The following is a 71844-nucleotide window of genomic DNA, read 5'->3' on the forward strand; positions in this document are numbered from 1 at the left end:
ACAGGTGAGTGTGACTGTGTGTGTGTACATGTCGAGTGCAGGAGGCGGCGGAGCCGAGCGTGGAGGTGTCGGCTCCCTGCACACGTAACCAGGGTAAACATCGGGTTACTAACCAAAGCGCTTTGCTTGGATACCCGATGTTTATCTTGGTTACCAGCTTACTGCAGGCTGCCAGCGATGGCTCCCTGCACACTGTAGCTGTAAAAAGCCACGCTTTTGCTGATAGAACCGTTCTCGAACGTAACTCGAACTGTCGAGCTTTTAGCAAAAAGCTCGAGTTCTAGTTCTATCTAGAACAGCCCCCAAAATCACTCGAACCTCGAACTGGCGAACCACGAACCGCGCTCAACTCTAATCATAAATAAAGGTGGCTATATTGGTCCCTAATAGTGATGAGCGAGTATGCTTGTTACTACTCGGTACTCGCACGAGTATCACTGTACTCGGGCTACTCGGCGGGTACCGAGTAATTTTGCAATACTCGTGCTTTACTCGTGGTCTTCATCCCTGCATGTTGGCGCTCTTTTGAGAGCCAGCCCTCATGCAGGGATTGGCTGGCAGACCACTGCAATGCCACAGCTCTGTTAGTTGTGGAATTGCAGTGATTGGCCGGCCTGCACAGCGTGACCGAGCCTTTATACCGGCCGGCGCGCTGTGCTCTGTACACAGCCATCTCATATTCCCTGCTTTCCACGCCCACAGGCGCCTATGATTGGTTGCAGTGAGACACGCCCCCACGCTGAGTGACAGGTGTCACACTGCACCCAATCACAGCAGCCGGTGGGCGGGTCTATACTGTGCAGTAAAATAAATAAATAAATAATTAAAAAAAACGGCGTGCGGTCCCCCCAATTTTAATACCAGCCAGATAAAGCCATACAGCTGAAGGCTGGTATTCTCAGGATGGGGAGCTCCACGTTATGGGGAGCCCCCCAGCCTAACAATATCAGTCAGCAGCTGCCCAGAATTGCCGCATACATTATATGCGACAGTTCTGGGGCTGTACCCGGCTCTTCCCGATTTACCCTAGTGCGTTGGCAAATCGGGGTAATAAGGAGTTAATGGCAGCCCATAGCTGCCACTAAATCCTAGATTAATCATGTCAGGCGTCTCCCCGAGATTCCTTCCATGATTAATCTGTAAATTACAGTTAAAAAACACACACACCCGAAAAATCCTTTATTAGAAATAAAAAACACTAACAAAGTCCCTCATTACCAATTTATTAACCCCGACAAACCCTCCATGTCCGGCGTACTCCACGGACTCCGGCGTCGCGTCCAGCTCTGCTGCATGGAAGTGACAGGAGCTGCAGAAGACACCGCCGCTCCGGTCACCTCCACGCAGCTAATGAAGGGAATAGCGCGATCAGCTGCTGTCAGTCAGGTAACTCCCGGCCACCGCTGGATCCAGCGGTGGCCGCGATTAACCTCAGTGACAGCAGCTGATCGCTATACTCACCTCAGTTGGTGCATGGAGCTGACTGGAGCGGCGGTGAGTAGCGCGATCAGCTGAGCTGTCACTGAGGTTACCCGCGGCCACCGCTGCATCCACCGCTGGATCCAGGTAACCTCAGTGACAGCTCAGCTGATCGCTATACTCATCTCATTAGCTGCGTGGAGGTGACCGGAGCGGCGGTGTATTCTGCAGCTCCTGTCACTTCCATGCAGCAGAGCTGGACGCGACGCTGGAGGACTGTGGAGTACGCCGAACATGGAGGGTTTGTCGGGGTTAATAAATTGGTAATGAGGGACTTTGTTAGTGTTTTTTATTTCTAATAAAGGATTTTTCGTGTGTGTGTGTTTTTTAACTGTAATTTACAGATTAATCATGGAAGGAATCTCGGGGAGACGCCTGACATGATTAATCTAGGACTTATTGGCAGCTATGGGCTGCCATTAACTCCTTATTACCCCGATTTGCCAACGCACTAGGGTAAATCGGGAAGAGCCGGGTACAGCCCCAGAACTGTCGCATCTAATGTATGCGGCAATTCTGGGCGGCTGCTAACTGATATTGTTAGGGTGGGGGGCTCCCCATAACGTGGAGCTCCCCATCCTGAGAATACCAGCCTTCAGCCATATGGCTTTATCTGGCTGGTATTAAAATTGGGGGGACCGCACGCCGTTTTTTTTAATTATTTAATTATTTATTTCACTGCACAGTATAGATACGCCCACCGGCTGCTGTGATTGGGTGCAGTGAGACAGCTGTCACTCAGTGTGGGAGCGTGTCTCACTGCAACCAATCATAGGCGCCGAAAAGCAGGAAAGCAGAGAATATGAGATTGATTAATGAGCGGCCGGCTTTTTCAAAAGAGGAAAAGCCACCGGAGTTTGAACAGCTGTGCAGCGCCGCGGCAGTGATCGGGGAACGGTAAGTAAGAGAGAGGGGGGGAACTGACCGACAGACTGTGAGAGGGGGACAGACAAGACAGAGAGAGACAGACCGACGGACTGAGGGAGATAGAATAAAAAAAAAAAATGACCGACATCGCTAGTAAAAAGCACAAAACGTGCGTTTTGGACATCGGAGTGCCACACAAGGTTTTCATGTAAAATCTTTCATGTATTAATCTCAAAAAGTAACATACACCAGCTCTATCTCACTATTGGGTATGTGCCCTTAACATTTCCGCCATGAAAATTCATTTTGGTGTCATTTTGGAAGGTTTTCTGGTGAGTCCGTAAAAATGGCGTAAAACTTGGACAAAATTGTTCACAGCTGTGACTTTTGAGTGATAAATGCTTCAAGGGGTCTTCCCCATGCTGTTGCCATGTCATTTGAGCACTCTTCTGAGACTTTTGTGACATTTTTAGGGTTTCTACATGCTGCCGGGGGTCATTTCACAAAAATACTCGGGTCTCCCATAGGATAACATTGGGCTCGGTGCTCGGGCCGAGTACACGAGTATCTTGGGATGCTCAGCCCGAGCCTCGAGCACCCGAGCTTTTTAGTACTCGCTCATCACTAGTCCCTAATTTTTTGGGGTTTTGCTTTTGCATGTCAGAAATGTTTATTTCTAAATTATGTGCAGTTATATTGGTTTACCTGGTGAAAATAAACAAGCGAGATGGGAATAGATTTGTTTTTTTTATTAAGTTGCCTAATAATTCTGCACAGTAATAGTTACCTGCATGAACAGATGTCCTCCTAAGATAGCCAAATCTAAAAAAAAAACCCACTACAACTTCCAAAAATAGTAAGCTGTGATATTTATGGGTTGATTGAGAACATAGTTGTTGATCAATAATAAATAAAATGCTCTAAAGTACAGCTTGCCTAATAATTCTGCACATGGAGTATGTATATATATATATATATATATATATATATATATATATATATATATACAGTAGTGACCAAAAGTTTAGACACACCTTCTCATTCAAAGAGTTTTCTTTATTTTCAATTTTCATGACTCTGAAAATTGTAGATTCACATTGAAGGCATCAAAACTATGAATTAACACATGTGGAATGAAATACTTAACAAAAAAGTGTGACACAACTGAAAATATGTCTTATATTCTAGGTCAGTCATGGCGAACCTTTTACAGGCCGAGTGCCCAAACTGTAGCCCTAAACCCAATTCTTTTTCCGAAGTGCCAACCAATCCTATTATGTAAATGATTAATTGTAACCTTACCTTTGCCGTCTTCTCTTCTCTTCAGCAGGGGGCATCACGCTCATTCTTACCACACATTGAAGCTGAGCCCCTGCCCTTTCCAGACACAGCAGTTGGATTGATCTTTCTGGAAAAAATTGCAGCATATTAGACAGAGATTATAGCCTGGAATGCAATCAGATGTCACCCTGTAATCCACATCTACATTTCAAAGTCTGAACATCCTGCAATCCCATAAAGACGTACGAGTGGCTCCCCTCCCCATCATTGTGTAGTTCTGTCCCCTTCCTCGGCCACTTCCTGGTAAACATGTCCCCCATCCTGATATATATTTCCTACATTTTGGTATATTTGTCCCCATCACGGCCCCATCCTGGTAAATGTCCTCCATCCTGGTAAATGTTACCCATTCTGGCATGTTCCCCCATGCTGGTAAATGTACCCCATCCTGACATATTGCCCATCCTTGTAAATGTTCCCCCATCATGGCATGTACCCCATTCCTGGTAAATGTCCTCCATCCTGGTAAATGTTCCCCCATCCCGGCATGTACCCCATTCCTGGTAAATGTCCTCCATCCTGGTAAATGTTCCCCCATCCCGACATGTACCCCATTCCTGGTAAATGTCCTCCATCCTGGTAAATGTTCCCAATCCTGGTTAATTTACCCCCATCCAGGTAAATGTACCCCTTCCTGGTAAATGTACCCTATCGTGGCATGTTTCCTCCATCCTGGCATGCATGTTTCCTCCATCCTGGCATGCATGTTTCCTCCATCCTGGCATGCATGTTTCCTCCATCCTGGCATGTATGTTTCCTCCATCCTGGCATGTATGTTTCCTCCATCCTAGCATGCATGTTTCCTCCATCCTGGCATGCATGTTTCCTCCATCCTGGCATGTATGTTTCCTCCATCCTGGCATGCATGTTTCCTCCATCCTAGCATGCATGTTTCCTCCATCCTGGCATGTATGTTTCCTCCATCCTGGCATGCATGTTTCCTCCATCCTGGCATGCATGTTTCCTCCATCCTCACATTCATGTTTCCTTCATCCTGGCATGCATGTTTCCTCCATCCTAGCATGCATGTTTCCTCCATCCTCACATTCATGTTTCCTCCATCCTGGCATGCATGTTTCCTCCATCCTGGCATGCATGTTTTCTCCATCCTCACATGCATGTTTCCTCCATCCTGGCATGCATGTTTCCTCCATCCTGGCATGCATGTTTCCTCCATCCTGGCATGTATGTTTCCTCCATCCTGGCATGCATTGTTCCCCACCCTGGCATGCATGTTTCCTCCATCCTGGCATGCATTACCCCCCCCCATGCTGGCAAGCATGTTTCCCCCCCATCCTAGCATGCATGTCCCCACCCCATGCTGGCATGTGCGTTCCCCCTCCCTCACCCCATGCTGGCATGTGCGTTCCCCCTCCCCCACCCCATGCTGGCATGTGCGTTCCCCCACCCCATGCTGGCATGTGCGTTCCCCCTCCCCCCCCCATCCTGGCATGCATGTCCCCACCCCATGCTGGCATGTGCGTTCCCCCTCCCCCCCCCATCCTGGCATGCATGTCCCCACCCCATGCTGGCATGTGCATTCCCCCTGCCCCACCCCATGCTGGCATGTGCGTTCCCCCTCCCCCACCCCAAGCTGGCATGTGCGTTCCCCTTCCCCCACCCCATGCTGGCATGTGCGTTCCCCCACCCCATGCTGGCATGTGCATTCCCTCTCCCCCACCCCATGCTGGCATGTGCGTTCCCCCTCCCCCACCCCATGCATGCATGTGCGTTCCCCCTCCCCCACCCCATGCTGGCATGTGCGTTCCCCCTCCCCCACCCTATGCTGGCATGTGCGTTCCCCCTCCCCCACGCTGGCATGTGCGTTCCCCCTCCCCCACCCCATGCTGGCATGTGCGTTCCCCCTCCCCCACCCCATGCTGGCATGTGCGTTCCCCCTCCCCCACCCCAAGCTGGCATGTGCGTTCCCCCTCCCCCACCCCATGCTGGCATGTGCGTTCCCCCTCCCCCACCCCATGCTGGCATGTGCGTTCCCCCTCCCCCCCCATCCTGGCATGCATGTCCCCACCCCATGCTGGCATGTGCATTCCCCCTGCCCCACCCCATGCTGGCATGTGCGTTCCCCCTCCCCCACCCCAAGCTGGCATGTGCGTTCCCCTTCCCCCACCCCATGCTGGCATGTGCGTTCCCCCACCCCATGCTGGCATGTGCATTCCCTCTCCCCCACCCCATGCTGGCATGTGCGTTCCCCCTCCCCCACCCCATGCATGCATGTGCGTTCCCCCTCCCCCACCCCATGCTGGCATGTGCGTTCCCCCTCCCCCACCCTATGCTGGCATGTGCGTTCCCCCTCCCCCACGCTGGCATGTGCGTTCCCCCTCCCCCACCCCATGCTGGCATGTGCGTTCCCCCTCCCCCACCCCATGCTGGCATGTGCGTTCCCCCTCCCCCACCCCAAGCTGGCATGTGCGTTCCCCCTCCCCCACCCCATGCTGGCATGTGCGTTCCCCCTCCCCCACCCCATGCTGGCATGTGCGTTCCCCCTCCCCCACCCCATGCTGGCATGTGCGTTCCCCGTCCCCCACCCCATGCTGGCATGTGCGTTCCCCCTCCCCCACCCCAAGCTGGCATGTGTGTTCCCCCTCCCCCACCCCAAGCTGGCATGTGCGTTCCCCCACCGCCACCCCACGCTGCCAAGTGCGTTCCCCCCCACCCCACGCTGCCATGTGCGTTCACCCCCACCCCACGCTGCCATGTGCATTCCCCCCACCCCACGCTGCCATGTGCGTTCCCCCACCCCATGCTGGCGCTGCCCCCCCATCTCCACCTTGGCACAGCCGCACACGAGTTATAAAAAAAAAAAAAAAGAAAGCGCAACACAAAACTTACCTGCACACGCTCCCCCGCTGCGCACTGCTGGGTCCTCAGTTCCCACGCGGCAGCAGACGGCGCCGGCGCCGCTCCTCCGTCTCCTAGGCAACACACCTGCAGCCTGGGAGAGGAGGAGTGTCAGAGCGGAGGAGAAATGTCTCCTCCGCTCCAACACAGATTTGATCTGCCGGCGCCACTGCACTAGCAGATCAAAGCTGCAGGATCGGGCGACAGCACGCGTGCCAGCAGAATGGGCTCAGCGTGCCCCTGGTGGCACGCGTGCCATAGGTTCGCCATCACTGTTCTAGGTTCTTCTAAGTAGCCACCTTTTGCTTTGGTTACTGGTTTGCACACTCTTGGCATTCTCTTGATGAGCTTCAAGAGGTAGTCACCGGAAATGGTTTTCACTTCACAGGTGTGCCCTGTCAGGTTTAATAAGTGGTATTTCTTGCCTTATATATGGGGTTGGGACCATCAGTTGTGTTGTGCAGGAGTCTGGTGGATACACAGCTGATAGTCCTACTGAATAGACTGTTAGAATTTGTATTATGGCAAGAAAAAAGCAGCTAAGTAAAGAAAAACGAGTGGCCATCATTACTTTAAGAAATTAAGGTCAATCAGACCGAAATATTGGGAAAACTTTGAAAGTGTCCCCAAGTGCAGTGGCAAAAAACATCAAACGCTACAAAGAAACTGGCTCACATGAGGACCGTCCCAGGAAAGGAAGACCAAGTGTCACCTCTGCTGCGGAGGATAAGTTTATCCGAGTCACCAGCCTCAGAAATCGCAGGTTAACAGCAGCTCAGATTAGAGATAGGGTCAAAGCCACACAGAGTTCTAGCAGCAGACACATCTCTAGAACAACTGTTAAGAGGAGACTTTGTGCAGCAGGCCTTCATGGTAAAATAGCTGCCAGGAAACCACTGCTAAGGACAGGCAACAAGCAGAAGAGACTTGTTTGGGCTAAAGAACACAAGGAATGGACATTAGACCAATGGAAATCTGTGCTTTGGTCTGATGAGTCCAAATTTGAGATCTTTGGATCCAACCACCATGTCTTTGTGTGACGCAGAAAAGGTGAATGGATGGACTCTACATGCCTGGTTCCCACAGTGAAGCATGGAGGAGGAGGTGTGATGGTGTGGGGGTGCTTTGCTGGTGACACTGTTGGGGATTTATTAAAAATTGTAGGCATACTGAACCAGCATGGCTACCACAGCATCTTGCAGCGGCATGCTATTCCATCCGGTTTGCGTTTAGTTGGACCATCATTTATTTTTCAACAGGACAATGACCCCAAACACACCTCCAGGCTATGTAAGGGCTATTTGACTAAGAAGGAGAGTGATGGGGTGCTACGCCAGATGACCTGGCCTCCAGAGTCACCAGACCTGAACCCAATCGAGATGGTTTGGGGTGAGCTGGACCGCAGAGTGAAGGCAAAAGAGCCAACAAGTGCTAAGCATCTCTGGGAACTCCTTCAAGACTGTTGGAAACCATTTCCGGTGACTACCTCTTGAAGCTCATCAATGCCAAGAGTGTGCAAAGCAGTAATCAAAGCAAAAGGTGGCTACTTTGAAGAACCTAGAATATAAGACATATTTTCAGTTGTTTCACACTTTTTTTTTAAGTATGTCATTCCACATGTGTTAATTCATAGGTTTGATGCCTTCAATGTGAATCTACAATTTTCAGAGTCATGAAAATAAAGAAAACTCTTTGAATGCGAAAGTGTGTCCAAACTTTTGGTCTGTACTGTGTGTGTGTATATATATATAAATATATATATATATATATATATATATATATATATATATATATGTGTCTGTGTATGAATGTGTCCATTGTGATTACAACTAAATAGTTTACTTATGACAAGCAGGAGGGTTGTGCATATTAGATCAGAGCTCGCTGACGGATTCTCAGTTAACTTACTTTGCAGTCAGATGTGCTGGGAAATAAAGAACCTGTAAAAGGCACACAGAGTAACATTTATACAGAATTTGAATTTCAAGCAATATTTTTAGTTCCATTTACATGCATTAAAGTAAAGAAAATGTAAGATCGCCCTAAAGATATCTATACCCTTCAAATGAAAAGATTCAATGTGTCAAAGAACACTGAATGCATGTATATATATTATTATTTTGACCATTTCTCATTTTCAAAAAATAAATACAAAATGTATTGCTTGGAAATTCAGAGACATGTTGTCAGTAGTTTATAGAATAAAAGAACAATTTACATTTTACTCAAAAATATATAAAGAGAAAAATCAGAAAAACTGAAAATGTTGCAGTTGTCTCTTAATATTCACCAGATATATATATATATATACTTACATGCACCGCACGCTGACATCACAATGGCTTAGAATCCTCAGTGACAGAATGATGATGTCACAATCGGCCCCTGTGTGTCACAGTGAGTGACGGAATCATTCCGGTCACTTTCTATTGTGTGTTGCAGTCACGAGTTGTGTTTTGCAAAATTTGTTATAGAAAGCGATAGATATTTATTAATATTTATTATCATTATTATTATTATTATTAATAATAATATTATTATCATCAGCGACCTCCGGTGGACAGAGGGAAAGGTACGTGACACTTAGTGTAATGAGTAATAGGGGTCTTTGCAGGGGGGAGACACAACCTGCAGAGGATTATAGAGGGACATGTAGAGATTCCTGGAAATTGCCATTAACCCTTTCAGAACATGGCCAATATTACTTCCTCTTCATCTGTATTTTTCTGTCCACACAGCCATGTGAAAGCTTAATGTTTTGTGATATGAATTGTTGTTTTGAAAAACACCATTCATTTTATTATATAGAAAAATGGGAAAAAAATGACAACTGAGGTGAAATGGTGAAAAAAAAAAAGTTTAGCAACTTTGTTAGTGCTGCCTTTTTACCGCATTCATTTTGTGGTAAGATTAATCTGGAAATGTGATTCAGTGTGATTACAGCAACACCAAATATATTTTTTTATTATTATTATTATTATTATTATTATTATTATTATTATTACTCAAGTGGCTGCAACAATTTCAGAGCTGTATAAAAAAAATTATTTGATTCACCATTTTATGAGCCCGGGGCTTGTTTTTTCCATGGCGAGTTGACAATTTTATAGACACCATTTTGGGACACACAAAATTTTGGGGAAATTCACAGTAAAAAAAATATATAAAATATATATATATATATATATATATATATATATATATATATACATACACACACACACAAGGCTCTGGCAAAAGTCAAGAGACTACTGCAAAATTGTCAGTTTTTCTGATTTTTCTCTTTATAGGTATATGTTTGGGTAAAGTGTAAATTGTTCTTTTATTCTATAAACTACTGACATCTCTGAATTTCCAAGCAATACATTTTGAACTTATTTTCTGAAAATGAGAAATGGTCAAAATAACAAAACAATGCACAGTGCTTTCACACCTCAAGTAATGCAAAGAAAACAAGTTTATAATCATTTGAAAACAACAATACTAATAGTGTTTTACCTCAGGAACAGTTCAGAAATCAATTTTTTGTGTAATAGCCATGAGTTTTAATCACAGCTTTCATGCGTATTGGCTGCTTACACTGCTTTTGGGTGACCTTATGCCACTCCTGGTGCAAAAAAGTAAGCAGTTCTTTGTTTGATGGCTTGTGACTACCCATCTTCCTTTTGATTATATTCCAGAGGTTTTCAATGGGGTTCAGGTCTGGAGATTGGGCTGGCCATGACAGGGATTTGATGTGGTGGTCCTTCATCCACACATTGATTGACCTAGCTGTGTGGCATGGCGCATTGTCCTGCTGGAAAAACCAGTCATCAGAGTTGGGGAACATTGCCTGAGCAGAAGGAAGCAACTGTTTTTCCAGGATAACCTTCTATGTGGCTTCATTCATACGTTCTTCTCAAAGTTTAATCTGCCCAATTCCAGCCTTGCTGAAGCATCCCCAGATCATCACCGATCCTCCATCAAATTTCACAGTGGGTGCAAGACACTGTGGCTTGTATACCTCTCCAGGTCTCCATCTAACCATTAGATGACCAGGTGTTGGGCAAAGCTGAAAAGGACAATGCGCCATGCCATAAAGCTAGGTTAATCAATGTGTAGATGAAAGGATGAAGGACCACCACATCAAAGCCCTGTCATGGTCATAGAATAAAAGAACAATTTACATTTTATTCAAAAATATATAAAGAGAAAAATCAGAAAAACTGAAAATTTTGCAGTTCTCTCTTAATATTCACCATATATATATATATATATATATATATATATATATATATATACACACACATTATATACATGCACCGCACACTGACATCATAATGGCTTAGAACCCTCAGTGACAGAATGATGATGTCACAATCGGCCCCTGTGTGTCACAGTGAGTGACGGAATCATTCCGGTCACTTTCTATGGTGTGTTGCAGTCACAAGTTGTGTTTTGCAAAATTTGTTATAGAAAGCGATAGATATTTATTATTTCTTTTATTATTATTATTATTATTATTAATAATAATAATATTATTATCATCAGCGTCCTCCGGTGGACAGAGGGAAAGGTACGTGACACTTAGTGTAATGAGTAATGGGGGTCTTTGCAGGGGGGAGACACGACCTGCGGAGGATTATAGAAGCAGGGCCGGCTCCAGGTTTTTGTGGGCCCTGGGCGAAAGAGTCTCAGTGGGCCCCATCCACACATAGACATGCACAGATACATACACATACAGGCATACATACACATACTTATTTAAAGAGAAATTCACAAAAACACATAAATAGACATAAATCTAGACACAGTCAAATACACTGCCATACATAGATACACATCATACATACACACACACACATTATTTTTATATATTTATCCTGTATATATATTTCTAATATTGGGAAGCCGGCAACAGCCTCATTCACTTCCCGGCTTGTCTAACAGACATGGCCGCACATAGGGCACACTAACACTGCTGTATATATGTGAAGCCCCACAGGTGTTGTGTCGGTGCATTACCTTCAGGGACTCCACTCAGCTGGATCTGGTCACAGGTAGGAGATCTTCTTCTTGTCGTGACGCCACTCTCAGTATTGCGGTCAGTGGGGGGGGGGACCGCCACTGCAGGTTGAGGGACGCCTGGGGCTGATGGTGAGTGCAGTTAGTTGGAATAGCCCCCTGAGAGTGAGGCAAGCCCCAGGGCCCTGTGTAGATGTGTAGAACTACAAGGCGCAGAATGACTCAACACAGGCAGGATGTCTTTCAGGGTTTTTACTCACAGTTGATGGCAGGGTGAGTGACCCGGGCGTAGCTGGGATGAACCAAGTGGGAACCCGGTATCCTTCAGGCTGACTTGTGAGGGTGACTACTAACTCGCCTTCCTTAGCCCTTGGTGGTTTGGGGTAACCCCGACTTTGAGTCCCTATGGGGGTCACCCAGGGAAGATGCTGCAGCCTCTCTCCCCTTCGGTTGCCGTTTGCTTGTCGCCTGGACCAGGCCACTCCAGCTGCTTGCCTCCTGTGACCTATGGGCCCTAACTGTGGCTACGTGGCTGCGGCTTTTGTAGTGTTGTGGCGTGGGCTTTGAGAGCCCCACACCGGCAGGTTTAGCAAAAGAAAGCTGGATCTATCTCCGCTTCGGGATCTGCCGCCCGTTTGGGCCTGGTACTCTCTAGCAGTCTCCTTACTTCCCACTCCGTTGCTCTCTCTCTAGCTGAAGATGGATTTCGGGTAGCACTCCTAGTTGACCGTTCTCCCCCGTCGGTAGCCACTGCGCGGACGCTGTCAGACTACAGCAGCCCAGGGGAAGGGGTCAGCTCTCCTCGGAGCTCCCTGGACTCTGCTCTGAACCGGCTCACATCTGGGACCTTCACTGCTGCTCCTGTCTGAGCTTCACTTTCCTGCTCCTCACTCCTCCACACTCTGCTGCAGACTCTAGACTGTTTACTCCTCCTTCTCTTTTCCCTTTTGTGCCTGCCTACGCCACCTAGCAACCAGACTCTCTTACCACACCCCTTGAGAGGAGATGGAGGCTTTTGGCCCCCTCCACTATTCCAGTGAAGGTGAAGGCTTTTCCCCCTCCTGGGATCCCCAGGGGTCCTCTCATGGGTACATGTGTGAGACCTGATCACTATGCGCCTGTGTACCACACCCCGGTCAGCCTTCTGGATTACCTGTATTGTACTGTCCCCAGCATGGGTGCAGTACTCAGTGGTGCCTGACCAGGTCAGGGGCGCCACATTCCCCCTTAGTTATCACCAGCACGTCCTCGGGCTGCAAGACAACATTTTAAAATGCATAAAACATTAAAACATGTAAAACATTTTTAAAAGCACCAGGTACCATACATCACCACCCTCCACCCACAAGTCCGTTAACTCACCCAAACCCTTTCAGGAGGCAGGTCACCGGTCCTTTTGGTAACCAGATCTGGGCCATCTACTTCCCCAGACCTTTCCTCCAATCTGCCTCTCCCGTTGGCCGCGGCTTCAGCCACTTCTGGCAGGATGTAGAGGCGGCTTTCATGGGCTGGTGGTTTCAGGGTATACCTGGCTTGGTGGATCCGCGCCTTCAGCCTCTTCTGGCAGGATGTAGAGGCGGCCTCCACAGTTGGTGCTGACCAGGTACCCTCTTTGTGGTGGAGAGCCAGGCCCCATAAACAGGCATGCTCTCTGGTCGCAGGTGAGCCAAGGCCCTATATACGGACGGGCTCCTCCTGGTTGCAGACGAGCCAAGCCCCTAAACAGGCTGACTCTGGTGGTGGTGGTGCCCTTTTGGTGTAACTATTTACACTGCGAGAGTTTGTGGCTATAGCCAGTTCATAGCCTTAAGGTTTATTTCTCACATCAGTTTATGTGGGCACATTCTTGAACTTTAAAACGTTGCAAAACAAACTTTCCAAACTGGTCAAAACTTGCTGTACTTCACTTGAACTTATGCAGACTCCTCTTCACCAGGGCTTGGGCCTGTAGGGCTGCGGCACCTGTTGCTTTCTTGACCTTTTTCCTCATCTGTAGTTGTCTCGTCATTAGGTCTTTGGTCTTTTCTTTCTTCTTCTTTGGGACATGGCACTACATCTAGGGCATACCACCCTCTTTCTCCTTGGTGCATGGTGAACTGTACGGAGTCTCCCATCTTTAAGTTTCTGCCAGGGTGTCCTCTGGGCAGATTAGCTCTGACGTCTCTCCTATTAACAAAAATGCCTTCTTTGATACCAGGTGCTACGATGAACCCGTATCCTGACTTGAGGCTGAAGTCCTCCACTACTCCTCTGCAAAGGGGTCCTCGGACCTGTGCTTTGGCTCTTCTCAGGAACCTTTTTTCTTGTAGGTCTCTGGCCGTGATGTCATCTCTCTGCTCTGGGGATGGCGGTGCAGGGGAAAACTGAGTTCTGCTGCGGCGCTGTGTCTTGCGGGCTGGATTCTGCGAAGTGCAGCTTACAAGCTCCCAGGTAGGGCGGTTGGGCAGGTCTTCTTCGTCAGCAGGAGGTGTCAGGTCTTCCTCGTCCCAGCGGGAATATGGCAGCATCTCCGGCTCTGGGACTAGCACTGCTGCTGGCTCCGGGGGCAACTCCTCAGCTTCTTGCCCTCCTCTCCCCCTTAGTTCTTCGCTGCTCTCTGGTCGTGGCAGCGCCGGGGATGAGTGTTTCTCAGCTGGCCCAGGCGGTGGACTCTTCAGCGTGGTTGCTGCAGGGGTTGCCTTAGGGGTGTGCGGAGGGAGCATGTATCGGTCCACCATCTCCTGTGGGAACTTGGCCTCCATGTCAGCCTTCAGCTGCCAGTATGCGGGGTCCTCCCCCAGCGTGGGCTTTCCAGCAGGGACCTCTTTGGACTCGGGAGCGGTGTCTGCTCTGGCCTTGCAGGCCGGGGGAAAATGGTGATGCAATCTCTTGGCGGGCCGCGCCCTGTATGGCGGCGGCCTGGTCTTGGCGGGCCGCGCCCGGCATGGCGGCGGCCTGGTCTTGGCGGGCCGCGCCCTGTATGGCGGCGGCCTGGTCTTGGCGGGCCGAGCCTGGCGTGGCGGCGGCCTGGATCTGCGTCGCTGTTGCGGCCAGTTCTTGGCGGGCCGGACTGGGCATTGCAGCCGCGGTCTGAATTGGCGTCGCATCCTCGATGGGGTCCGTGCAGGCTGGGCTGGGCGTCGCTGCAGTGATCGGGGCTTGACGGGCCGCACCCGGCGGGGCTGCGGCCTGGTTCAGCATCTCACTTGCGGCTCGGACGAGCGTCGCTGCTGCGGTGGGGTCTTGGCGGACTGGGCTCAGCAGGGTGGCAGCCTGGGTCAGCGTCACACCTGCGGCACGGATGAGTATCGCCGTGGCAGTCGGACCTTTGCGGGCCAGGCGGGGTGTCGCTGCGGCGGCCTGGATTTGGCGGGCCGCACCTTGCGTGGCTGCGGCCTCGCTCAGCGTCGCCGCGCCAGGCGCCTCTTCTGGGACCGCGGTCGTAGCAGCAGGGGTCGGAGCACTTGCGCTGGCCGGGGCAACTCTGGACTCACCCATCGGTGGCACCATCGGGATCTGAGTCGTCGCCGCTCGATCTGGCAGGCGTCGCGCGGCTCCCTCCTCGTAGGTCCGAACCGCCGCAGCCATCTCCAGAAGCTCCATGCGTTCCTCTCTGAGCTGTCGCATAATCCTGGCCTCCAGCTGATCGCAGAAGATAGCAAGCTCCCGGCACCACCAGGCAGCAGAGCCTGGTTCTGGGTATCCACGTCCGGACTCCATCTCTTCTCTCTGCAGCAGCAGGCTTGTGGCTCTCTTTCCTTCCCGCCGTCTCTGGACGCTTCCGCTCTCTTCACAAGCGAGGTCAGAACTCTGCAGGGGATCTCTGGGTAGCCACACCTCTTCGTGGGCGGTAACTTCTTCCAGCGCGGGCTGCTGTTGTTTTTCGGCGCGCTTTTCATGGTGGCAATATGGCGGCGCTTCCAATTTTTCAAGCGGACCGCCCAGGCACATGGTCACCTGTGTGAACAGGTCTAGTCCTCATCCTGTTCGTGACGCCAGATGTGAAGCCCCACAGGTGTTGTGTCGGTGCATTACCTTCAGGGACTCCACTCAGCTGGATCTGGTCACAGGTAGGAGATCTTCTTCTTGTCGTGACGCCACTCTCAGTATTGCGGTCAGTGGGGGGGGGGACCGCCACTGCAGGTTGAGGGACGCCTGGGGCTGATGGTGAGTGCAGTTAGTTGGAATAGCCCCCTGAGAGTGAGGCAAGCCCCAGGGCCCTGTGTAGATGTGTAGAACTACAAGGCGCAGAATGACTCAACACAGGCAGGATGTCTTTCAGGGTTTTTACTCACAGTTGATGGCAGGGTGAGTGACCCGGGCGTAGCTGGGATGAACCAAGTGGGAACCCGGTATCCTTCAGGCTGACTTGTGAGGGTGACTACTAACTCGCCTTCCTTAGCCCTTGGTGGTTTGGGGTAACCCCGACTTTGAGTCCCTATGGGGGTCACCCAGGGAAGATGCTGCAGCCTCTCTCCCCTTCGGTTGCCGTTTGCTTGTCGCCTGGACCAGGCCACTCCAGCTGCTTGCCTCCTGTGACCTATGGGCCCTAACTGTGGCTACGTGGCTGCGGCTTTTGTAGTGTTGTGGCGTGGGCTTTGAGAGCCCCACACCGGCAGGTTTAGCAAAAGAAAGCTGGATCTATCTCCGCTTCGGGATCTGCCGCCCGTTTGGGCCTGGTACTCTCTAGCAGTCTCCTTACTTCCCACTCCGTTGCTCTCTCTCTAGCTGAAGATGGATTTCGGGTAGCACTCCTAGTTGACCGTTCTCCCCCGTCGGTAGCCACTGCGCGGACGCTGTCAGACTACAGCAGCCCAGGGGAAGGGGTCAGCTCTCCTCGGAGCTCCCTGGACTCTGCTCTGAACCGGCTCACATCTGGGACCTTCACTGCTGCTCCTGTCTGAGCTTCACTTTCCTGCTCCTCACTCCTCCACACTCTGCTGCAGACTCTAGACTGTTTACTCCTCCTTCTCTTTTCCCTTTTGTGCCTGCCTACGCCACCTAGCAACCAGACTCTCTTACCACACCCCTTGAGAGGAGATGGAGGCTTTTGGCCCCCTCCACTATTCCAGTGAAGGTGAAGGCTTTTCCCCCTCCTGGGATCCCCAGGGGTCCTCTCATGGGTACATGTGTGAGACCTGATCACTATGCGCCTGTGTACCACACCCCGGTCAGCCTTCTGGATTACCTGTATTGTACTGTCCCCAGCATGGGTGCAGTACTCAGTGGTGCCTGACCAGGTCAGGGGCGCCACATATACATCACAAGAGAGGCTGGGGACAAACACAATACTGGGGGAATACATATTACTGAGGAAAGGGGTATACAGCTCTAGAGGAGGGCAGTGACTGAGGTGGGGGGGACAGCTGTGAGGTGGGGGTTGACATGCAGCTCTGGGTGTATACAGCTCTGGGGTGGGGGGGGGGGCATACAGCACCTGGGTGGAGGGGACATACAACTCTGGGAGTATAGTAGTATGCAGCCCCATATTGTGTTATGAAGCCCCCATTGTCCTCCATATAGTATTATGTAGCCCCCATATGCACTATGCAGCCCCCATATAGCACAATGCAGACCCAGATAGCATTAGGAACCTTCATGTAGTATACAGCACACATATAGCACAATGCAGACCCAGATAGCAATAGGCACCCTCATGTAGTACACAGCCCCTAAATACCACAGTGCAGAGCCAGATAGCATTAGGCACCCTCATGTAGTACACAGCACCTATATAACACAGTGCAGAGCCAGATAGCATTAGGTATCCTCATGTAGTACACAGACCTATATAGTACAGTGCAGACCCAGACAGCACAGTGGAGAGCCAGATAGCATTAGGCACCCTCATGTAGCATACAGCTTGTATATAGCATAGCCTGTATATAGCACAGTGCAGAGCCAGATAGCAGTAGGCACCCTCATGTAGAATACAGTGATTAATACTCAGTGGCGTAACTAGAGTTTGATGGGCCCTGGTGCAAAATTTGGACCGGGGCCCCCCTCCACGTACACCGACACTTAGGGTGCGGGATAATGACACTAACACTCGGGGTACAGGATAATGATGCTGACACTTGGCTCTTACCCTCAGCACCCAGGTTTCCCATGATCTGAAATCCCTCTACCAGTACCCAGCTTTCCCATGTTCTGATATCCATCTTTCCCTCAGCACCCAGCTTTCCCATAACAGAGTAAAGCTGGGTGCTGAGAGATGTATAGCAGAGCATGGGAAAGCTGGGTGCTGAGGGAAAGAGCGTTTTTCCCTCAGCACAAAACATTCCTATCCCATACTTGTATCTTTGTCCTCCTTGTATATAGATCTCCAAATACTATAATGGCCCCCACATAGCCTTCCATATAATATAAAGGGTCCCACATAACCCGTCATATATTATAATGCACCCCCATAGTTCTCCATGTATTATAATTCACCCCATAGTACTCCATATATTATACTGCACCACAGTCCTCCATGTTTTATAACGCACACCCATGTGTGACCATGTGTAAGGTAGCCTCCATATTTCTCCATTTATTATAATGTAGCCCCGATAGTGCTATATGTATTATAATGTAGCGCCATAAATCATCATATTGTATTATGCAGCCCCATACTCCTGCATGTATAATGCACCCCTAGTCCATGTATAAGGTGTCCTTCATTTTGTATTATGCAGCCCCATACTCCTCCATGTATAATGCACCCCTTGTCCATGTATAAGGTGTCCTTTATGTTTATTATGCAGTCCCATAGACCTCCATGTATCATGGAGCCAGGCCCCTCCAGGCCTCCATGTGTCATGCAGCCAGCAAAATAAAAAACAAGTACCTCTCTTCTCCTTCCGACCCCTGCGACTGCGGTAGTTACGCCCCTGCCCCCATATGTCATACACCCTGCACCCCCATATAACACACACTACACCCCCATATCTCACACACCCTGCTTCCCATACAGCCTGCACCCCCATATCACACACACTACACCACCATATCACACACACTACACCCCCATATCTCTCACACCCTGCTTCCCATACAGCCTACACCCCCCATATCACACACACACACTGCTCCCTATACAGCCTGTGTGAAGCCCCACGGGTGTTGTGTCGGTGTCGGTGCGTTACCTTCAGGGACTCCACGTTGCTGGATCTCCGTCACTGGTAGGAAATCTTCTGTTTTTGATCGTGACGCCACTCTCAGTATTGCGGCCAGTAGGGACCGCCACTGCAGGTTGAGGGTCGCCTGGGGCTGATGGTGTGTGCAGTTAGATGTAGTAGCCTCCTGAGAGTGAGGCAAGCCCCAGGGCCCTGTGTAGGTTTGTAGTACCACAAGTCGCAGAATGACCACACAGGCAGGATGTCTTTCAGGGTTTTTACTCACATTAGATGGCAGGGTGAGTAGCCCGGGCGTAGCTGAGATGAACCAGATGGGAACCAGGTGTCCTTCAGGCTGACTTTATGAGGGTGACTACTGACTCGCCTTCCTTAGCCCTTGGTGGTTTGGGGTAACCCCGACTTTGAGTCCCTATGGGGGTCACCCAGGGAAGATGCTGCAGCCTCTCTCCCCTTGTTGTTTGCCGTGTGCTTGTTCCCCGGACCAGGCCACTCCAGCCTCTTGCCTCCTATGACCTATGGGCCCTAACTGCGGTTACGTGGCTGCGGCTTTTGTGGTGATGTGGTGTGGGCTTTGAGAGCCCCACACCGGCAGGTTTAGCAGAAGAAAGCTGGATCTATCTTCGCTTCGGGATCTGCCGCCCGGTTGGGCCTGGTGCTCTCTAGCAGTCTCCTTACTTCCCACTCCGTGCACTCTCTAGCTGAAGCTGGCTTTCAGGCAGCACTCCTAGTTGACCGTTCTCCCCCGTCTGTAGCCACTGCGCGGGCGCTGTTAGACAGCAACAGCCCCACAGGTCTGCTCCTCACTGAGCCCTATGGAGTTCTGCTCTAACCGACTCACTGGTGGGTTTTTTTCCATCTCTGCTCTTTCTGCTGACATCTCCTCAGTCCGAGCTCCAAGCTCTAACTAACTCCTCCTATCTCTCTTTCCTTCCCCACTTGTGTCTGCCTACGCCACCTAGCAACCAGACTCTCTTACCACACCCCTTGAGAGGAGATGGAAGCTCTCACCCCCTCCACTATTCCAGTGAAGGCGTAGGCTCTGCCCCCTCCTGGGTTCCCCAGGGGTCCTCTCTTAGGTACATGTGTGAGGCCTGATCACTATGCGCCTGTGTTCCACACCCCAGTCAGCCATCTGGATTACCTGTATTGTACTGTCCCCAGCATGGGTGCAGTACTCAGTGGTGCCTGACCAGGTCAGGGGCGCCACATTCCCCCTTAGTTATCACCAGCACGTCCTCGGGCTGCAAGACAACATTTTAAAATGCATAAAACATTAAAACATGTAAAACATTTAAAAGCACCAGGTATCAGACATCACCACCCTCCACCCACAAGTCCGTTAACCCACCCAAAACCCTCTCACGTTGGCCGCAACTTCAGCCACTTCTGGCAGGATGTATAGGCGGCTTTCATGGGCTGGTGGTTTCAGGGTATACCTGGCCTGGTGGATCCGCGCCGTCAGCCTCTTCTGGCAGGATGCAGAGGCGGACTCCACAGTTGGTGCTGACCAGGTACCCTCTTTGTGGTGGTGAGCCAAGGCCCCATAAACAGGCGTGCTCTCTGGTTGCAGGTGAGCCAAGGCCCTTTTCTACGGACGGGCCCCCCTGGTTGCAGACGAGCCAAGCCCCTAAACAGGCTGGCCCTGGTGGTGGTGCCACTGGTGTAACTATTTACACTGCGAGAGTTTGTGGCTATAGCAAGTTCATAGCCTTAAAGTTTATTTCTCACAATAGTTTTTGTGGGCGCATTTCTTAAACGTTGCAAAACAAAACTTTTCAAAACTGATCAAAACAGTAACTTCTCTTCTTACTTTCCTTTACTTTACTCCTCTTTTTCACTAGGGCGAGGGCACGTTGGGCACTGGCACCTGTGACTTTCTTGCTCTTTGTCTCTGTCTTCATCTGTAGGATCTTTATCTTTCCGTTCTTGGTCTTCATCTGTTTCCTTTTCTGTATCTGTTTCTTTATCTCTGTCTTGTCTTTCTTGTCTTTCTTGTCTTTCTTGTCTTTCTTGTCTTTCTTGTCTTTCTTGTCTTTCTTGTCTTTCTTGTCTTTCTTGTCTTTCTTGTCTTTCTTGTCTTTCTTGTCTTGGACATGGTGCTACATCGAGCGCATACAATCCCCTTTCACCTTCATGCAGAGTGAACTGTACTGCTTCTCCAATTTTCAAATTTCTGCCGGAATGTCCTCTGGGCAGGTGGGCTTGAACATCTCTCCTGTTAAGAAATATGCCCTCTTTTATTCCTTTCACTACAATGAAGCCGTATCCACTTTTCAGGTTGAAGTCCTCTACTATTCCTCTGTAAAGGGGTCCTCTAGCCTGGGCTTTGGACCTTCTTAGGCACCTTTTCTCCTCCAGATCTCTGGCTGTAACCTCTTTCTGTTCTGGGGACTGTGGTGTCGGAGGACGCTTTGATCTGCTGCGCCGTGTCTTGCGGGCTGGGTTCATGCCTGCAGGCTCCCAGGTGAGGTCTTTGGGCTGATCTTCGTCTGCTGACGGTGTCAAGTCTTCCTCCTCCCAGCGGGAATAGGGCAGCATCTCCGGCTCTGGGTAGGGGTCTGCTGCGGCTGGCGTCGGAGTTAGCCCTTCTGCTTCCTGGCCTCCTCTCCCCCTTAGTTCTTCCTGGCACTCCTCTGGTGGCAGGACTGGGGATGGACTTTCTTCTGCTGGCCCGGGCGGGGGACTCTCCGGCGCGGCTGCAGGGGTTGCCTGAATCTCCTCAGGGGTGCATGGGGGGCGCAGGTACAGATCCACCAACCACTGGGGAAACTTGGCTTCCATGTCAGCCCTCATCTGCCAGTATTCTTCCTCCAGCGTGGGCTTCCTATCAGAGACCTCCGTGGATTGGGGAGCGGTATCAGCTCTGGCCTTGCAGGCCGGGGTAAATGGTATGTCTCTTTTATCTTGGCGGGCCGCGCCCTGTATGGCGGCGGCCTGGTCTTGGCGGGCCGGGCAGGGCATCGCTGCGGCGGCCTGGTCTGTGCGGGCCGGGCAGGGCATCGCTGCGGCGGCCTGGTCTGTGCGGGCCGGGCAGGGCATCGCTGCGGCGGCCTGGTCTGTGCGGGCCGGGCAGGGCATCGCTGCGGTGATCGGAGCTTGGCGGGCCGCACCCGGCGGGGCTGCGGCCTGGTTCAGCATATCACTTGCGGCGCGGACGAGCGTCGCTGCTGCGTTGGGGTCTTGGCGGGCTGGGTTCAGCAGGGTGGCAGCCTGGGTCAGCGTCACACCTGCAGCACGGATGAGCACTGCCGTGGTGGTCGGAGCCCTGCGGGACAGGCGGGGCATCGCTGCAGCGGCCTGGGCTTGGCGGGCTGCTTCTAGCGTGGCTGCGGCCTGGTCCAGCATCGCCGCGCCGGGCGCCTCTTCGGGGACCGCGGGCGTGGCTGCAGGGGTCGGGGCACTCGCGCTGGCCGGGGCATCACTTGACTCACCCACCGGTGGCAGCATCGGGGTCTGCGTCGTCGCCGCTCGGTCTGACATGCGTCGCGCGGCTCCCTCCTCGTAGGTCCGCACCGCCGCAGCCATCCCCAGGAACTCCGCGTACTCTTCTCTGACCTGCTCTATGACCCGGGTCTCCAGTCGATCACAGAACTGGGCCAGCTCCCGATACCACCAGGCAGCGGAGCCTGGTTCTGGGTTCCTGCTGTCAGACGCCATTCCTTCTGCGCCGTCTTCCGCACGATCTCCCAGCGGTGGCCTCGTCGCTGCCTCCTGTAGCAAGCTGTCCAGCTTCTGTTCTGCCTCTTTCAGCAGCTTCTCTCCCAGCAGCAGGCTTGTGGCTCCCTTTCTGTTCCGCCGTTTCTCGACGCTTCCACTCTCATAGCTGGCAAGGTCAGAACTCTGCAGGGGATCTCTGGGTAGCCACGCCTCTTCGTGGGCGGTAACTTCTTCCAGCGCGGGCTGCTGTTGTTTTTCAGCGCGCTTTTCATGGTGGCAATATGGCGGCGCTTCCAATTTTTCAAGCGGACCGCCCAGGCACATGGTCACCTGTCTCAACAGGTCTAGTCCTTATCCTGTTCGTGACGCCAGATGTGAAGCCCCACGGGTGTTGTGTCGGTGTCGGTGCGTTACCTTCAGGGACTCCACGTTGCTGGATCTCCGTCACTGGTAGGAAATCTTCTGTTTTTGATCGTGACGCCACTCTCAGTATTGCGGCCAGTAGGGACCGCCACTGCAGGTTGAGGGTCGCCTGGGGCTGATGGTGTGTGCAGTTAGATGTAGTAGCCTCCTGAGAGTGAGGCAAGCCCCAGGGCCCTGTGTAGGTTTGTAGTACCACAAGTCGCAGAATGACCACACAGGCAGGATGTCTTTCAGGGTTTTTACTCACATTAGATGGCAGGGTGAGTAGCCCGGGCGTAGCTGAGATGAACCAGATGGGAACCAGGTGTCCTTCAGGCTGACTTTATGAGGGTGACTACTGACTCGCCTTCCTTAGCCCTTGGTGGTTTGGGGTAACCCCGACTTTGAGTCCCTATGGGGGTCACCCAGGGAAGATGCTGCAGCCTCTCTCCCCTTGTTGTTTGCCGTGTGCTTGTTCCCCGGACCAGGCCACTCCAGCCTCTTGCCTCCTATGACCTATGGGCCCTAACTGCGGTTACGTGGCTGCGGCTTTTGTGGTGATGTGGTGTGGGCTTTGAGAGCCCCACACCGGCAGGTTTAGCAGAAGAAAGCTGGATCTATCTTCGCTTCGGGATCTGCCGCCCGGTTGGGCCTGGTGCTCTCTAGCAGTCTCCTTACTTCCCACTCCGTGCACTCTCTAGCTGAAGCTGGCTTTCAGGCAGCACTCCTAGTTGACCGTTCTCCCCCGTCTGTAGCCACTGCGCGGGCGCTGTTAGACAGCAACAGCCCCACAGGTCTGCTCCTCACTGAGCCCTATGGAGTTCTGCTCTAACCGACTCACTGGTGGGTTTTTTTCCATCTCTGCTCTTTCTGCTGACATCTCCTCAGTCCGAGCTCCAAGCTCTAACTAACTCCTCCTATCTCTCTTTCCTTCCCCACTTGTGTCTGCCTACGCCACCTAGCAACCAGACTCTCTTACCACACCCCTTGAGAGGAGATGGAAGCTCTCACCCCCTCCACTATTCCAGTGAAGGCGTAGGCTCTGCCCCCTCCTGGGTTCCCCAGGGGTCCTCTCTTAGGTACATGTGTGAGGCCTGATCACTATGCGCCTGTGTTCCACACCCCAGTCAGCCATCTGGATTACCTGTATTGTACTGTCCCCAGCATGGGTGCAGTACTCAGTGGTGCCTGACCAGGTCAGGGGCGCCACACCTGCACCCCCCATATCCCACACACACACACACTGCTCCCCATATCCCACACACACTGCTCCCCATACAGCCTGCACCCCCCATATCCCACACACACTGCTTCCCATACAGCCTGCACCCCCCAGATCTCACACACTACACCCCCATATGTCACATACCCTGCTCCCCATACAGCCTGCACCCCCCATATCACACACAATACACCCCCATATCACACACACCCTGCCCACATATCTCACCCTGCCTGTACCCCAACTTACCCCTCTCAAACACTCTGAACCTCTTCACATCCTTCTGTCAGTCTGCAGCCCTCATATGCCCCTCACCCTGCAGCCCCCCTCACCCTCATGTCCCCTCTTTTCTTATTACCAGTCATGTGTCCACATCTCCTTCAGCCAGGATTCAGTATCTTGCTTTCTGCCCGGCATCCTGTGTCTCCTCCCACACAGTCACATGGGCGTGACATCATCGCAGGTCCTGCAGGATGGAGATTCCGTCTGCTGTGCACTGCAGGTCAGGAGCACTCCTGCAGCTCAGACACGGCTGGTGGCCTCTCCAGGTCAGGGGCCCCTCTACTGACACTGGGCTCCCCTGACTCACAGGCCGGCCACTACTCAGCGCCACTACACATAGGGGCCCGGCAGCCGGCTCTGCAGAGCGGCTGCCGGGCCCCTATGTGTACTAGTGTCGCTGTGTAGTGGCCGGCCTGTGAGTCAGGGGAGCCCAGTGTCAGTAGAGGGGCGGCTCACGTCTCCTCGTTCCCCCGCTGATCCGGTCTCCTCGGCGCGTCGTCCATTGCTGTCGCTCGCTCTGACCTCTCTGCAGGCGCGCAGTGATGACGTCACCGCGGTCCTCTGTAGAGCTGTCAGAAGAACGCCGACAGTCACAGCGGGGAGAATGATAAGAGAGGGAGCGCGCCGCTCACTCTCATCATTGCTCTCAATTGTATCGGCACCTGCGATGCCGATGCAATTGAAAGCTCGATCCTCGGCGGGGGGCGGTGACAGCGCGGCCACCGGGCCCCCCTGAGTAGCGGTGCGCCACTCCTGCCACCGCGAGTGGGCCCCCCCGGCAGCTCAGGGCCCCGGCATTTGACCGGGTTTGCCGGGTGCTGGCGCCGGCCCTGTATAGAAGGACATGTAGAGATTCCTGTAAATTGCAATTAACCCTTTCAGAACATGGCCAATATTTCCTCCTCTTCATCTTTATTTTTCTGTCCACACAGCCATGTGAAGCTTGATTTTTTTGTGACATGAATTGTTGTTTTGAAAAACACCGTTCATTTTATTATATAAAAAATGGGAAAAAAATTACAACTGAGGTGACATGGTGAAAAAAAAAGAAGTTTAGCAACTTTTTTAGTGCTGCCTTTTTACCACATTCATTTTGTGGTAAGATTGATCTGGAAATGTGATTACAGCAACACCAAATATTTTTTTTTTATTACTATTATTACTCAAGTGGCTGCAACAATTTCAGAACTGTGTAAAAAAAATATTTGTCTCACCATTTTATGAGCCCCTGGCCTTGTTCTTTCCATGGCGAGTTGACAATTTTATAGACAACATTTTGGGACATACAAAGTTTCGGGGAAATTGACAGTAAAAAAATAAAGAACCCCCTCCTCCCCCACAAGTCATTTTCTTTCTCTTGGTTTTATGGATAAATCGGTGTCAGATATAATAAAGATCCAGAATTGCATTTTTTAATATATATATATACATATATATATATATATAATTATAAAAAAATTGTTTAAAAGAACAGAGAGTCCTCAGTGGTTGATACCTTTTAATGGCTAACTTATCTTTTCAGTTAGCCATTAAAAGGTATCAACCACTGAGGACTCTCTGTTCTTTTAAACAATTTTTTTATCTCTACTGGCTAACACGGTACAAAGATATATTTTACTTGTATATAATTATAATAATTTATTCATTTTTTATATAGCGCTATTAATTCCATAGCGCTTTTTATATATATATATATATATATATATATAAAATATATACATATATGTATATATATATATAAATATATATATAATATTATTATTTTATTTATTAAATTAGGATGATTGACATTGTTATATTTTATCATTTTTTATGTATTTTAAAAAAGGGACTTTTTCTTGTTGATTTTCACCTTACTTTTTTAGTCTCACCTAGGGGGCTTGAACCTATGATTGATTGTTCGATCGCTTATGCTATATACTGCTGTTCTCATCATACTGTAGTACCACAACACTCAGCATGCACTTCTAGAAAAATATAGGACTACAAGTGTCAGAAAGTCATGTTATATGAATTTCTCATCATTCTGTAGTACTACAACACTCAGCAGGTACATCTGGGAAAGTATAGAAGTAGCATGCTCCGTCGTCAAGTTTTTTATTGTGCTGTGGTCTATAATGAAATTGATGTTCCCCCTTATGATACCCATCCCATAGTAGGAATAGATGTCCTCCATGGAGGCACATGCATCATGGTGGGGAAGGGAGGCGATGAGAATTGGTGAATAACCATTTAATTGATGCTGTTATTGACAGTGGCATCTAAATGGTTAAACAGCAGTGATTCGTGCTCTGGTTGCTGCTGTTGGGGCAGGTGATGGCATATACCCTCTGTCACTGACAGTGGCATCTACATGGTTAAACAGCAGTGATCGGCGGTCTGGTTGCTGCTGGTATGGCAGGTGATGGCACATACCCTCTGTCATTGACAGTGGCATCTAAATAGTTAAACATCAGTGATCGACGCTCTGGTTGCTGCTTTTGGGGCAGGTGATGGCACATACCCTCTGTCATTGGCAGTGGCATCTACATGGGTAAACAGCAGTGATCGGCGCTCTGGTTGCTGCTGTTGGGGCAGGGATGGCACATACCGTCTAACCATATAGATACCACTGCCAATCACAGACGGTAGGTGCCATCACCTGCCTCAACAGCAGCAACCAGAGCGTCGGTCACTGCTGTTTAACCATGTAGATGCCACTGCCAATGACAAACAGCAGTGATCGGCGCTCTGGTTGCTGTTGTTGGGGCAGGTGTTGGCACATACCCTGTATGGAGGGCCCTGACTGTGATGTATATCTACACCAGGGTGTGTGGATCGGTTAATACAGCACGGACAGAGATAAAATCATCAGATAATAAGGCCTCTGAGATGACGGCTCAGTATAGGGTTAGAGTTCTTTTCTGGATTGAGACCAATGCTATATTTTTACCATCTTGTGTTTTTCTCCATTGTTTGCAGTGCGCTGAGAACATGGCCTTTCTCGAGAATTCCACCAAAAATACACCACTTCCATCTGATGATGTCGAAAAAGGAGCGGATCCACAAGAGCAGGACCTGCCCCCGCGGACTGGAATTTCACACACCTGTGCCATTATTATTCTAGTGATTCTATTCTACATAAATTTAGTCACCTACATGGCTACTTCCATTGGCGCAGGTAGGTAGCCGTACACCGTGTTATGTCGGGCGGCAAGGGTCATCTGGCCCATACTTATACAGTAAAAAAAGAACAAATCTTTATTACCAACAAGAAGGCTCATTAGTGGCTGTGACCTCTATTCCTTCTCTGATTACAATAACCTTCATTCTCTGCTCTTTCTTCTTCCAGCGATTCTTCCATATCTACAAGTCTCCTTAAAGATTGACGAGAGCAGAATCGGCTTGATCAACATAGGTAAAATTTCAATATACAATCCTATTCTATAGGTCACCTGTGAGGACAACAATAATTCCAGACTGGAATCTCCTGACATCATAAGGTTCCACTTTGGTAGAGTTCACACGATGGCCGCCTGCAAATCTTTATAGTTACCAAAAATGTAAAAAGTGATGAGGACGGGAGAAGTTTTTAAGTGCAAAGGGTTAAATAATCCTCAAATATAAAAATATAGTGTAAAAATAATTTCTATTGACTGCAACCTCTTGTTTCTTCCCTTTTTTTTAGTATTCACGGGCAGCTACGTGCTGTTTACTCTGGTCTATGGATTTCTGGGTGACTGCTGCAGCAGGAAATGTATCATGTGTGTAGGGATGGCCATCTGGTCCGTCACAGAGTTCTGCAGTTCCTTCACTCCCGATGAGGTAAACTGAATACAAACCCAATTGGTAGAAGCTTAAAGTGTTAAGGGGCACTTTGCACACTACGACATCACACGTGCGATGTCGGTGGGGTCAAATCGAAAGTGACGCACATCCGGCGTCGCTGTCTATATCGTAGTGTGCGAATCCTTTTTGATACGATTAACGAGCGCAAAAGCGTCGTAATCGTATCATCGGTGTAGTGTCCGACATTTTCATAATTTCGCTGCAGCGACGGTACGATGTTGTTCCTCGTTCCTGCGGCAGCACACATCGCTGTGTGTGAAGCTGCAGGAGCGAGGAACATTAGCTTACCTGCGTCACCGCATCTCACGCTGGCTATGCGGAAGGACGGAGGTGGACGGGATGTTTACGTCCCGCTCATCTCCACCCCTCTGCTTCTATTGGCCGCCTGTCGTGTGACGTCGCTGTGACGCCGCATGACCCGCCCCCTTAAGAAGGAGGCGGGTCGCCGGCCAGAGCGACGTCGCAGGGCAGGTGAGTGCATGTGAAGCTGCCGTAGCGATAATATTCGCTACGCCAGCTATCACCATATCGCATGTGCGACGGGGGCGGGGACTATCGCGCTCCGCATCGCCTAGTGTGCCTAGTGTGCAATGTACCCCTAAGTCTCATGCTGACGTCTGTATATCGCGGTCCTATCATGGACTGTGTGTCTCCAGAACCAAGCATGGCAGCCTCATAGAAATGTGCGAGGTTGTGTTGGGGTTTCCAGATGTTTTCGAGTGATTCATCAATTGCAAGTTTTTAAAAAGCTAACAATTTGTTTCTCAAATATATCCCCGTCTCCCCCTCCGGAGGGATAATATGTATGTCTGAAATTTTTTTTTATTAAATGTTGTGTCATTTTAGAGCATTTTTGTGTTAAAAAAAAGTAGCAAAAAAAAGATTAAAGACAAAAATAATGACTGATTTGCACAAAAATTCATGAACTGTGCGCACAACTCTGAAGAATTTGGCCCAAAAACGTAAACAAGACACAAAAAAAGAAAAGTTACTTAAAGCATGCAAATGGTGAATCTAATCGGGCCCGTTTAGTGCCAAATATGGCCGTCATTATGGCGCTTACAAGAATGGACACACGGCTCACTCATAATACAGACTAGGAAATCAGCTTTACGCCTTATGCAGACCTCTGTGGATCGCGGTCCGATCATCATCAGGCCACGAGTCTAAGGGGGGCTTTGCACACTACGACATCGCAGGTGCGATGTCGGTGGGGTCAAATTGAAAATGACGCACTTCCGGCATCGCATGCAACATCGTAGTGTGTAAAGGCTCGATGATACGATTAACGAGCGCAAAAGCGTCGTAATTGTATCATCGGTGCAGCGTCGGCGTAATCCATGATTATGCTGACGCGACAGTCCGATGTTGTTCCTCGCTCCTGTGGCAGCACACATCGCTGTGTGTGAAGTCGCAGGAGCGAGGAACATCTCCTACCGGCATCACTGCGGCTTCCGTAGGATATGCGGAAGGAAGGAGATGGGCGGGATGTTTACATCCCACTCATCTCCGCCCCTCCGCTCCGATTGGCCGCCTGGCGTGTGACGTCGCTATGACGCCGCACGACCCGCCCCCTTAACAAGGAGGCGGGTCGCCGGCCAGAGCGACGGTCGCAGGACAGGTGAGTCCATGTGAAGCTGCCGTAGCGATAATGTTCGCTACGGCAGCTATCACAAGGAAATCGCTGCTGCGACGGGGGCGGGTACTATCGCGCTCGGCATCGCAGCATCGGCCTGCGATGTCGCAGCGTGCAAAGTACCCCTTAGTGTTGCTATCACGCTGGGGTCGGCCGGCCTGCGGACTGTCCGTACATTGTGGTCTGTGATCCACGTATGTCTGCATGAGCCCTAAAGCCTCGCACTTTAGAACAATATTTTTCATTGGTACTTTCAAACCAAAAGCAGGAGAGGGTCCAAAATTTGGGAAAGTTGGAAATCTTTCTTTTAAGGTATTTCTTCAGGAATATGAAAAACTTTCTTAAATAGCCACTGAATTTTTTTTGTGTTTTCACAGAATTTTACACAATTTCTAATAATTAAAGGACTGACAGGAGCTGCAGTGGCAAGCTATTCAACACTTGCCCCCTCAATCATTGCCGACCTCTTTGTGGGAGACAAGCGCAGCCGCATGCTGTACATTTATAACTTGGCGGTACCTATTGGCAGGTGAATATAGACCTATTTATATTGTTTTAAGAAAGGAATCTGTCACGATTCATGTTTATCTGCTGTTCTAGAGTTGTCATTGTTTCCTATTTTGGAATTCGGTGTTTTCCGGAGCGTGATCGGTGGGAGGAGCCTATCCCTCCGTGCCTCATTTCCGGGATCACGGCGCCTTATTACGGAGTCATTTCCATTGGATCGGCGCCAGTTATAGTTCTACTCTGCAGTGTATTCGCTGCTCCCAGTAAGTTTGCCTGATTCTGCCTGTCTACGTTGTATGACACTGACTCCCGGCCTCCTTACTGCGTCTGTCCTCTCTGACTCTCATCCTCCCTCTCCAGCCCCTTCTCTGTTGTTCTGTCTCTGTGTTCTCCCACTACTACCTGCTGTCCTGGCTCCCGACCTCGGCTTGATACTGACTCCGGTATAGTTCTCCTCCAGTCTGTGATGATACCTCTTGGCTTCTGACCTGTCTTACCCTTGACTCTGACTCCACCTCTTCCTTGGTACTGCGTGATCTCCTGGCTCTAACGTTGGCTCGCATGACTTTCCCCGACGGGTCCACATGTGGAGCTAGTGACACCTAGTGCATTCATCACCACCCTGCGTATACCCGGAGTTCCAGCTCCCCCTGCTGGTATATTATAGAATCATAGCTAAACCATCTAATTCAAGGTAGGTGGATTTGCTGTGGACTTATTTTCGGGTGGGATTGTGCTCTGTAGATGCATCAGAGAATGTGCTTATTTCTCCTTAATTCACTGATGAAATCTCTCTTCAATGACAAGACAGGTTTGTAGCTCTTTGGGGAATCAGGGAACAGTTGCTGCTCATAGAAGTCTATGGAGGGGGCGGAGTAGGAAGGAGGAGCAAGAGAAACACACATATTTATATGTTTATCTAAACACACGTTTATATGTGTGCACAAATGATGACAACTTTATTTTTTTCTATTACAGTGGCCTTGGATACATCATTGGATCTACAGTGACAAGTGCACTCGGTGGTAACTGGCATTGGACCGTACGGGTAAGTAATAGGTCTGAGGGATGTTGATGAAAATCTGTGAATCTTAATTCTAATTCCTATATGGTATTATAGGGAATCTAGCAGGCTTTTGGTATTTAATCAGTAGGGGCAGAGGACCTGATTCCAGCAATGTGTCTCTTACTACTCCTTGTAGTTGTTTTTACCAGCAGGAGATTATAAGGAGAGGACTAACTGTTTTGTGCCATGTAGTCCTCCTGTTTTGTCCCCATCACTGATTGGCAGCTTTCTGCCTTTGTACGTGTACACATAGAAAACTGCCAATCACTGATGTAGGTGGGGTTATACAGAGCTCAACATTCAGAGATCTGCTAAATCTGCAGCAGAGGAAACAGGGATTTTATCAAAACTACAGCAAGCAGACCAGTAAGTGGTACATCTCTGAAATCGTGGTCTTTGTCCCTACATTATACTGCTCTCAGATGTGCAGAGAAAGACCTGCTGGGGGATTCTCTTTAATGGATCCACTTCCACAACAGTTCATTAAACATGGCTATGGTCATGCCCTTTTTGTGATGACACCAGTGTGTATGTAATATCTAATGTATCTCTCTTCGTCTACACAGATCTGCCCTGCTCTGGGCATTTTAGGAGTCCTGCTAATGATCTTCTTAGTAAAGGAACCTTCCAGAGGAGCTGCAGAGGGAAATAACAGCAAATCCTTCAGCCTCAAAACATGGTTATCAGATGTGAAACTGATATCAAAGAAGTAAGTGTGTTATGTGCATTGATTGATGTCAGGGATCTACCCCGTGACTTCTGCGTTATTGAGGTTTTTTTCCTTTTTCACTTTCTGCAGCCGAAGTTTTATGTTTTCCACTCTTGGAACAACCGCTCTAAATTTTACAGCCGGTGCCATCGACATCTGCATTCCTGAGTTGCTGCTGCGGGCCCGGAAAATCTTACAAGAGACCGCGCCGTGTCAGACCGACGTCTGCGACTACCATGACAGGTACAAGTTTCACAGACTTTAACTTGACGATTACTGGAGGGAATTTAATATCCCCTACAACAATGTTCTTTTTATATTTCATTCTTCGTTCTATTTTACTCATCTCTTTACTTCTTTGCAGTATGATTTTCGGCATTGTTACAGTCGTCGCTGGCATCATTGGCATTGTAGCAGGGGTGGAGATAGCCAAAAGAGTCAAGAAATACAACCCTCGGGCTGACCCGTTAGTTTGCGGCTTTAGCTTGCTGGGCTCTGCCATTTTCCTTTTCTTGGCTTTTTATTTGGCAAATATTAGCCTTGTGGCCACTTATGTAAGTACCTGATGATTGCTTTGATACTTTACTGGGTCTGGGATATAGGAGCGATGTATTGAGCTGTAGAAATCATAGACCATAGCGGGGGCGATCTATGAATGAATGGAAACTGGGGGATGAATGGATTAAAAATGCAAAATATATGGAGGATAGAAAAGTGTGCAAGAAACTAAAGTGTATATTATATTGTTCTTTACTCTCTGCAGGTCTTGATATTCATCGGAGAAATATTACTTATGATGAACTTTTCCATTTCTTCTGATATTTGCCTGGTGAGTGGAGAAAACCGCTAAACTTATCATAGCTAAAATTACATTTATGTAGTCAGTCCGTTCACCCATCTAATTCCCCATAATCCTGGCTGTTTGTTCTCAACTAAAATCTAAAATAGACCTAACACAAAGTGATTAATAATGTCTTTATGGAAGTCTCAGTACACAACGCGTTTCGGGGCCCCTTTCTCATTCCAGGATGACTGCACTGTATTTACGTATTCAGGTCTCCATAAGGAGAATATTCTTCCCCCGTGGTCCCCCATATAGCTTCTCATAGGCCAGATCAGATACCAATACTTTGCACTGATGAGGGGCAATCACCCCGAAACACTGTGTCTGCAAATTAGGATTCTGATCTGGCATATATCCTAGGTCATATGAAAAGGCTTGTTAAAAGGCCAATTTTGACTTTTAGGATTGCTACTTCCAATAGGTGGCGCTAGAGTTTGTCTCCTTTTCTGGAGAGACAATTTGAATAATTCCCAGAGGGGCATTGCAGCTATAAGCCCCCTTACCACTGACAGCCAGACTGGTTTGTCAGGTCTCCATAAGAAGAATAGTCTTCCCCCTTGGTCCCCCACATAGCTTCTCATAGGCCAGATCAGATACCCACACTTCGCACTGATGAGGAGTAATCACCCCGAAACACCGTGTCTGCAAATTGGGATTCTGATCTGGCATATACCCTAGGTCATATGAAAAGGCTTGTTAAAAGGCCAATTTTGACTTTTAGGATTGCTACTTCCAATAGGTGGCGCTAGAGTTTGTCTCCTTTCCTGGACAGACAATTCTGTATTTATGTGTTATGTATGATCACTTTGTCTGCGTTCTCTTGTCTCGTTGGGTTCAGGGTCTTCCTTTTACTCACCCAGAATATTCTCTTGTTTCAGTGTGTGGTGTCTCCCGCAAGAAGAACAACAGCACAGGCCATGTTCATGATATTATCCAACCTGCTGGGGGACGCCATAAGCCCCCTTATCATCGGAGGGGTAAGTATTTGTTACATATATTCATATCATATTATGGCTACATTCACACATCTGTTCCTTTCTTACATTCTTGAAAAACAGACCATTTTTCTCTCGTGTCATCCATGTTGCATCCATTTTTTCACATCCATTTTTTAAAAAATTAAGAAGGTTGTGAATGTTTATTTATCCATAGACTCTAAATAATAGATCAATGGATGGAAAACTCAAGCATGAAGTATGTCTTCCTTTCTCCTTGTCTTTTTAACAGATTCCTACAGACATTAAAGAGTAATGGCAGTTTTAATTTTTATTTCAGAAATCAATAATACACATGAAAATATGAAGTATTGACAAATATATTTTCAGAGAAATCTACTTTTTCCTCTTCCCAAACTGATCGTTTATTCTCAAAATTCTTAATTCCATGGCAAAATCTGTATTCAGTGAAGAAAGATTCTAACATTACTGGGACAGGAGATGACAGTTGATGCTTATAACATTCTATGCAGAGGGGGAGGAGCTAGAGGCAGGAATCCTCCCATCTACATAGAATCTAATCGGCAGCAAGGGCCATCTTCTATCTTAGTAATATAAAAATCTGTTTTCAGCAAATAAACATTTTATGTGTGAACTAAGAATTTTAGAAATGTATGGAGGAGAAAGAAACAGATTTATCTGATAAGATCTATTATAAAGTTGCTTATTTTTACGTGTGCTATTGTGTGTGTATATATATATATATATATATTTTAATATAATGATGGTTACTCTTTAATGGCCGAGTCTGAATCTGAGTCTCACGGATCAAAGACACAGATGAGTTTTTAAAACAGATGTTTGTTTGGATCAAGAAAAAGACGGACAACACACGGGCATATATAGCGGATGTGACTGCAGCCATGCAATGAGGTCTAATTAGTACAATACTTTATATACCGCTGTGGTGGCCTCCATGTCTACATAATACTCCTTAACACTATATAGAGATGTAGCCGATAGTGAATGAACTTAGCCGTATCATAACTTACTTAAAGGGGTTATCAAACACCATTTTTTTTAGTATGGGCTTAAGAATTAACTAAGAATTAATTAAGCGTTAGATGCTATCTGGCTATAGTGACCGGCACAGAGTGCTCTTACCCATGATTCAGTGGCTTCCGCTGATGTCACGTCGATAGAGCAGCGTCTTCTCTTCCTCTCTGCTCCGTCGACAATGTGTGAGTGCTGATTACATATTGATTGACAGCCGGCTCCACACTACCTAACTGCGGGGAGCCGTCTGTTAACCGGCATGAGGTCGGCAGTCACGCCCCATCAACAGAGCTGCCCAGAAGAAAAAGAGCAGCTCTTTTGACGTGGAACAGTGGAATTGCCGGCAGGAGCGGTCAGTGATTTCTCAGAGCTGGTGCCAGGTAGAACAGCCAGATAGTTGCCTGTTACTTTTTAGGCCCATAGTAAAAAAAAAATTAAATAGTCCTAGACAACCACTTTAAGCAATTGGCTAATTTATTTTGCATTAGGGTGGTCATATTCAGCAATATGAACGAATGCTCGTAGGAACGTTGTGTCCTGCAAATGAATGTTCATGATGTAATGATCGTTTATTTGGCAAATTCTATTAGAGCAGACAATTCAGGACACACTAGCAGTATCCACACACATACCCATAGAAACTATGTATGGAAGCTATGCACAAGCAACCTATTCTTCCATTGGGTGCACAGCAGCAGAACTCCAATGACAAGATGTCCCGGAGTCATGTCATAGAGTATGTGCTAGAGGAGGATGCCACATGAGTCCCGTCTCCAGACAATGTGTAGTACTGGGGCTGAGGACATTTGGACCAGTTCTGTTCATAGTTGGGAGGATAGAAGCTCCTCCGCGATCTGCAGTGAGGCACCTGCTCTTTTTATGACAACCAAATTTCCTTGATATCCATTGACTCCTATCAGGGTAAACGTGTCCAGCGAATTATGTTTTTTTCACTTTCATTAACTATACATAACTATTTATTTTCTTTTATTTTCAGATATCCAACCTCACCAAAAGACAAAATCCAGACTCGGCTCGTTTGAGCTTCCACAGTCTGCAGTACGCCCTATTGGCTTGTCCCTTTGTGGTGACTCTCGGAGGAGGATGCTTTCTACTAGCTTCCTTCTATATTGAAAAAGATTGTGAGAAGGCCGAGATGGAGGATGAAGGTACGTGCAGAAATACGTTCATTATCCACTCGCATTAGGTTTATAATCGTAAATGTAACACTGAGCGTCTTTATAATGTATCTATCTCTATAACCTATTGAGTTAACAGACAGAAGCGGTTAAACAACAAAGCTGCTGTTATCACATTATTAGGACATAGCTAGTTTTATCCTAAATGTCATCCTTCCCTCCTGATTATGGGGCTGATGATATGACATCAATTGTATTTGGCAATAATAATTGATAAAAAGCTGCTTTGTATTTTGGGTGGAATCTGCTAAAGTGAACCTGTCACTTGCCATAAATGTGCATTTATTTTACCCAGTATAAATGCTGCTATTCTCCTGAATCCCCGATGTTTTTCTTTGTTTGTTCTCGTATGTCCCCGTTCTTGTTATATCTCCCTCCTTTCCCTGTAAATGTATCTAATATTTTAGTCAACTGGGTGTTGTCATCAAGTTTTTTCTTTTTTTAAAAAGATAATTTTTAGGGTCACACCCACTTGTCAAAATAAAAACAATATTAGATTTATATAAAGGGAAAAGGGGGCCATTTCTCAAGAATTGAGGATCCCAAAAACAAATGATGAACATCAGATTGAGGAAAGCAATGGTATTTACAACAGGTTAAAAAAATGGCAAATGTCAAGGTCATCTTGTTCAATCTGTTTAACATTTACGCATTTTCCCCAAAAAAATAAATTAAAAAGAAATATGAAATAGGGAGGATGAAAGGAGGGAAGAATGGAGTAACAATAGGAAGTTACAGGGGAAAAAAGTAAAGTCAAGTCTGGTCATTATTATTAGTAATAAAACCAGCATTGTAATTTTGCCTTTTTTACATATTTGTAAACATTTAATTTGGTACATATCTGGTATATTCTATTAATACGTCTATTTTAGTTTTTAAGTTCTGGGTTTATCCTGGGTAAAGAAAAACCAAAACACTTAAACTATTAATTAATCAATAAATATCTTTTAAAAACGTTTTCCCTAATTGCAAAGTAGAACTGATTATATATATATATATATATATATATATATATATATATATATATATATATTTGTGTGTTTATATCCTTTCAATTACTTGTGATATTGATGGCGATATTATTTGCTTCTATTGTGTTACGGTTAAATGTTTCATCACCAAAAAAGATATAACAAAAGATGTGTCAGAATTTGGGTGGGATTTCTTCTAGACCTCGTGAGAATAATATTAATTGTGGAGTAAGTGTCATATTGGGTTTAGAAATTCATAGGAGAAAGTTCAAAGTTTCTTTCCATAATTCCATTAATAATGGACAACTCCAAAATCTGTGTGAAATTTCTCCCGATAAACAACAGCCTCTCCAGTATAGAGGAGATTGGAAAGGAAATGCTTGGTGGAGTTTCATTAGAGTAAAGTATCACCTTAGCATAATTTTATAGTGTGTATCACATAGTAATAGGATATGTGAGGTTGAATACTTTAGTGTATATATAGATAATCCTTCTGTTTAATTTTTCTATATAAATATTTTTTTATGTTGTTTCTATTTTGTCTTTATAGATTGTGTCCTCGAGGAGGTGATAGTTACATCTCCATAAATTAGAATTTTTTACGGTTGAACCTGATGGAGAATTTAAAGGTAAGATAAGATGGGAATGTTCACACCATGTCTTTTCACCCATATTTACATCAATTCTAGACAGAGTTTTATGTCGGAGTAGTGTGTGAACTCCCTTGAAGACTTGAAGAGGTATTTGGGATTTTAACACAAACCTGAAAACATGGGGGCTGGATAGTAATTGCATTGTTTGGGGTAGTGCATTCTATAAAACTGGTGCTGCACAAGAAAAGTCTTTGAGACTGAGGTGGGGAGTTTGAACAATGGAGGATGTTAGTTTAAGATCATTTGTGGAATGGAGGGGGAGGGTGGGTTGAGAGATGAAATATAGGGTGGTGCAGAACCGTGTAGCGCTATATGGGTGAGAGATAAATTTGTATTGCACTTTGTAGCTGATGGGCAGCCAGTGTAATGACTGGCACAAGGTGGAGGCATTGGTGAAGCGGCTGGACAAACATATGTCCCTGGCTGCCGCATTCAGCACGGATTGGAGAGAAGGAAGTTTGGTTGGAGGGAGACCGATCAGTAAAGAGTTGCAGTAGTCCAGACGAGAATGAATAAGAGCGACAGTCGGGTTTTTGCAGTTTCAATGTGAGAAATGTTTGGATTCTGGATATGATGGTTGGATTCTAGAGATGATAGTCGGATTCTGGAGAGTATAATTGTCTAATGTTTGTAATAAGTATCCCGTCTGACCAGTTGAGAATAAATAACCATTTGGGACAATGTTAAAGTCGCCAAAAAGTAACAACTTTCCCTTCTGAACTTCATTATTTTCAGAACTAATTTGTTAAGAAATGTGATTTGTTCCTTGTTGAGGGCGAAAATATTAACTAAAGTAAAAATATTATTATTAATCTTACAAATTAAAATGTGACATTTACCGTTTTTATCTCATATTTCTGATATGAAAATAGTAAAAGAAGTTAAGAATGACAGAAGTACAAATATTTTAAACCAAATAAAAGATGCCTCAAAGTCCTACTGGATGAACCAACTAGACTGGAAAATTGGTTTTCTTCTATGAAAGTGAAAGTTCATGGCATCTCCTTCAATTCACTTCTTGTAGAGGAGATAAAGATTAAATATTGGTATTTTCTGAGCAGATTCCTAAAATTGTAAAATCCAAGAAGAGATGTAGAGCCCATAAGGTTATCATTAATTGTAATGTATGGAAAATATAAGAGGTTTATTTAGGCCTTTTCAGGAGTGATCTGCAAGATCTTGTAATATAAATCCTGGAGTATCTTCTTTCCATATCATTAGTGTTAGTGATAGTATTGGGACTGTTTTACATTGATGGGAAAGGAAAAGTTTAGCGGGGAATCCCCATGTGTAAATTATTCCCTTGTGTTGGAGAATTGTAGTGATTTCACCATACAATTTCCTTATGGAGATAGTTTCTTTAGATAAGTCCATGAAGACTCTTATGTCTTGGAATGGACCTGGCAAAATCGTATTTCTCTTTAAAGGGAAGGTGTCGTCAAAAAAAAATTTCAATAACTGAAAAAATGTAAAGTATTAATGTTTTAATTAGATATTATTATTTGTTTTTTATTGAGCAAAATATAAAAAAAAAATTAAAAAATTTGATATTTTCCACTCTTAAACACTAGTGAGAGCAGCTTCTGAAATCCTACAGAAATCCTACTGTAGAAATAGCCTGGATTACAGCTGCAGTAAAGTGGGCAGAATCTGCTCTCCTGTGTGTGATGTCAGAGGTCCCCCTCCCAACCTGGGTGTTTCCAAAGGATAACAGGGAATGAAATTTAGGATCACATTGCGGAGCCATTTTACTGGTTACCAGAAATGTCTAAAGTGTCACCAAGGACAGCTGGAGTATCACACAGGATAGGATTAGATACACAGCTCAGTAGACAGTACCACACAGGACAGGATTAGGTACACAGCTCAGCAGATGGTATCACACAGGAGAGGATTAGATACACGGCTCATCAGGCAGTATCACACAGTACAGGATTAGATACACAGCTCATCAGACAGTATCACACAGGAGAGGATTAGATACAAGGCTCAGCAGATGGTATCACACAGGATAGGATTAGATACACGGCTCAGCAGACAGTACCACACAGGACAGGCTTAGATACACAGCTCAGCAGACAGTATCACACAGGATAGGATTAGATACACAGCTCTGCAGACAGTATCACACAAGATAGGATTAGATACACAGCTCAGCAGACAGTATCACACAGGACAGGATTAAATACATGGCTCAGCAGACAATATCATACAGGACAGGATTAGATACACAGCTCAGCAGACAATATCACACAGAAGAGGATTAGATACACAGCTCAGCAGACAGTATCACATAGGACAGGATTAGATACACAGCTCAGCAGACAGTATCACATAGGATATAATTAGATACACAGCTCTGCAGACAGTATCACACAGGATAGGATTAGATTTACAGCTCAGCAGACAGTATCACACAGAACAGGATTAGATACACGGCTCAGCAGACAGTATCACACAGGACAAGATTAGATACACAGCTCAGCAGACAATATCACACAGGAGAGGATTAGATACACAGCTCAGCAGACAGTACCACACAGGACAGGATTAGATACACAGCTCAACAGACAGTATCACACAGGAGAGGATTAGATACACAGCTCAGCAGACAGTATCACACAGGAAAGGATTAGATACAAAGCTCAGCAGCAAACTCACTAGTTATTAGGTATATAAATTATTAGCATAAATTCCTAACTAAAACTTAACATTTAATGATGCTCTTAAAAGGTAATTATTCTCAATTCAAATAGATAAAATGACCCGGTGCACAGTAGAGAGAGGGAAACTCAGTCCCTACAATGTCCACTCCCTCCTACGCCCTACCTAGCCGTGGAGGTTGGCACCCTAAAGATACGATGTGCCACCCCCACTCACCGACCGCTGTCCCTGCTATAACCCTGTGAACCCCTACACACAAAGATAAAGTGCAGTGCGCATAATTAAAGTGCAGTGCATATATATAAAGTGATAATGTGCAAAAATTGGGTTCACAAAAACCTCCTCAGACTTCAGGAGGTCACAATTGTTCTCATTGAGAACCTATACCAATGCAGGGAAAAGGCAGGATAGGATTAGATACACAGCTCAGCAGACGGTACCACACAGGACAGGATTAGATACACAGCTCAGCAGACAGTATTACACAGGATAGGATTAGATACACAGCTCAGCAGACGGTACCACACAAGACAGGATTAGATACCCAGCTCAGCAGGCAGTATCACACACAGGATAGGATTAGATACAGCTCAGCAGGCAGTGCCACACAAGAGAGGATTAGACACACAGCATAGGGAGGGAGCAGGGGGTGTCATTGGAGACTGTAGCAGCAGCGGCAAAGGAGGGGCGCTTGTAATCACACACTGCTCTGTATGCACGCCCGCAGCGGCTGCAGCAAGGAGAGTGGAAGGGGTGTCATTGGAGCATTGGAGACGGTAACAGCGGCGGTGGTGGGGGGAGGGGCACCGGTACTCGCATGCTCTGCATGCACACGCACACAAACACACACAGCAGCGGCGGGGGGAGTGCGGTGCTGGGTAGAGCGGGGGGAGGGAGTGTCATTGGAGACGGTATCGGTGGGGGGAGGGGAGGCGGCCCGGCGCCCTGTACTCACACATCCCGGTGGTTGACAGGGGTAAAGTGGAGCTACAGCATGGCTGTGAGCTCCACAATGATAGCGCTGATCTCCTCCCTCTGCTGTGATCTGGACAGCCCAGGGGGGTGCGTCCAGGTCACAGCAGGGGCCTTCTCTAATGTTACTAAATGGGGTCGGAGCCCGACTATCAGAGTCTATGCCCAGGTGGCTGCCATAAAGGAGGTGAGTAACTGTTGTTACAAACACCAAATCCAAGATGGCAGCCCCCAGTGCCTTCAGTAAAATTATGATTAAATAAAAACAAAATAAGCAGGGATTTTAATTTTGTCTTAAAAATACTTGATTTAATAATCACTATCATTAATACAAAAATAAAAAAAATGCGACACCCTTCCCTTACGTTCTTTGTAAGTCCTTAGTTTGGAAGAAATGGAAACACAATATCCCATTGCGAATTGTTCGTTAGATATAAATCTTTACCTCAGTAGCTTATTGTAAGCTCCAAATCTCTCAGTTGAGGAATTGCACTTTTTATTAGATATTTTAAATTTACTTGCAGTCTATCATTTTGGATACCTCCTTAAATTCATCTAATTTTTACGTTACTTTGCAGATTATGATCTTTTAGATGGGTGAATTTGTTACCTAAACACTTTAGGTTTTTGATGATCTTTTTAATTGGCGATACTTGAATTTTAGAGATATTCAATTTTGTGCTATCCCTGCTGTGACTGATGCTTTCTAAATCTGATTGGATGACACTGATTTGATTATCCATATCTATTTTCATGGAGCTTTCAGTGCGAATATTGGTTCTCTGATATAATTCTCAGAGGCTTTTTGATCTGTACTTCTAAGATATCCATGAAATGCTTAATGCCAGCCAATATGATGCATTCTGGGTCTAGGATCCACAAGATTATAAATCAGTAATCGTAGTACATTGTGTGCCAATTATATATGATATCCAATTGTTCCAACTTCAGTCATAATCATTCATATTTATTATTTTTGCAGATCCCTACTCCAAAGAGAGGTTTGATCATGTTCCATCAATGAATATATAATCCAGCCGGATGTGACAACTCTTTCACGAGTCAGCAACACATCAGACAAAAAGACAGATTCCGGGATCGGTCTCTGTTCTTACTTATGGATTCGACATTTACTGGACTTTCCGCAGTCAGATGTATTCACTGAACAAAGTGAGTTTCCTGCTGCATCAAGAGACAGATTCCGGGCTCGGTTTCTGTTCTCAACCACTGGATTCGACATTTACTGGACTTTCCGCAGTCAGATGTATTCACTGAACAAAGTGAGTTTCCTGCTGCATCAAGAGACAGATTCCGGGCTCGGTCTCTGTTCTCAACCACTGGTTATGACTTTCCTCAGTTAAATGTACCCAAGGAATGAGTTTCCTGGTGCATCAAAAGACAGATTCCAGGCGTGGTTTCTGTTCTCAACAATTACCAGACTTTCCGTGGTGAAACATGTTCACGGATCATGTAACTTCTATATTAAGTTACATCTACGTCATTAAGCCCCATCATGATCAGGGCCACATTGACGACTATTGGGCAACACGGTGCATGGAGTTTGTATGTTCTCCCCGTGTTTGCGTGGGTTTCCTCCGGGTACTCCGGTTTCCTCCCACACTTCAAAGACATACTGATAAAAAAAATAATAATAATTATAAATAAATTATTATGTATTATTCTGGCTTCTGATGAGAATTCTTACATTTGATATCTTGAATTAAGTTAAGAGAAGCAAGTGGTGGTCAACCCATAATATCATGGGGGCCTCGGGTGTGGTTTGTGATTCCCATCGCAGGTCCATACATTACATTCGTTGTCCTGAGACCACTTATGTGATCAGTCCTCCATTAAGGTATATAGAAAATGCAGAAACAACAAATCAATAGTCCAACACCTTCCTGCTGTAAGACATACTATTACAGAGACATGAGATTTACCACAAACTGCGCTATTATTATGACAATTGTGCTGAGTGGGCATTTCAATGAGTGAGTGTCAGCTGCAACTGCCAGCACCAATCCCAACAGTTTAACCCTTTAGATGCTGTGGTCAATAGCGACCATCCCATCTAGATGGTGGACAGAGGGAAGGGGCTCCCTCTATACCTCTATTGCCACCCCTACGTTGCAATCACAGGGTGCCGATGGTTATCATGGCAAGCTGAGGCCTATCACTAGCTCTGAGTTTACCAGCTATGGCAACATATTTGGCCCTGCTATCACCAGGGGCTAGGAGGGTCACTGTGACAGGCATAATGCACTGCAATACAGAGAAACCAGTGGCATACCGTCAATAGAGGCAGGCTATGTCACCTGTGAGCTGAAAGGTTCTGGGGACGTCTGCCCACGGTGTCAGCATCAGCTCTGGGCAGATGCAGATACATTTGAAAGCAATGATGAGACCAAGAGCAGTGCTCCCTTCTCATCATATTCCCGCTGGCGTCTGTGCTCTTTGACAGCTCAACACAGCAGTGACGTCACTACTGCGCGACAGTCACCACCATGCTGAGATGTGCAGAGAACAGACAGTGGGCAGCATCGAGAAGAGGTGAGTATGCAGTTGTGGTTGCTATCCGCGGGCTGGGTTAGGTGACAGGGGGGCACCAGGCTGGGCGAGGGCAGGGGACTCTAGGCTGGGCTAGGGCAAGGAGCCCCAGGTGGCACCACCAATGGCTGTGAAGGGACCACCTGTTTCTGTGTCAGCTGGGGCTGTTTGGCGCCCCTGACCTGGTCAGGCACCACTGAGTACTGCACCCATGCTGGGACAGTACTTCCAGGTGATTCTAAAGGCCGAAATAGGGTGTGTACGCACAGACACATAGCAACCAGGTCTCCCACACCTTAGAGGGGACCCTTGGGCAGACTCAAGAGGGGGCGTTCCTCCACATCTCATTTAGGGGTGTAGCGGAGGGGCTGGAAGCTAAGGTGGCAGTGGCTGTAAGGAAAGTAGTAGGAGTTAGTCAGTCTGTTAGCAGAAGGAGCAGAAAGAGGGTTGCTGAAGGAGAGGTACGCGCTGACACGCTAGTCAGACCCTGCACGTGTAGTAGCCATTGGTGGGGAAGAACGGTCACCAGTAAGTCGGACAGAAAGATGCTGAGGAAGTCAGCTGGTCATGTATGGATACTCCTGGTGACTAGGCATGCATGGGGAACAGGTCCCTAGAGTAGACGTGCATTTATTGATCTGCTAAACTTGTGGGGGGACCACAAGTCCCACACCAAACAACTAGAGTCCGAGCATCAGCAGCAATGAGGGGGCCCATAAGGAGGATCGAGCCTGGAGCCATCTTCCTTGGTCCGAGCTCAGTGGTGGCTCGAGCTGTGGGCCTGATCCCGGGGGTTCTCGAGCGGCACTCCTCGCCCGTGAGTGAAAGGGGGGTTTGTTGGGTGTGGGGATTGTTTATTGTCCGTGACGCCACCCACGGTTGTGGTGATTTCACCACCGCTGCTCAATATGGGGCTCCCGGGGATGGTGATGCGGAGCAGCCAGGTGTTGTGTTGCCCCTCCGTGGGTAGGGGTTGGTGATCCCAGGGCCCGGTGATGGAGTGCAGGGTGCAGGGCCTGGTGGGCGCAGGGACGCGGGGGCAGCGCTGTGCCTTGCGGCACTGTGGTACTCACTCAGCCTGAGACGTTGACACAGTTTTACGGTAAACCACACGGCTGGAAAGACGGTTCCCACGGACGGCTGCACTTGCTCTCCCAGTAGGTGACGGTGATGTCCCTTTTCCTTGCACCTTTGTGTCTGTGTTGGTATCGATGGGTTCCCACCGGTAACCCGCTCCCCGGCTTCAAGCTGGACCGGAGGAGCTCTACTCTTTGCCCGCAGGCGCTGGCCCTCAGAAACTGGTGCCCTGGCGGTGGCTCTGCTTTTATGGTTGGGCTGTTGCCTTCAATCGGGACTTGGTTGTTGGGGGATCCGCGTCCCCTTCACTGACGGATTTGGCAAATTATGGCGACTCCTAGCCTTGCCGGGGTCCGAGAGGCCCCTGCCCTGGTGCTGACTGTCCTTTGGTACGCTGCTCCAGACCGCCGGGCCACTACCCGTCCGCGGTCCTTTCAGAAACTTCCAAACGGTCACCCCTCCAGACAGTCACCGCCGTTGCTGACCTTGCTGACCCTGTCCTGCACACAGCTGGACTCTCTCTGCAGCTTTCTTTCTGTCACCTTTCACCTTTCTTCCACTTCTCCTACTCCTCCTTTACCCCTTCACTTCACTTGTTTACTCCTTCACCTCCTAAACTGAACTTCACTCTAGCCCTGCCTGGGCTCAACTCCTGGGTTTTCCCGCCTCCAGAGCTGTGTCCTCCTCGGTGGGCGGAGCCAACCGCCTGGCCGACCCCCCTGGTGTGAACCCCAGCCTCTGGAGGAAGGCAACAAGGATTTTTGGTTAGCTTTGGTGTTCCTAACTGGGATGTAGGGTGTGTGGGTGCAATGACCTGTGACCCCTGGCTTGCCCAGGGCGTCACAGTTCCTCCTTGTTTATCTCAGCATCGCCCGGGTTACCTCACAATAACATCAAAAAATGATGAAAAAGAACAACTGAAAGACATCTTAGACTGAGACTGAGTTATTCTGGGACCTATTCTACGCACCCGAGCCCCTGGGGCCAGCCTCACTCACGGGAGGCCACACCACCAGACTGCAGACTCCATCAGCCCTAGACGCTCATTAAACCTACAGTGGTGGTCACCCATAACCCTGACCACAAACCGTGAGTGGCGTCATGACTCCCATGTAAATAAACCTGATATACCTGTAGCCAGAGATACCCAAAGTGAAGACCCTGTGGCGTACCCGAGAGTGGAGAGGTGTCCTTGGGGCGACCACTGCAGGTGGGCGACACACGTTTCCTGGCGTCACGAACAGGATCAAGGACTAGACCTGTTAAGACAGGTGACAGTGCGCCTCAGTGGTCCGAACAGAAAATTTGAACCGCTGCCATTTTGTTGCTGTTAGAAGCGCACGATTTAAAAAGCTGCATCCCACGCAGAAGAAGAGGTAACCGCCCACGAAGAGGAGTTGCTGCCCCGGCTTGGAGGGGGTGCTCTGGCGTAGTGAACAGAGAAGATGGGGGCGGATCTGTCCCCGGACTGCGGGGACGTCCCAGTCCAAAGGTAGGAGAACAACCAGAAACGAAACTAGGACTGCAGCGTGACCAGAACCTGATGAGCAATGACAGAGATAAGATGGCGTCTGCAAGAGGTGACTAGGAAGAGCAGGGTTGGACCCGGCCCATGACTGCAGAGGAGCTGGAGGTAGAAGTGGGAACAATTGCCGACGGTATGGAAGAGCAGAGCGGGCGAGAGATAGCCGCTTGGAAGAAGGATAATGGCAATTAGAAACCTGTGGTTGTCGGTGCAGCAAGGCCCGCCTGGAGGCACCGCCCACGCTCAACTGGAGTCATTGTCAGCAGTGGCGACTATGCTGCGGGATGTCTCTAGCACGGATCTGAGTGAGTCTGTAACTGCCCCTGTTCCACCTGGTATGCTGACCCCACCGGCATTGTTATCGGACGCCCGTGTGATGCCGATGCGATGTCTGTTGCGATGCTTGATGCGATGTCCGGTGCGATGCCGATGCGATGTCTGGTGCGATGCCTGGTTCGATGTCCAGTGCGATGCCTGATGCGATGCCCGATGTGACGTCTGATGCGACGTCCGGTGCTACCCCCGATGCATCACCAGAAGCAACACCCACGGCCAGACCAGGCCGCAACGACTCCTGACATGGCCAGACCACCAGGCCACAACTCCTCCTGTCACGTGCCAGACCAGTCCAGGCCGCAACGCCTCCTGCCACGGCCAGACCAGACCAGGCCGCAAGACCTCCTGTCCTAGTTGCCCGACCAAAGGTGGTCATAGCGCCCCAGTCGCTGACTGAGGAACCAGCACCTGGGCTCCGATCTGAAGTGGACAAAGAAATGGCTCAGTTAAAGAGGGAAATGGAAGCTCAGTTCCCAGCACACCTGGTGGAGATGTATCTGATTCCCAAGCTGCCATACCGACCTGAAGCGGTCACAGCACCTTCTCCGCTGGAGAGGGACTCCTCATCCTACCTGGCTGATGAAAGCTCGTCCCCAGAGCTGCTCCTTGCCCGACCGGAGGAGATTGCAGCACCCTTTGAGAGAACGGGAGGCCCTGAGGTCGCGCTGCTGTTCCCCCAACGACTGGAAGAGGTCGCAGCACCCTCCACCAGTGAGGGAGAAGAGGACTTACAGCCATCACTGCTGTTCCCCAACCGGCCGGAGGAGGTCGCAGCACCCTCCACCAGGGAGGGAGAAGAGGACTTTCAGCCATCACTTCTGTTCCCCAACCGACCGGAGGAGGTCGCAGCACCCTTTGCGAGAAAGGGAGGCCCTGAGGTCGCACTGCTGTGCCCCCAACGATCGGAGGAGGATGCAGCACCCCCTGCCAGGGAGGAAGACCTGGTTGCATATAGCCCCGGCATGTATGTGACCTGGTTACCTGCTGATGACCAGGTGATGGTAATGCGGAGACCAGCCCGCAGAGGGCAGCGTAGTGTGAGAGCCAGACACCCCCTTGAGAAGCCCACCCCAGAGAGAGAGAGCAAGTGGAGGCCAGGGACCTGCAGGAAAAACTCCCTGCGGCGGGCCAAGCACCAGGCCAGAGGTCCCCTCCACCGTGGGGTAGTGGAAGAATTCAACTGCCGCAAAGCGTGGGGCTTTATAGTGGAGGCCGGAGTGAAGGAGGGGATCTTTGTCTCCAGACGGGACGTGCAGTCTCACCTACAGCGGGGCCACCCTGGTCGTGATATCTATGTGGGGGATGTGGTAGAGTACACAAGGCATAAGGCATATGGGGGAGAGAGGCTGGTTTGCCTTGGACTTGGTTCAATGTCCAAAGGAAACCTTAGGGAGCTCAGACTCCACCCCCACTGCTTCTACCAGATTCCCAGAGTCACCACCACCAGGGAACGCCCATAATGCAAACGCTCAAACTGTAAATGCAAATGCAGACACCCAAGTAGCAACCTCCAGGTATCAGAGCCCTGAAAATAAGAGCCCTGGTCTTGGGAGGAGAAAATCAGTGTAGTCTAAAATGTTTTATAAAGAACCTGCTTAGTTTAAAAATGTTTGACCTGTTTACAGTTAAGTAACGTTAAAGTGAAATGTGCCCACCAGAACTTTTGTGTGAACTGTTGAGCATTCCTTTGTTTTAGCACCTGGTTATGTGCACTTTAAAAATGGACCATAGGCTATGAACTGGCTATAGCCACAAACTCTCGCATTGTAAAAAGTTACCCCAGTGGTACCAAACCTCAGATCATGCCTGTTTATGGGGCCTGGCTCTGCACTACCAGGGAGCACGCCTGTTTATGGGGCCTGCTCTCCAACACCAGGGAGCATGCTTGTTTATGGGGCCTGCTCTCCAACACACAAAAGCTGGTACTCCTGTTTATGGGGCCTACTTTACGCCACCCTCCTCAGGAAGATTGGAGGAAAGGTCTGGGATAGAGCTGGCCAAGACCTGGTCACCAAAGGGACCGCTGACCTGCCTCCTGGAAGTTTCTGGGTGGGTCCAGGACTTGTGGGTGGTGGAATGGTACCTGGTATGTTTTAAATGTAAATAACTCCCCTGTGTGGGAAAAGTTGTATTTAAAATGTTCTTGTGTTTGCAGCCCGAGGACGGGCTGTTGATAACTAAGGGGGAATGTGGCGCCCCTGACCTGGTCAGGCACCACTGAGTACTGAACCCATGCTGGGACAGTACTTCCAGGTGATTCTAAAGGCCGAAATAGGGTGTGTACGCACAGACACATAGCAACCAGGTCTCCCACACCTTAGCGGGGACCCTTGGGCAGACCCAAAAGGGGGCGTTCCTCCACATGGGGTGTAGGGGAGGGGCTGGAAGCTAAGGTGGCTGTGGCTGTAAGGAAAGTTGTAGGAGTTAGAGTATGTTCACACAACAGGTTTTTGCTGTGCGGCACAATCCGGCGCTTTGCGGGAAAAACGCATCCAATTTTTTTTTTACCGCCAGGTGCGGTTTTTCCTCATAGACTTTTATTAGTGCCGGATTGCGCCATATGTACTTGCGTTTGATCTGTTTTTTTCCGGATGCGGCAAAAATCGTCACTCCGGCGGCCGCACAGGACGCAGAGAGGAACGTTTTTTGCCAGCGGCAAAGAACTGCATAGTGCCGAGTGCGGCGCTGTGCGGCATGGTGCATAATGAAAGTCTATGCGCGCCGGATACGGTGGTATGCTTCAAACGCCGGAAGCATGTACCGTATCCGGTTTTTACTTCTGACCATGCCCAGAAGTGATATAAATCCATTGCTTGTCAGAAAATCAATCAATCACTCACTCACTCACTCGCTCTCAAACTCTCTCACTCACGCATTCACTCACTGACTCACTGACTCATTCATTCAGCTCTGGCGTCTTCTCCTGATTTGAAAATGCCGGCCGCCCATTATACAATCTCGTATTCACTGCTTTCCCCGCTTACCGGCGCCTATGATTGGTTGCAGTCAGACACGCCCCCCATGCTGAGTGACAGCTGTCTCACTGCAACCAATCACAGCTACCGGTGGGCGGGTCTATATCTTGCAGTAAAACAAATAAATAATTAAAAAAAACGGCGCGGTCCCCCCACAATTTTGATACCAGCCAAGATAATGCCACACGGCTGAAGGCTGGTATTCTCAGGATGGGGAGCTCCACTTTATGGGGAGCCCACCATCCTAACAATATCAGCCAGCAGCTGCCCGGAATTGCCGCATCCATTAGATGCGACAGTCCCGTGACTGTACCTGGCTCATCCCGAATTGCCCTGGTGCGGTGGCAATCGGGGTAATAGGGGGTTAATCATGGCAGGCGTCTCCCCGAGATACCTTCCATGATTAACCTGTAAGTAAAAGTAAATAAACACATACACCCAAAAAATACTTTATTTGGAATAAAAGACAAAAAAACACCCTCTTTCACCATTTTATTAAAATCCCCAAATACCCGTCCAGGTCCGACGTAATCCACAAAGGTCCTACGACGCTTTCAGCTCTGCTACATGAAGCTGACAGGAGCGGTAGTAGAACACCGCCGCACCTGGGAACTCCATGCAGCAACAGAAGGGAGTCGCGCTGTCAGCGAGGACGTCACTGAGGTAATGCCTGTGTGTGCGGAGATGTTGGGGGTTGTAGTGCCTGCGCGTGCGGTGATGGTACGTGCGTTAATGCCTGTGTGGTGCGGTGATGATGGCGGCTGTAATGCCGGGGTGTGCGGTGATGATAAGTGCGGTAATGCCTGTGTGGTGCCGTGATGATGGGGGCTGTAGTGCCAGAGTGTGCGGTGATGATGTCTGTGGTAGTGCCTGCGTGTGCGGTGATGATGCGTGCGGTAGTACCTGCGTGTGCGGTGATGATGCGTGCGGTAGTGCCTGCGTGTGCTGTGATGGTGCGTGCGGTAGTGCCTGCGTGTGTGCGTGTCCGGTGATGATGGGGGCGATAGTGCCGGTGTTTGTGCGGTGATGATAGGGTCTCTCTCAGCATAAAAAAAAAACGGATCAGTTTTTTTTACCGGATCCGTCGCATCAGTTTTTACACAATCTGAGACGGATCCGTTGCATCAGGCAGAAACCGGATTGTGCCTGATTGGAAAAAACTGATGTGTACACTTAGCCTTAAGCGGGCTTTACACGCTACGATTTCGCTACAGCGATCTCGTTGGGGTTACGGAATTTGTGACGCACATCCGGCCGCTGTAGCGATCTCTTGTGTGTGACTTCTAGGAGTGATTTGGATCGTTGCAAAAACGTCCAAAATCGCTCCTTGTTGACATGGGGGTCCATTCTCAATTATCGCTGCTGTTGCTGGGTCGAAGTTGTTCCTCGTTCCTGCGGCAGCACACATCGCTACGTGTGATGCCGCAGGAACGAGGAACATATCACCTGCCGCCGACCGCAATGCAGAAGGAAGGAGGTGGGCGGATGTTACGTCCCGCTCATCTCCGCCCCTCCGCTTTCATTGGGCGGCCGCTTAGTGACGTCGCTGTGACACCGAACGGACCGTCCCCTTAGAAAGGAGGCGGTACGCCGGTCACAGCGACATCGCAGGGCAGGTATGTACGTGTGACGGGGGTGCGCGATTTTGTGCGCGACGGGCAGCAATATGCCCGTCTCGCACAAACGATGGGGGCGGGTCGCATGCTAGCGATAGCGGGAAAAATATCGTAGCATGTAAAGCCAGCCTTAGTCAGTCTGTTAGCAGAAGGCGCAGAAAGAGGGTTGCTGAAGGAGAGGCGCGCGCTGTCACGCTAGTCAGACCCTGCACGTGTAGTAGCCGTTGGCTGGGGAGAACGGTCACCAGCAAGTCGGACAGAAAGACGCTGAGGAAGTCAGCTGGTCGTGTATGGAGACTCCTGGTGACTAGGCACGCACGGGAAACAGGTCCTTAAAGTAGACGTCCATTTATTGCTCTGCTAAACCTGCCGGTGGGGGGACCACAAGTCCCACACCAACCAACTAGAGTCCAAACATCACCAGCAACAAGGGGGCCCATAAGGAGCCATCTTCCTTGGTCCACGCTACCAGCAAACGGGCCAAAAAGGGGAGAAAAGGCAGTAGCGACTTCCCTGGATGAATCTGAGTCGCCCACCACAGCGCTGCAGCAGTCGCCTGCGGGGCACTGTGGGGACTTCTCTGTAGGGACCCTTCTGGCAACAGGTATGTCAGGTTCACTTTAATAGGGGTCGTGACGCCACTCTCGGTTTTGAGGTCAGTGGGTGACAGCCACTGCAGTTTAACGAGTGTCTGGGGCTGATGGTTTTTGCAGTCTGGTGGTATAGCCTCCCAAGAGTGAGGCTGGCCCCAGGGGCTGTGTGTGGAACCACAGGTTGCAGAATCACTCAGCCACAGTCCAGAAAGTCTTTTAACTTGTTAACTCACTTTTGGATGTTTGGTGAGAAACCTGGGTGATGCTGAGATTATGCCAGGTGGAACCAGGAATTCCTGCAGGTCGTTCTGAGGGTAGCTATTAACTCGCCTTCCTTGCACTTCTTTTGTTTCGGAGAACCCCTGACTTGCAGTATAGTGGGATTTATTCAGGGAAAGTTGCTTCTGCCTCTCCTTCCCTTTCTGGCCCGTTTGCCGGCAGCGTGGACCTGGTGAGAATTTCTTCTCGCTCTATCTCCTTGTGGGTCCCCCTGTTGCTGCTGAGGCTCAAGCTCTGTATCTTTGGTGAGGAACCTCTAGTACCCTCACCGGAAGGTTTAGCAGATCAGTAGATCGATATCTGGCTCTAGGGACCTGTTCCCTGTGCGTGCGTAGTTACCAGCAATCCCCGTACTCGACTGCCTCTCTGCAGGTGTCTTTCAGGCTGACTTTCTGGTCACTGTACTCTCCCGCTAACAGCTACCACACCAGCAGGGTCTGGCTAGCATGGCTGTACGTCTGCTTCCTTCAGCAACTTCTGTACACTGCTCTAGACTGGCTTGCTCCTCCGCCTTTTCCTGTCTGCCACTGCATCTAGCTTCCAGCCTCTCCACTGCACTCCTTGCTGAGAATTGAAAGTTAACTTCTTCAGGGCTACCCAAGGGTCCCCTCTCAAGGTGTGGGACACCTGGATACTATGTGTTTGTGTGTACACACCTCATTCTGGCCTTTTGGAATTACCTGGAAGCACTGTCCCAGCATGGGTGCAGTACTCCGTGGTGCCTGACCAGGTCAGGGGCGCCACATTCCCCCTTAGTTATCATCAGCACATCCTCTGGCTGCAAAGACAAGAAAAGGTTTTTAATACAAACTTTTCCCACACGGGAGGGTTATTTACATTGACAACATACCGGGTACCATTCTTAACCACCCACCACCCACAAGTCCGTAACCTACCCAAAAACCTTCCAGGAGGCAGGTCACTGGTCCCTTTGGTGACCAGGTCTGGGCCATCTCTATCCCAGACCTTTCCTCCAATCTTCCTCTCCTGAGGAGGGTGGCTTAAGGTAGGCCCCATAAACAGGCATACCGGCGTCCGTGTGTTGGAGAGCAGGCCCCATAAACAGGCGTGCTCCCAGGTGGTGCAGAGTCAGGCCCCATAAACAGGCATGCTCTGAGGTTGGTACCACTGGGGTAACTTTTTACAATGCAAGAGTTTGTGGTTATAGCCAGTTCATAACCTGTGGTCCATTTTTAAAGTGCACATAACCTGGTGCAACACATTTTAGCAGCAAAGTTCTCGCAATAGTCCTTGCTGGCACATTCTTAAACGTTACTAAACTGTAAACAGGTTAAACATTCTTAAACTTAAAGAAATTTACTACAAAGACATTTTAGACTGTACTTTCTCCATACCGTAATGGGGGCTGACCAAATTTGCTGCGGGTTGATCTATGCAGTACTATGCTGTCATGTTGAGGTTGTGTCCTCCCACCCGGTGTATGTGTCTCAATGTGAATGATGGGTGTACTGGGTGCTGATACCAATGCATGGTCTTCTGATTCAGCTACACTTGGCTCTTCAAGGTTCTGAACAGGTTCTTCTTGTTCTCTTACTTCTTCTCTGGGTTGAGGGAAGGTGATTACTGGAATTACAACAGCTCGGTTGTATTGAGGCCAACTTGCAGGAAAATCTCCAAGCACAGTATGGATCATCTTCTCTCTTGGTTCTTCGACTGGCAAAGGGTTGGGAACTTCTTCAGGGATTCTTAGCTGTTCAGGGCATCTCTTAAGGTGGTCTCTGGAGACCACAGCTGTTGTCTTTCCTTCATCTTTGCTGATGAGGCATGTCTTCTCACGGCTGGGTGTTAACGGTAACACGGTGTAGGGTTCTGCTTCTCAGTGATTGTCGAGTTTATGATGTCTTCTCTTTCTCTTGAGGACTACTTCTCCAGGCATCAAAGGAACAGCAGGTGCATTTTGATTGTAGGCTTTTTCTTGCCTCTCCCGCTGCTCAGTCAAGCTTCGCTCCACACACTCTTGTACTCTCTTGTACTGGGCCTGGCAGGTGGAATCCCAATCAGCACCTTGTAGAGGGTCTTCATGGGTCTCAATTCCCATTTCCAGATCCACTGGCAGTCTTCCAGGTCTGGCCCTCATCAGGTATGCCGGTGTGCAGTTCGTGGAACTCACGGGGATGTTGTTATACATGTCCACCAGGTCAGGCAGCTTCTCTGGCCACAGGCATCTTTCTTCCAGTGGTAGAGTTTTCAGGAGGTCAAGAACAATGTGATTCATCTTCTCGCACACGCCATTGGTCTGAGGATGGTAAGGCATGGTACGGATCTTCTTGCAGCCATAAAGGTTACAAAACTCCTTGAATACCTCAGCTTCAAAGACCGAGCTGTTGTGAATGTCAGTTATGCTTTTGCTGCTGTGAGGCTCCCTCTTGTGGCCAGGAATGCTTTGGACAGAGACCGGCTGTGTTGAGCAATGGGCGTTTCCATTGCTAACTCTCTGCCTATTTAAGCCTTGATCTGCTGGCAGGCTATGCCGGATGTCAGTTGTTCTTTGTTCTCCAGCCTGCTTCAGACCACATCTACCTCAGATAAGTGCTTGGCTCTTTATTTGTTGTTTTGTTGTTTTTTGCCCTTATCTGAGTTTGTAATTTGCTGTGGTTTTTGTCAGTTTATTTGCAGGCAGGAATCTTCCCTTTCAGTTGCTTAGCTGGGAAGCTCCCTGCAGCTATGTTTGGAGTATTGCTCCTATAAGTCCATGTGTTTGTTGCTTCTTGTATTTGTATGGTTCCTGCTTTCTGTTCATTGGTATGACAAGAGCGCCTGATATAGGACGGAGTTCAGATCTAGTGATCTGAGGGCTTTTTGTACTATCAGGTTATTGGATTTTTGTAGGGTTTTTCTCTGGCCACCATCAGCCACTTTCCTATCCTGTCCTATTTAGTCAGTAGTGCCTCACCTGTGCTAATCCTATCATCTATCTGTGTATTGTGTTTTCCTATATCACCGCAGTCTTTGAATGTGAGGGGCTTGCTATTATTTCTATTTTCTGAGGTAGAGAGTTATTCATCTTTCCTTCCTTTAGGATAGCTAGTTCTCCAGCTGGGTTTGCTGTGCACAGGATGTTAGTTCACCCCTCGGCTACTTCTAGTGTTAATGGTTAATAAGGGGATGGCGGCCAGATTAGTTGCCAATGCTCTTGTCACCTTTTACCAATGATTTGTGGTGATTTTCCATGGTTCCGGATCATAACAGTACATCCGGCCTAACGTTAAAGGGTACTCTTTAGAAGGAAAAAGAAAAAAAAAAAGTCTGCTGAGAATTTTTTTTTCCTTTTGGTGTTTTTTTTTCCTCTTTTTCTTTGGGTTCCGTGGAAGATTTTTTTTCCTAGCATGGATGAATTGAGTGAGCGTGTTGCTCTTCTTGATGCTAAGGTTCGTCATATTGAGTCTTATCTTGCACAGACTCCCCTTGCAGAGCCTAAGATTCCCGTTCCTGAATTTTTTTCGGGAGATAGGTCGAGATTTTTGAGCTTCAAGAATAATTGTAAATTATTTTTTGATTTGCGCCCTAAGTCCTCAGGGAATCCCGTACAGCAGGTCAAGATTGTCATCTCCCTGCTGCGTGGTGACCCTCAAGACTGGGCCTTCTCTTTGGGTTCTGATGATCCGATTCTCAGTGATGTGGATTCCTTTTTTCAGGCCTTGGGATTATTATATGACAAACCCAATATTGTGGACCAAGCAGAAAAGGCCTTGTTGTCCTTAACTCAGGGTCTGGATTCTGCAGAAATTTTTTGTCAGAAATTTCGAAAGTGGGCGGTCCTTACCAAATGGAATGATGATGCGCTTGCGGCTCTTTTTCGGAAGGGTATTGCTGATAATGTGAAGGATGTAATGGTGGGATTCCCCGTCCCTTCTGGTCTTGATGCCTCTATGACCTTAGCCATTCAGATCGATAGGCGGTTACGTGAGCGCAGGAAGATTCCTGCTAGTTTTGTGCCTGTGGAACAGCCTTTGGAGCCTATGGAGTGTGATGGGGTCCTCTCTAATGCTGGTCGGCATGGGTTCCGAAGGAAGAATAGACTGTGCTGTGCTTCTATTGTGGAGACGCTTCTCATATTATCTCTGTCTGCCCTAAACGTGAAAAGAGAGTGGCTAGTTCTGTTACTGTGGCTTCTTTGCAACCAAAGTTTCTTTTGTCTGTCACATTGATTTGCTCATTGTCTTCCTTTTCTGCATTTGCCTTTGTGGACTCAGGGGCAGCGCTCAATTTGATGGATTTTGGGTTTGCTAGGGATTGTGGTTTCCCCATGGTTCCTTTGCAAACTCCTTTTCCTTTAAGGGGCATTGATGCTACCCCTTTGGCAGAAAATAAACCCCAATTTTGGACCCAGGTGCCTATGAGAGTAGCACCACCGCATCAGGAAACTTGTCAATTTTTAGTATTGCATGATCTACAGGATATTTTGGTACTGGGATTTCCGTGGTTGCAGACCCATAATCCGGTTCTTGACTGGAGATCCTTGTCGGTAGCTAGTTGGGGTTGTCAAGGTGTGCATCACGACCTTTCCGTATTGTCCACGTCTGCTCAGGCAGTTGATGTTCCGGCCTTCTTGTCTGACTTCCGTGATGTATTTAATGACCAGGAATCTGATTCTCTGCCCCCACACCAGGACTATGACTGTGCCATTGAGTTGGTTCCCGGTTGTAAATTTCCCAAGGGGCGGATTTTCAACTTGTCTGTGCCCGAACATGATGCCATGCGGTCATACATCAGGGAATCATTGGAGAAGGGGCACATTCGGCCCTCTTCTCCTTTGGGTGCTGACTTTTTCTTTGTTGCTAAGAAAGATGGGTCATTGAGACCGTGTATTGATTACCGTCTTCTTAATAAAATTACGATCAAATATCAGTACCCTTTGCCTCTGATGTCTGATCTTTTCTCTAGAGTGAAGAGTGCCAAATGGTTTACGAAACTGGATCTTAAGGGTGCATATAATCTCATCCGTATTAAGGAGGGTGATGAATGGAAGACGACTTTTAATACTCTTGAGGGGCATTTTGAGTACCTAGTGATGCCTTTTGGGCTCACTAATGCCCCCTCAGTCTTCCAGGCCTTCATGAATGATATTTTTCGGGACCTTATTGCTAAATTTTTGATTGTCTATTTGGATGACATCTTGATTTTTTTCTGATGATTGGGACTCTCATGTTGGGCAAGTACGAGCTGTTTTCCGGATACTTAAGGATAATGCACTGTACGTTAAGGGGTCAAAGTGCCTCTTTGGGGTGCAAAGGATTTCCTTTTTAGGGTTCATCTTGTCTCCCTCCGCTATTGAAATGGACCCGGTTCAGGCTATTTACGACTGGGTGCAACCGACTTCTCGAAAATCCCTGCAGCAGTTTTTGGGGTTTGCTAATTTTTACCATAAATTTATAGCCAATTTTTCTGCCATTGTCAAACCTCTGACAGATTTGACCAAGAAGGGAGCTGATGCCGAGCATTGGACCCCAGAGGCGATTGGGGCCTTCCAGGAGCTTAAAAGGCGATTCACTTCTGCCCCAGTTCTGCAGCAACCTGATGTCTCGCCCATTTCAGGTTGAGATCGATGCCTCAGAGATCGGAGCAGGAGCTGTTCTGTCTCAACGAGATGCTACCTCGGGTAAACTTCAGCCCTCTGCCTTTTTCTCTCGGATGTTTGCTCCTTCTGAACGGAATTATGATGTGGGGAACCGGGAATTATTGGCTATGAAGTGGGCATTTGAAGAGTGGAGACATTGGTTGGAGGGGGCTAGACATCAAGTTGTGGTGCTTACGGACCACAAGAATCTTACCTATCTGGAATCTGCCAAGCGGTTGAATCCTCGGCAAGCCAGGTGGGCTTTGTTTTTTACCTGGTTTAATTTTGTGGTCTCTTTTTTGCCAGGCACCAAGAATGTTAAGGCCGATGCCCTTTCCAGGAGTTTCTGTGCTGACTCTTTGGAGGTTGTCGAGCCGTCTACTATCCTGAATGATGGTGAAGTTCTCTCGGCCATTTCGCCTGATCTGCGGTTGGCACTGGCAGAATTTCAGGGATAAACCTGAGAGATGTCCTGCGGGGAAACTGTTTGTCCTGGACCAATGGAGAGACCCGAGTCGTCTCTAAGGTTCATTGTTCTGTTTTGGCGAGTCATCCTGGCATTTTTGGTACTCGGGATCTTGTGAGCCGCTTTTTTTGGTGGCCTTCCCTGTCCCGGGATGTCCGTAGTTTTGTGCAGTCATGTGGAGTTTGTTCTAGGTCCAAGCCCTGTTGTTCACGTTCTAGTGGGCTATTATTGCCTTTGCCGGTACCTAAGAGACCTTGGACGCACATCTCTATGGATTTTATATCAGAGCTTCCCGTCTCTCAGAAAATGACTGTGATTTGGGTGATCTGTGATAGATTCTCCAAGATGGTCCACTTGGTTCCCCTGTCTAAGTTGCCGTCTTCATCAGAGTTGGTGCCTTTGTTTTTCCAACATGTTGTTTGTTTGCATGGTATTCCCGAAAACATTGTTTCTGATAGAGGGGTGCAGTTTGTTTCCAGATTTTGGAGGATGTTTTGTTCCAAATTAGGTGTTCAGCTGTCTTTCTCCTCGGCATTTAATCCTCAGACCAACGGTCAGACTGAAAGGGCTAGCCCAACCCTGGAGACCTATTTAAGGTGTTTTGTTTCTGCGGATCAGGATGACTGGGTTTCGTTTTAGCCTTTGGCTGAATTTGCCCTTAACAATAGAGCTAGCTCTACCACATTGGTGTCCCCATTTTTCTGCAATTTTGGGTATCACCCCAGGTTCCTCTCTGGGCAGCTTGAGGCGTCTGACTGTCCAGGGGTGGATTCGGTGGTAAACAGAATGCAGCAGATTTGGGGGCAGGTAGTGGATAAATTGTTTCAATCCCAAGAATCTGCCCAAAAATTTGCCAACCGGCGTCGGACTGTTGGTCCCCGGTTTATGTGGTTGTCCTCTAAAAATATTCCCATGAGAGTTCCAGCTCCTAAATTTAAGCCCAGATTTATTGGACCTTATAAGATTTCGGAGATTATCAATCCTGTCTCTTTCCGTTTGACTCTGCCTGTGTCATTTAAGATTCACGGTCTTCCATAAGTCCTTGTTGAAGAGACATGTGGAGCCAACAGTTCCTGCTGCAGCACCTCCTGACCCTGTTTTGGTACAAGGGGATCTGGAGTATGAGGTTTAAAAAATTCTGGATTCCCGTCGCAGTAGGCGAAAGCTTCAGTACCTTGTGAAATGGAAGGGTTATGGGCAGGAGGATAACTCTTGGGTTGTGGCTTCTGACATTCATGCGGACAGGTTGGTTCGCGCCTTCCATCATGCTCATCTTGAGCGACCCGGTGGCATTGGTGAGGGTTCGGTGACCCCCTCCTCAAGGGGGGGGTACTGTTGTGAATGTCAGTTATGCTTTTGCTGCTGTGAGGCTCCCTCTTGTGGCCAGGTATGGTTTGGACAGAGACCGGCTGTGTTGAGCAATGGGCGTTTCCATTGCTAACTCTCTGCCTATTTAAGCCCTGATCTGCTGGTAGGCTATGCCGGATGTCAGTTGTTCTTTGTTCTCCAGCCTGCTTCAGACCACATCTACCTCAGATAAGTGCTTGGCTCTTTATTTGTTGTTTTGTTGTTTTTTGCTCTTATCTGAATTTGTAATTTGCTGTGGTTTTTGTCGGTTTATTTGCAGGCAGGAATCTTTCCTTTCAGTTGCTTAGCTGGGATGCTCCCTGCAGCTATGTTTGTAGTATTGCTCCTATAAGTCCATGTGTTTGTTGCTTCTTGTATTTGTATGGTTCCTGCTTTCTGTTCATTGGTATGACAAGAGCGCCTGATATAGGACGGAGTTCAGATCTAGTGATCTGAGGGCTTTTTGTACTATCGGGTTATTGGATTTTTGTAGGGTTTTTCTTTGGCCACCATCAGCCCCTTTCCTATCCTGTCCTATTTAGTCAGTAGTGCCTCACCTGTGCTAATCCTATCATCTATCTGTGTATTGTGTTTTCCTATATCACCGCAGTCTTTGAATGTGGGGGGCTTGCTATTCTTTCTATTTTCTGAGGCAGAGAGTTATTCATCTTTCCTTCCTTTAGGATAGCTAGTTCTCCAGCTGGGTTCGCGGTGCACAGGATGTTAGTTCACCCCTCGGCTACTTCTAGTGTTGATGGTTAGTAAGGGGATGGCGGACAGATTAGTTGCCAATGCTCTTGTCACCTTTTACCAATGATTTGTGGTGATCTTCCATGGTTCCGGATCATAACACCGAGCCCTGGTCAGTGAGCACTTGGTCTGGGTAGCCATGTGGTCTACAGAAATGGGCTTGGAAAGCTCTGGCTGCAGTCTGGCCTGTCAAGTCCTTGACTGGTACTACCACCAGGAACCTGGAGTAATGATCAACTATTGTGAGAGCATAGTTGTAGCCTTGTCTGCTGGGCGCCAACTTTACATGGTCCAGGGCCACTATTTCCAGGGGTCGTTTGGTTTGGATTGGCTGGAGCGGTGCTCTCTGGCTGTGATGGTCTTTTTGTCTGAGATTGCAGGGCCCGCAGCCAGTCTCGACACCACTTCTCCAGGGCAGATCTCATGCCCACCCATTAGAATCTCTCCTTAAGTAGTGCCTCCAGTTTCTTCTAACCAAAGTGGCTTGCACCATTGTGGTAGGCTTCCAGCACCATCCATGTATCCTTCTGTGGTACAATCACCTGCCACACCTTCTCATGCGTGTTCGGGTCAATGATGCTCCTGTAGTTTGTCTTGGTAGATGAATAATAGAACCCTCTCTCTCCATAGGTACTGTGCTTCAGGTGGGGCTTCGGAATCAAGGCTGGCACCAGGTTGAGTGATCAGCTTCTTCACCAAACCAACCGCTGAATCATTCTCCTGAGTCTCCTTCCAGTTGTAGAGAGGTAGCGGATTCAGGGTCACTTCTTGGTGGCTGGTGTGTGACTGCTGACACTGGTTGGCTCCATGGCGATGGAACGCTTGCAGCTCAATCTCTTCAAGGTCATCTAAATCTTCACCTTCGTCTGCTAGGTGAGGCATCCTTGACAGAGCATCTGCGTTGCCATTCTTGCGACCAGCTTGATACTTGACAGTAAAATCATAATTTGCTAGTCGGTCTACCCAACGTTGCTCCATGGCACCCAATTTAGCAGTATCCAAGTGGGTCAGGAGGTTGTTGTCTGTGAAGACGGTGAATTTGGTGGCTGCCAGGTAGTGCTTGAATCGCTCTGTGATAGCCCAGACCATGGCCAGGAACTCTAGCGTGAATGAACTATAGTTTTCTGGGTTTCTTTCAGTAGGCCTGAGTTTCCTGCTGGTGTAAGCAATCACATTTTCCTTGCCTTTCTGTACCTGGGAAAGCACTTCTCCCAGTCCCACATTACTGGCATCTGTATACAGTACAAATGGTAGACTGTAATCAGGGTAGGCTAGAATCTCTTCACCAGTCAGGGCCCCTTTCATCTGTCTGAAGGAGTGTTCTTCTGCTTCTCCCCAGTGAAACAGTGGGCCAGAGGTCTTTCCCTTCTTTGCTTGGCCTACTAAGAGCTCTTGTAAAGGCGCCGCCATCTTCGTATAGCCCTTGATGAACTTTCTGTAGTAGCCTACCAAGCCAAGGAACTGACGTACCTCTCGGACGGTGGTGGGTGTGGGCCATTTCTGGATGACTGTGACCTTCTCTGGGTCCGGTGCTACTCCTTCTGCACTGACCACATGACCTAAGTATTGGATCTTCGGCTTCAGTAAATGGCACTTAGATGGTTTCAGTTTCATATCCCATATCGAGATAGGGCTTCAAAGACTTCAGCCAGGTGTCTTAGATGGTCCTCATAGGTCTTGGAGTACACAATGACAACATCCAGGTAGAGCAGGACGGTTTCAAAGTTGAGGTGCCCCAGGCAGCACTCGATCAAAGTCTGGAAGGTCCCGGGGGCATTGCAGAGTCCAAATGGCATGCTGTTGAACTCACAAAGGCCCATGGGGGTGGTGAAGGCCGTCTTCTCCCAATCTTCCTCTGCTACAGATACTTGCCAGTAGCCACTAGTGAGATCTAGGGTAGAAAAGTAGTTAGAAGCTTTTAAGGCAGCGAGGGATTCCTCTATCTGTGGCAAAGGGTAGGCATCCTTGTGTGTTATCTGATTTATCCGTCTGTAGTCTACACACATCATCATTGTGCCATCCTTCTTTTTCACCAGGACCAGAGGAGCGGCCCAAGGGCTGCAACTGTCCCTGATGACTCCTGCCTCTTTCATGTCCTTCAGCATGTCCTTTGTGCGCTGGTAATGGGCTGGTGGTATAGGCCTATGTTTTTCCTTAATGTGAGGATGACTGCCTGTGGGTATGTGATGTTGCACCCCTTTGATTCTACCAAAGTCTAGTGGGTACTTACTAAAAACCTGCTCGTATTCCTGCACGACCTGGTGAACCCCTTGTTTCTGGTAGGTGGGTGTAGAGTCAGTCCCCACATGGAGTTTCTGGGACCAGTCCTCTAACTGCTTTTGGGAGGTCTCGTCCTCTTTTGAGTCAGCTTGTGTCAGGGGACCTACAGGTTGTATAGCATCATTTGGGCAAGTAAACAGTTTGGCAATGGTAGTGTATCTTGGTAGTCTGGCTTCCTCCTCCCCACAGTCCAGTACTCGTACAGGTACTCGTCCCTTATGTACGTCAATTACCCCCCTGGCTGTCAGAATCGTGGGCCATTGTTCTGAATGAGTGGGCTCCACTACAGCCTGGTAATCCTGTCCTCTGAGACCTACCGCTGCTCTACACCACATTATCATTTCACTCCGTGGGGGTATCACAAAGGGGTTAGCATCCATTACACGTACATTACCAATTTCACCGCAAATGTGGTTTACCGGTTGCTTCCTCAGGATGACTCGGATCTCTTTCTGCAAGGCTGTCCGTTGTCCACCCTCAACACCTTCAGCAATCTGGTGAAGCAAGAACAAACACTTCCCCTAGGCAATTTTCTATGACATTAGTGCCTAAAATCATTTGTGGGTTCCTTTCTCTAACATGACTAACATGATAATCCACAACAATCAGTCCTTGTCCCTTCATTTCCTGCTTCCCCACCTTTATGGTTACCTCTTTGACCCCAATCTAGTCTATAGGTTGTCCATTGGCTGCATAGATGGTAAGGTCAGGGTCCGGTTGTCGGAGATCGTCGTCCGACCAAAACCTGCGATAATGGACAAGGGGATAGTGGTTACCTGTGAACCAGTGTCCAATAATGCCGGGGTAGGGATCCTGTCCAGGTTGATGGACAGGACTGGTCGTCCACCCACATACTGATCACGGCAGTCAGCTGGGCCTGATTTTCTTAATCCTGGGAACTGGCCCTTGGCCCCAGGTTTGACCCGTTTAAAGGACAGGCCCTTGTATAGTGGCCGGCCTCCTGGCAACAGCGGCAGAGTCATAGCGATCACTGCTCTTCCCTCGGGATGTGGGACCTCTTCTTCCTTGCATCCAGGGGACGTTCTCTGGGCTGTCAGCTAGCAGGATCCTATGAGGGGCTTTTGGTTCTGAGGAAAGTTGCATTGCTTTCAGGAGCTGGGCGACGTTCTTGCTGAGCTGTTGCACCTGGGAGGATAGGGTATCTATGGCTCCGGCCAAGGTGATGAGTCCTTTTGCTTTTGCAGCTACCAGGGCCTGCGAGGAGGATTCTGCTCCGGCAGCCGGGGTGCTGGTAGACCATGCTGGTGAGATGGGGGTCTGTGTCCATAGGGGGTTGAAGTGCTTTCACCGCCCTTTCTTCAGAATGGCAAAGTCCACATCAAGGTGTTCCAGGGACCACAGCCTCATCTGTTTTCTATCCTCAGGGAAGTGCAGGCCCTGCAAGAATTGTTCTGTCATCATCCAGTTTGCTTCCTGATCACTGACAGGGTCCACAAGCTTGAGAGCCCGTAGTGCGGCTTGCAACCTGAGGACATAGTCTCTTATGCTATCTTGGGGCTTCTGGCGGCAGTTATAGAATTCCTTTCTCAGCTCTGCCTCGGTGCGGTTTTCAAAAGCAACTGTTAGTTTGGCAAAAATGGCTTCTACAGAGCTCCGGTCATCATTGGTCCAGGCCTCAGCCTCCAATTCTGCTGTTCCAGTCAATTGCCCCAGCACCACGGCGGTCCTCTGATTACCGGTCATTGCGTTAATGTCCAGCATTGTGCTGATCTTCTTCTTGAATCCAGTCAGTGTGTCTGCTTTGCCAGCATATTGGGGCAGCCAAGTCGCCCCGGGGTAGTACGGCAGGAAGATCGGCATAATCGGGGAGACTTCGGCCGGCGCAGCTGCGACCGCCGCACTTCCCTGGCAGTCCCCTTACTCTTCCACCTCTTTGCTCTCTCTAGCCTTGGGTGGATTTTGGGTGGCACTACCAGGTGACCGATCTCCCCTGTCGGTAGTCACTGCGCGGACGCTGTTAGACTGCAACAGCTCCAGGGTCTTTTCTGCTCTCCCTGAGCTGCACACTAAATCGGCTCACTCGTGGGTCCTGCATGTCTGCTCCCTCTGAGCTCCACTCTCCGACTCCTCTCTTCTCTCTACTTCCTTCCCCACTGTGCCTGCCTACGCCACCTAGCAACCAGGCTCTCCAACACACCCTTTGAGTGGACATGGAGGCCACGCCCCCTCCTGGAATATCTCAGGAGTCCTCCCAAAGGTAGATGTGTGAGACCTGATTACTATGCGCCTGTGTAGTCACACCTCGGTCAGCCGCATGGGTGCAGTACTCAGTGATGCCTGACCAGGTCAGGGGTGCCACATTCCCCCTTAGTTATCACCAGCACGTCCTCGGGCTGCAAGACAACATTTAAAATGCATAAAACAGTAAAACAGTATAAAACACAGTAAAACCATCAGGTACCATACATCACTACCCTCCACCCACAAGTCCGTTAACCCACCCGTAACTCTCTTAGAAGGCAGGTCACCGGTCCTTTTGGCAACCAGGTCTGGGCCATCTGTTTCCCCAGACCTTTCCTTCAATCTTCCTCTCCTATGGTCGGTGACTGAAGTAAACCCCTCCTCTCTGCTGTGCCGTGTCTTCGGCCACTTCTGGAAGGATGTAGAGGCGGCTTTCTCCCAGTTGCACCGCGTTTTCGGCCACTTCTGGCAGGCTGTAGAGGCCGTGTTCTCGGTCAAGCTGTTGTTTTGCGGTGGAGAGCCAAGCCCCATAAACAGGCATGCTCCCTGGTCACAGGCGAGCCAGGCCCCTAAATAGGCTGGCTCTGGTGGTAGTACCATTCAAGGTAACCATTAACACTGCGAGAGTTTGTGGCTATAGCCAGTTCATAGCCTATGGTCCATATTTTTCAAAGTGCAAAAAGGGGTTTCTCACATAAGTCTATGTGGGCGCATGCTTAAACTGTAAACTGTAACTCTCTTCATTTTACTGTACTTTACATGCAGGGCCGTATTTGCCATTAGGCACCCGTGGTCCCGTGCCTAGGGCGGCACGTTGCGGGGGGGCGGCACTTTCTGGCAGCAAAAAAAAAAAATTTTTTTTTTTTTTTTTACATCAAGCGCTCCGCGCCCCTCCCTCCGTTGCACTTCGCTGTGTTCTCGGGGGGGGGGGTGAGAGGGAGGAAAGGCGCACTTCTGTCTCTTTAAATACACGGAGGGCGCCAGGCATAGTGAGCTGATTAACCCCGGAAGTTCCAGCGCCTGCACTTCCGGGTCAGAGGCGCGCGGGCGCGCCAATCAGCTCACTGCCCCGTGCTGCAGCGTCCAATGCTGCAGACGACATACGCCGCGGAGGAGGACGCGACTGGACCTGGAGCCAGCCAGAAGAGGATAATCAGCAGAGCAGGGCAGCAGGCATCGGAGCAGGTATGCGTAAGGCAGCGCCTAGAATGTATGGGCACCTTACAGGTTAATTGATGATCGTTGCGATGCCTCTTTTTGGCTGGGGGGAGGCTGGGAAAAGAGAGAGGCTGGGGGGAGGCTGGGAAAAAAGAGAGGCTGGGGGGAGGCTGGGAAAAGAGAGAGGCTGGGGGGAGGCTGGGAAGAGAGAGAGGCTGAGGCTGGGGGGGAGGCTGGGAAGAGAGAGAGGCTGAGGCTGGGGGGAGAGAGAGGCTGAGGCTGGGGGGGAGGCTGGGGGGAGAGAGAGGCTGAGGCTGGGGGGAGGCTGGGGGGAGAGAGAGGCTGAGGCTGGGGGGGAGGCTGGGGGGGGAGAGAGGCTGAGGCTGGGGGGGAGGCTGGGGGGAGAGAGAGGCTGAGGCTGGAGGGGAGGCTGGGGGGAGAGAGAGGCTGAGGCTGGGGGGGAGGCTGGGGGGAGGGAGATGCTGAGGCTGGGGGGGAGGCTGGGGAGAGAGAGAGGCTGAGAGGCTGGGGGGGAGGCTGGGGGGAGAGAGAGGCTGTGGCTGGGGGGGAGGCTGGGAAGAGAGAGAGGCTGAGGCTGGAGGGAGGCTGGGGGGAGAGAGGCTGAGGCTGGGGGGGAGGCTGGGGGAGAGAGAGGCTGAGGCTGGGGGGGAGGATGGGGGGAGAGTGAGGCTGAGGCTGGGGGGGAGGCTGGGGGGAGAGAGAGGCTGAGGCTGGGGGGGAGGCTGGGGGGAGAGAGAGGCTGAGGCTGGGGGGAGGGAGAGGCTGAGGCTGGGGGGAGAGAGGCTGAGGCTGGGGGAGAGAGAGGCTGACGCTGGGGGAGGCTGGAGGGAGAGAGAGGCTGATGCTGGGGGGAGAGAGGCTGATGCTGGGGGAGAGAGAGGCTGATGCTGGAGGGAGAGAGGCTGATGCTGGGGGTGGCTGGGGGAGAGAGAGGCTGATGCTGGGGGAGAGAGAGGCTGATGCTGGGGGAGGCTGGGGGAGAGAGAGGCTGATGCTGGGGGAGGCTAGGGGAGAGAGGCTGATGCTGGGGGAGGCTGGGGGAGAGAGAGGCTGATGCGGGGGAGGCTGGGGGAGAGAGAGGCTGATGCTGGGGGAGAGAGAGGCTGATGCTGGGGGAGGCTGGGGGAGAGAGAGGCTGATGCTGGGGGAGAGAGAGGGGGAGGCTGGGGGAGAGAGAGGCTGATGCTGGGGGAGGCTGGGGGAGAGAGAGAGACTGATGCTGGGGGAGGCTGGGGGAGAGAGAGGCTGATGCTGGGGGAGGCTGGGGGAGAGAGAGGCTGATGCTGGGGGAGGCTGGGGGAGAGAGAGGCTGATGCTGGGGGAGGCTGGGGGAGAGAGAGGCTGATGCTGGGGGAGGCTGGGGGAGAGAGAGGCTGATGCTGGGGGAGGCTGGGGGAGAGAGGGGCTGATGCTGGGGGAGAGAGGGGCTGATGCTGGGGGAGGCTGGGGAGAGAGAGGCTGATACTGGGGGAGGCTGGGGAGAGAGAGGCTGATGCTGGGGGAGGCTGGGGGGAGAGAGGCTGAGGCTGGGGGAGGCTGGGGGGAGAGAGGCTGAGGCTGGGGAAGGCTGGGGGGAGAGAGGCTGAGGCTGGGGGAGGCTGGGGGGAGAGAGGCTGATGCTGGGGGAGGCTGGGGGAGAGAGAGGCTGATGCTGGGGGGGAGAGAGGCTGATGCTGGGGGAGAGAGAGGCTGATGCTGGGGGACAGAGAGGCTGATGCTGGGGGAGGCTGGGGGAGAGAGAGGCTGATGCTGGGGGAGAGAGAGGCTGATTCTGGGGGGAGAGAGGCTGATGCTGGGGGAAGCTGGGGGAGAGAGAGGCTGATGCGGGGGAGGGAGAGGCTGATGCTGAGAGGAGAGAGGCTCATGCTGGGGGAGGCTGGGGGAGAGAGAGGCTGATGCTGGGGGAGGCTGGGGGAGAGAGAGGCTGATGCTGGGGGAGGCTGGGGGAGAGAGAGGCTGATGCTGGGGGAGGCTGGGGGAGAGAGAGGCTGATGCTGGGGGAGAGAGAGGCTGATGCTGGGGGAGGCTGGGGTGAGAGAGGCTGATGCTGGGGGAGAGGCTGCTGCTGAAGGCGGGGGAGAGAGGCTGCTGCTGGGGGAATGGGAGAGAGGGGCCAATGCTAGAGACAGAGGACAAGGGTTGAGGGATAGTGCAATGACAAAATCGATGGGGGGAGTGTAAGGACTCAGAATAAGAGGGGGGCAGCATTGGGAGCTTATTATGGAGAAGGGGCAGCATGTGTGGGCTCAGTATGGAGTGGAGCAATGTAGGGGAGTCAATATCAAGAGTGGGGTAGTGTGTGTGTGTGGGGGGGTCTCAGCATAAGCGCTAGTGTGGTGGTCTTAGTATGATGAATGGGGCAGCATGGAGGTGTCATTATGGAAAAGAGTAAGGCAGCATTAGGAGCTCATGGAGAGGGGCAGCATGCATGGGACACTGTGAGGAGGGGGCAGCATGCATGGGACATTGTGAGGAGGGGGCAGCATGTATGGGACATTGTGAGGAGGGTCAGCATGCATGTGACACTGTGAGGAGGGGGCAGCATGCATGGGACATTGTGAGGAGGGGGAAGCATGCATGGGACATTGTGAGGAGGGGCAGCATGCATGTGACACTGTGAGGAGGGGCAGCATGCATGTGACACTGTGAGGAGGGGAGGGGCAGCATGCATGGGACACTGTGAGGAGGGGCAGCATGCATGGGACACTGTGAGGAGGGGGCAGCATGCATGGGACCCTGTGAGGAGGGGGCAGCATGCATGTGACCCTGTGAGGAGGGGGCAGCATGCATGGGACACTGTGAGGAGGGGGCAGTATGCATGGGACCCTGTGAGGAGGGGGCAGTATGCATGGGACCCTGTGAGGAAGGGGCAGCATGCATGAGACACTGTGAGGAGGGAGCAGCATGCATGGGACATTGTGAGGAGGGGGCAGCATGCATGGGACACTGTGAGGAGGGAGCAGCATGCATGGGACACTGTGAGGAGGGGGCAGCATGCATGAGACACTGTGAGGAGGGGGCAGCATGCATGGGACACTGTGAGGAGGGGGCAGTATGCATGGGACTCTGTGAGGAGGGGGCAGTATGCATGGGACACTGTGAGGAGGGATCAGCATGCATGGGACACTGTGAGGATGGAGCAGCATGCATGGGACACTGTGAGGATGGAGCAGCATGCATGGGACACTGTGAGGATGGAGCAGCATGCATGGAACATTGTGAGGAGGGAGCAGCATGCATGGGACATTGTGAGGATGGAGCAGCATGCATGGGACATTGTGAGGAGGGAGCAGCATGCATGGGACACTGTGAGGAGGGGGCAGCATGCATGGGACACTGTGAGGAGGGGGCAGCATGCATGGGACACTGTGAGGAGGGGGCAGCATGCATGGGACACTGTGAGGAGGGAGCAGCATGCATGGGACACTGTGAGGATGGAGCAGCATGCATGGGACATTGTGAGGAGGGGGCAGCATGCATGGGACATTGTGAGGAGGGGGCAGCATGATGTGAGGACAGTACAGATCATATTTCATAATTGAGGAAGGTGTGGTGGGTATAATTTATAAGGGAGGGCAGTGTGTAGTTTATTAGGGGCAGTGTGACAGTCACAGTATATAAGTGGGTATGGTGTTGTGGGAATATTTTATACTCATGCTATGTTTTGATGTGCCTGTGGTGATCCCCATTGGGGGGGGTTAGTGCCCTTCATTTCTCATTTATACTTTTTAAAGTGTTTTACAGAGTAGATCTGCCTTAAACAGATGTCGAGTGCGAAAACTCAGTTTTACGTTGTCACTAAGGGGCGCGACCACTTAAAGTGCCTAGGGCAGCACGAAGGCAAAATACAGCCCTGTTTACATGGATTCCTCTTCACCAGGGCTTGGGCCTGTAGGGCTGTGGCACCTGTTGTCATCATCTGTAGTTGTCGTGTCATCAATTGGTGCTTTGTCTCTGTCTGTTCTTCTATTTCTTCGTCTGTTTCTCTTTCTGGTTCTTGTTCTGTTACTGTTGATTTTGGGGTAGGCTGGGTGGAAACTGCTGGGCTACAATCTGGATTTCTAGGGCATGGCGTGACATCCAGCGCATACCATCCACGTTCACCTAGGTGCTTGGTAAACTCGACCAGGTCTCCCATATGCAGGTTTCTTCCAGGGTGTCCTCTGGGTAGGTGTGATCTAACATCTCGCCGACTCACAAATATGCCTTCTTTGACACCTGGTGCAACAATAAAGCCGTATCCACTTCTCAAGTTAAACTCTTCCACAACTCCACAACAAAGAGGACCTCTGACCTGGGATTTAGCTTTCCTTAAGGACTGCTTCTCCTCCTGGCTGTTACTTCGTCCTTTTGGTCTGGAGACTGCGGTGCAGGGGAGAACTTTGTTCTGCTGCTGTGCCGTGTCTTGCGGGCTGGGTTCTGCTGGGCTGCCGCCTCACTGCTTGCAGGCTCCCAGGTGATGTACATACTGGGCATGAAGACAGTCAGCTCTTCTTCAGCAGGGGGTGTCAGGCTCTCCTCCCAGCGGGAGTACGGCAGCATTTCTGGCCCTTGGTCTCTTTCAGTCACACATGGCGCTGCGTCCTCCTCCGATGGCTCCGGGGTCGGCTCCTCAGCCTCCTGGCCTCCCCTCCCCCTTAGTTTTTCTAAGCACTCCTCTGGCGGCAGTGCTGGGGATGGATTGTCATCAGCAGGCCAGGGCTGTGGGCTCTTTGCCACGGACGGTACTGTGGTCACTCTGGATAAGTGCCTGGGGAGCAGATAGCGGTCCACCATTTCCTTTGGGAACTGTGCCTCCAGGTCCGCCTTGAACTTCAAGTATTCAGAGTCTTCTCCCGGCGGGGACATGAGACCCGGCTCCTTGGACTGGGGAGCGTTGTCTGCTCTGACCTTACAGGCCGGGGTAGATGGCTTTTTGGCCTTGTCTTGGCGGGCCGAGCCTGGCGTGGCTGCGGCCTGGTCTTGGCAGGTCGCGCCCAGCATGGCAGCAGCCTGGTCTTGGCGGGCCGAGCAGAGCGTCGCTGCGGCGGCCTGAGCTGGGCAGGGCATCTTTGCGGGAACCGCGGGCCTCTCAGTGGGGATCCGCACAGGCGTCGCCTCCGGGGCCGCAGCAGGGGTCTCAACGGGCGTGGCAGCGTGGCGTGCCGCGGGCATCGCAGCGGGGATCGGTGCACTCGTGCGGGCAGGGGCAACACAGGACTCACCCAGGCTTAGCATCATCGGAGTCTGGGTAGTTGCTGCTCGGCACGTCACTTGCCTCTCCTTCCACTTCTTGTTGGCCCAGGCGATTCCAGCCATCTCTCAGAGCTCTGCGCGCCCTTCCCGGATCTGCTGCATCACTTTCGCCTCCAGCTTCTCACACCACTGGTCCAGCTCCCAGTTCCACCAGGCAGCGGAACCCAGCTCTGGCTCGCTGCGTGTGAACGCCATTTTCTCTTCTTCGTCGTCGCTGCTCTCCAGATCTTCTCTCAGCAGCAGGCTTGTCACTTCCTGTAGCTCTTCTCCCAGCAGCAGGCTTGTGGCTTCCTTTCCTTCCCGCCGTCTCTGCACACCTCCACTTTCATCACTTGCGAGGTCAGAACGCTGCAGGGGTTCTCTGGGTAGCCACACCTCTTCGTGGGCGGTAACTTCTTTTAGCGCGGGCTGATGTTGTTCTTTGGCGCTCTTTCTGTGGTGGCAACATGGCGGCGCTTCAAACTTTTTAAGCGGACCGCCCAGGCACATGGTCACCTGTCTGAACAGGTCTAGTCCTTATCCTGTTCGTGACGCCAGATGTGGTGCCCCACAGGTGTAGCGGTGTTGTGTCGGTGCATTACCTTCAGGGACTCCACGTGGATGGAA

At 49.7% G+C, this 71844-nt stretch overlaps 1 protein-coding gene across 1 annotated transcript; it reads left to right on the forward strand.

Moving 5' to 3' along the window:
* Window positions 1-9029: 9029 nt before the first annotated feature.
* On the forward strand, window positions 9030-42847 carry LOC142254895 (protein spinster homolog 1-like). The gene is made up of 14 exons (XM_075326252.1): window positions 9030-9118; window positions 27175-27373; window positions 27545-27610; window positions 27881-28017; window positions 30055-30206; window positions 31163-31232; window positions 31817-31959; window positions 32050-32202; window positions 32324-32513; window positions 32723-32788; window positions 33682-33780; window positions 35792-35963; window positions 37515-37593; window positions 42236-42847. The coding sequence occupies exons 2-13, from the start codon at window positions 27187-27189 to the stop codon at window positions 37550-37552; spliced, it is 1473 nt and encodes a 490-aa protein (XP_075182367.1). The 5' UTR covers window positions 9030-9118; window positions 27175-27186; the 3' UTR covers window positions 37553-37593; window positions 42236-42847.
* Window positions 42848-71844: the final 28997 nt, after the last annotated feature.

The sequence above is a fragment of the Anomaloglossus baeobatrachus genome, chromosome 10, assembly GCF_048569485.1.
Source record: "Anomaloglossus baeobatrachus isolate aAnoBae1 chromosome 10, aAnoBae1.hap1, whole genome shotgun sequence".
Taxonomy (NCBI): domain Eukaryota; kingdom Metazoa; phylum Chordata; class Amphibia; order Anura; family Aromobatidae; genus Anomaloglossus; species Anomaloglossus baeobatrachus.

Excerpts from the sequence above, each read along its gene's own strand:
- LOC142254895 (XM_075326252.1), top strand. The coding sequence starts at position 27,187 with ATGGCCTTTCTCGAGAATTCCACCAAAAATACACCACTTCCATCTGAT. Across the intron at positions 27,611-27,880 it reads AATCGGCTTGATCAACATAG|TATTCACGGGCAGCTACGTG; the intron begins GTAAAATTTCAA and ends CCTTTTTTTTAG. Across the intron at positions 35,964-37,514 it reads GGCCGAGATGGAGGATGAAG|ATTGTGTCCTCGAGGAGGTG; the intron begins GTACGTGCAGAA and ends TTGTCTTTATAG.